Below are 72,089 nucleotides of genomic sequence, written 5' to 3'. Positions count from 1 at the left end.
TCTTATCCACTTTCTCCACATCACTCATGATTTTATATACCTCCCCCCTTAGTCTCCTCTTTTCCAAGCTGAAGAGTCCTAGCCTCTTTAATCTCTCCTCATATGGGACCCATTCCAAACCCCTAATCATTTTAGTTGCCCTTTTCTGAACCTTTTCTAGTGCCAGTATATCTTTTTTTTTAGATGAGGAGACCACATCTGTATGCAGTATTCGAGATGTGGGAGTACCATCGATTTGTATAAGGGCAATAATATATTCTCAGTCTTATTCTCTATCCCCTTTTTAATGATCCCTAACATCCTGTTTGCTTTTTTGACCGCCTCTGCACACTGCATGGACATCTTCAGAGAACTATCCATGATGACTCCAAGATCTTTTTCCTGACTTGTAGCTAAATTAACCCCCATCATATTGTATGTATAGTTGGGGTTATTTTTTCCAATGTGCATTACTTTACATTTATCCACATTAAATTTCATTTGCCATTTTGTTGCCCAATCACTTAGTTTTGTGAGATCTTTTTGAAGTTCATCACAGTCTGCTTTGGTCTTAACTATCTTGAGCAGTTTAGTATCATCTGCAAACTTTGCCACCTCACTGTTTACCCCTTTCTCCAGATCATTTATAAATAAGTTGAATAGGATTGGTCCGAGCATAGACCCTTGGGGAACACCACTAGTTACCCCTCTCCATTCTGAGAATTTACCATTCATTCCTACCCTTTGTTCCCAGTCTTTTAACCGGTTCTCAATCCATGAAAGGACCTTCCCTCTTATCCCATGACACCTTAATTTACATAAGAGCCTTTGGTGAGGGACCTTGTCAAAGGTTTTCTGGAAATCTAAGTACACTATGTCCACTGGATCCCCCTTGTCCACATGTTTGTTGACCCCTTCAAAGAACTCTAATAGATTAGTAAGACACGATTTCCCTTTACAGAAACCATGTTGACTATTGCTCAACAGTTTATGTTTTTCTATGTGTCTGACAATTTTATTCTTAACTATTGTTTCGAATAATTTGCCCAGTACCGACATTAGACTTACCGGTCTGTAATTGCCGGGATCACCTCTAGATCCCTTTTTAAATATTGGCGTTACATTAGCTAACTTCCAGTCATTGGGTACAGAAGCCGATTTAAAGGACAGGTTACAAATCTTAGTTAATAGTTCCACAACTTCACATTTGAGTTCTTTCAGAACTCTTGGGTGAATGCCATCTGGTCCCGGTGACTTGTTAAACTTAACATTATCAATTAATTCCAAAACCTCCTCTAGTGACACTTCAATCTATGACAGTTCCTCAGATTTGTCACCTACAAAAGCCGGCCCAGGTTTGGGAATCTCCCTAACATCCTCAGCCGTGAAGACTGAAGCAAAGAATCCATTTAGTTTCTCCGCAATTACTTTATCGTCTTTAAGTGCTCCTTTTGTATCTCGATCATCAAGGGGCCCCACTGGTTGTTTAGCAGGCTTCCTGCTTCTGATGTACTTAAAAAACATTTTGTTATTATCTTTGGAGTTTTTGGCTAGCCGTTCTTCAAACTCTTCTTTGGCTTTTCTTATTACATTCTTGCACTTAATTTGGCTGCGTTTATGCTCCTTTCTATTTGCCTCACTAGGATTTGACTTCCACTTTTTAAAGGAAGTCTTTTTATCTCTCACTGCTTCTTTTACATGGTTGTTAAGCCACGGTGGCTCTTTTTTAGTTCTTTTACTGTGTTTCTTAATTTGGGGTATACATTGAAGTTGGTCCTCTATTATGGTATCTTTAAAAAGCGCCCATGCAGCTTGCAGGGATTTCACTTTAGTCACTGTACTTTTTAACTTCTGTTTAACTAACCCCCTCATTTTTGTATAGTTCCCCCTTTTGAAATTAAATGCCACAGTGTTGGGCTGTTGAGATGTTCTTCCCACCACAGGGATATTGAATGCTATTGTATTATGGTCACTATTTCCAAGCGGTCCTGTTATAGTTACCTCTTGGACCAGCTCCTGCACTCCACTCAGGACTAAATCTAGAGTTGCCTCTCCCCTTTGTGGGTTCCCGTACCAGCTGCTCCGTGAAGCAATCATTTAAAGTATCGAGAAATTTTACCTCTGCATTTTGTCCTGAAGTGAAATGTTCCCAGTCAATATGGGGATAATTGAAATCCCCTACTATTATTGGGTTCTTAATTTTGATAGCCTCTCTAATTTCCCTTAGCATTTCATCATCACTATCACTGTCCTGGTCAGGTGGTCTATAATAGATCCCTAATGTTAAATTCTTATTAGAGCATGAAATTTCTATCCATAGAGATTCTATGGAACATGTGGATTCACTTAAGATTTTTACTTCATTTGATTCTACATTTTCTTTCACATATAGTGCCACTCCCCCCCGGCATGTTCTATTCTGTCCTTCCGATATATTTTGTACCCCGGAATGATTGTGTCCCATTGATTGCTCTCAGTCCACCAGGTTTCTGTGATGCCTATTATATCAATATCCTCCTTTATCACGAGGCACTCTAGTTCACCCATCTTATTATTTAGACTTCTAGCATTTGTGTACAAGCACTTTAAAAACTTGTCACTGTTAATTTGTCTGTCCTTTTCTGATGTTAGATTCTTTTTTATGTGAATGTTTATCATCTGATCTGGCCCTTACATTATCCTCCTCCATCCTCTGCTCCTGATTATAACCTGGAGATTCTCTATCATTAGACTCTCCCCTAAGAGAAGTCTCTGTCTGATCCACATGCTCCTCTGCAGCAGTCGGCTTTCCCCCCATCTTCTAGTTTAAAAACTGCTCTACAACCTTTTTAATGTTTAGTGCCAGCAGTCTGGTTCCACTTTGGTTTAGGTGGAGCCCATCTCTCCTGTATAGGCTCCCTCCATCCCCAAAGTTTCCCCAGTTCCTAATGAAAGTAAACCCCTCCTCTCTACACCATCGTCTCATCCACGCATTGAGACTCTGAAGCTCTGCCTGCCTACTTGGCCCTGCGCGTGGAACTGGGAGCATTTCTGAGAATGCCACCATAGAGGTCCTGGATTTCAGTCTCTTCCCTAGCAGCCTAAATTTGTCCTCCAGGACATCTCTCCTACCCTTCCCTATGTCATTGGTACCTACATGTACCACGACCACCAGCTCCTCCCCAGCACTACACATAAGTCTGTCTAGATGACTCGAGAGATCTGCAACCTTCGCACCAGGCAGGCAAGTCACCATGCGGTTCTCCCGGTCATCACAAACCCAGCTATCTACGTTTCTAATGATCGAATCTCCCATTACTAACAACTGCCTTTTCTTAGTAACTGGAGTTCCCTCCCCCGGAGAGGCAACTTCAGTGCGAGAGGTAACCCCAGCACCATCGGGAAGGAGGGTCCCAACTACAGGAAGGTTTCCCTCTGCTCCCGTTGACTGCTCTGCTTCCCTGGGCCTTTCATCCTCCTCAACAGCACAGGGGCTGTCTGACCGGAGGTGGGACAATTCTACAGTGTCCCGGAAAGCCTCATCAACATACCTCTCTGCCTCCCTTAGCTCCTCCAGTTCCACTACCCTGGCCTCCAAAGTCCATATGTGGTCTCTGAGGGCCAGGAGCTCCTTGCACCGAATGCACACATATGCCACCCGCCCACAGGGCAGGTAATCATATATGCTGCACTCAGTGCAATAAACTGGATAGCCCCTACTCTGCAGCTCGGCTTCTGCCTGCATTGTCTCCTAGTTAATGAAAGGGTTGCTTAAGCAAAAGGTTTTGAATGTAGTTTGATTTATAGGTTTTAAGGGGAATAAAGGGACCCCCCGCTCCCTTCCCACTCCCCTTCCAAACACCCTTGTGAAACTCCCTGTTAGCAGCCCCTGGTCGCAAAAGTTCCCTGGTCGCTTGTGCGCTGCTTTATAAAGCCCTGGCCTATGTGAATGCCCCGCCCACTGATTAAGGCTCAGCCACTTACCAGAGGCTTCTAGCTTTCAGACCTTCCTTTGAAGCTCACAGCTTCCAACTGCCTCCTTAAGACTTGCACAATGGCAACCAGAACTGAGTTAACAGGAATGAAACCCAAGCTACTTACTGAACAACCAAAATGTGTGCATGCCTAAATTGAGAAACTGAATGGCCTTGCTGCACTCTTTGTCTTGCCTTCTCAGTCCATTTCCTACTGCTTCTTACCCCCACTAATTGCATCCCATCTAAAACTAGATGGTAAGCTTTTGGGGGCAAGGACCATGGGTTTTTGTTTGCACTGTAAAGCACCTAACACACATTTGGGACACTGCAGAAGCAATTGTATATACAATTCCCTGCCACTTCAGTAATTTGCTATTCTAAGTGGGGCACGTGAAAATTAAAACATAGTTAGAGTATATTTTCATATTAGGCATTAAAATGTGCTTATTTAAAAAAATGAAATGATGTGGGAAAGAAGGCACTTATGCTTGTAGAATAAACAGTGCAGAAGAGAGACTCTCCAGAGGTATTTAATTTTTATAGTGCAGTATATCATGATTATCCCTTTAAGGCTTATAGGAAGAGAAATAGACCTTGGTTTGTCTGGATACATTCAACACACTAACCCACAAAGTTTGTATCACCACCAAACAAACCTCTTTTAAATCTCAAGATTTTTAGTACATTTTTAATTCAGCTTCATTCTTAATATGCTCATGATTTAGAGTAATCTGGGGATGAGAAGTGAGGGTTGGGGTGAACAGGTTCTAGGAAATTCAAACAGGCAGAGATGCAGCGTCAGTGGAATGGCTGAGAGGGAACTTGCTAGAAACAAGGCCACAGTGTCAGAATGACATCTCATTCTAACCGTGAACATTTACGGGGCATGTGAGATTCTGTACGAGCCTCTAGCTGAACAAGGGGTGGGGATGGGGAGGTGGCAAAGATCTGCAGCTAATATTTGAACAAGGGGTTCCCCCAAAAGATTTCCCCAGAGAGAAATTTCCTCCTTAGCCTGTGACAAATTCTGCAAGTACTTGAAGAGAGAAAGGAGCATCAGACTGTTGGTGTTTTTCCTTTTAATTAAAATGTTTACTCATAGACAAAGAGGAAACAGCACCTGGCATATATGAGCTAGATTCTGCCTTGCCCTTTGGGGGGGGGGGGGGGGGAAGAAGGGAACATTCTCTCTTTGCCTCCTCCCACTCTTCTCTCCCACCCCCCACCCAACACTCTTTCCTCACCCAGCCCCACTCCTGCATTCCTGGGAGCCTGGAGGCTACTCCCTCCCTCCATGCACCTCCAGAACAAGGCCAGGCATGGCTCCATCCCCTATCTGTAATAGCTGGGCAGATGTGTAGAGGAGAGCAGGCAGCCATTGGGCAGCAGCACAATCTTCCTGTGTGCCAGGCACAATCCCTCCCACAGCATCAATGCAGCTCTGTGCATCTCCAAGTGTGGGCTTGTGTGTACATTACACAATCTGTCTCTATGCTGAGACTATGCCTCCACTACCAAAAAAAGAAGTGTTTTACAGCAAGATAACTAATTAAAGACAGTCATCTCTCTGTAAAACTCTAGCAGGGACAAGGACCAGTACTTCTTACGTCAATGTAGCGAAGTAAGGTCAACTTTATACGCCCACCACCGCCCACAGTTGATGATGTCTAGCTACATTGAGGTAATAATGACACAGCCTTGTTTCTACTAGGATTTTACAATGAGATAACTAATGTGAGTTGGCTATCTTTCTGTAAAAACACACCTTTTTTTTATCAGCAAAGACATAGTCTCAATATATTGATCTTGTTAGAACTTATCTCCACCACCCTAATTTCCTGTGATGAAGTCCTGTGTTCCTATGTACAAGATAGCAACCATCTTCCTTGGTTTTATGCTGGGATTTCTATTTTTTGTTGGGTTGATTCTGGGCTTTTGAATATTTTTATATACTCTTTGTTTCCATGTCTGACACGTCGGATCACAGAAACCCCCTTGGGAACTGCCAACTGATATGCCAAGACTACTTTTGTCCCTGCTTTCCCTGACAACCTGGGACTCTAGCATCTTGTCTTGTTGAGCCAGACACTCCCGTCTGCTCCAACACAGACCCAGGATCTGAACCATGTGCCCCAAAGTTTGCAGACTTAACTGAAAGCAACTTACAGAAGTGTTCCTGTCTTTAACACTCAGATGCCCAACTCCCAATGGGGCTAAACCCCAAATAAATCCATTTTACCTTGTATAAAGCTTATACAGGATAAGCTCATGAATTGTTCACCCTCTATAACCCTGAGAGAGAGAGATGCACAGCTGTTCCACCCCCCCAGGTATTAATGCATACTCTGGGTTAATTAATAAGTCAAAAGTGTTTTTTTTAAATATGGAAAATAGGATTCAAGTGGTTCCAAGTAGTAACAGACAGAACAAAGTGAATTACCAAGTAAAATAAAATAGAACACGCAAGTCTATGTCTAAGAAAACTGAATACAGATAAAAACCTCACCCAGTAAGCTTTCTTTTACAGACTAGTCTCCTTCTAGTCTGGGTCCAGCAATCACTCACATCCCCTGTAGTTACTGTCCTTTGTTCCAGTTTCTTTCAGGTATCCTTGGGGGTGGAGCCAGCTGAAGAGTAAGAGTAAGCTGGAGGGGTCTCCCAGGGGTTTAAATAGACTCTCTCTTGTGGGTGGAGACCCCCTCCTCTCTCCTATGCAAAGTACAGCTCCAAGATGGAGTTTTGGAGTCACATGGGCAAGTCACATATCCATGCATGACTCAGAACTTACAGGTAGCAGCCATGGTTCACATACTGTCTTGAACAGGTAGACTTCTTATGTGGATTGGAACCTTCCAAGATCCATTGTCCATTAAGTGCTTCTTGATTGGGCACTTAACTTGCACATTCCTTTCTCAAGAAGCTGACCAAATGCTCTACTAGGCTAGTTAAAATCAAGCAAGTACACAGCCAATATTCATAACTTGTAATACGAAAATGATACATGCATACAAATAGGATTCATACATTCAGTAGATCATAACCTTTACAGAGGTAGGTTACATGACATATGTAGCATGAAATATATTCCAGTTATGTCATATATACATTCATAAGCATATTTCCATAAAGCCTTATGGGAGACACCATCACACCATGTTCCTAGGAGGCGTGCTTTGCATGGGATTCAGAATTCCAGATAAATACCAGCTGGGCACTTATTCTTATTCTATAAGCTCCCCCCCCCCCCCCCCGGAAATATTTTAAATCTTCTAAAAAGTCAGGAAAGTACATCTGGTATTTCAAAATTTTCTCAGGGAAGCCCCTGTTTTCTAATACCTCACCCTAGCAGCATACAACCCCTCACAATGGTTTGGGTGGCTGCTTAGCTATCTAATCTATTTTAGAGTGGTCTTTGGTACTCAACACCTTAGTATTTGTGGACTTGTCTACATGACAATTTCTAACGTTTCAACACACATTCCTTAGTATATGTCAGTTGTAATGGTGACTAGTTCCTTGACTACTGTTCCATTTTACAGTCCTGTTAGTGACCATGTGTTAAAATACAACCCCTATGTGGTGTACTACCCCTTTAAGGGACAGTCTTGAGCTTACAGCCAAGACAGCTTGGGTACAATCATTAGGCATTTTGTCAGCCTCTTAGGCTGGGCTATATAAACAGGAAAAGGAAACTGAGCAAGGAAGGAGGGGACCAGAAGTCATGCTGGCTGCTACAAATCGTAGCTACAGGTCACTATCCTGACCTGAGCCTAAGAGACACTGTTTATCTGACTATATATTTAGTTGCTCCAATTCAAGGCACTGATACAAAACGTTTATCTATCGGGCTAAGGGGCTCCTCCCTGATCTGATGCCTAAGGGAAAAAAGCCTGCTTCTCTCTTAGATCAATACATGACTAGGAACTCTGCCAAGTTTGGTGCCCTTTTTAAAGGAGCATTTATTTTTCCTTAATTTGGTTATAGTCTTCCTCTTCTTGGATCCACGACATCCCTCAAAGTTTGATTTATCAGAGGTACTTAACACCCACAGCTCTGACCTTGTAATAAATGTTTGAAACAAATTGTAACAACTAGCTTCGTGAAATTAGCTGTCACTTATTCTTAGTACATGGGGCTCTGCTCCGGCATAGAGGGTATGTCTACACTGCAGCTGGGAGTGAGCCTCCCAACTTGTGTAAACAGACTTAGACTAGCTTCATTGGAGCTGGTGTACCAAAAATAGCTGTGTGGACATTGCAGCTCTGTTGAAGAGTCGGGCTAGATACTTGAGTTCAGATCTAGGGGGTCTGGTGGGCTTGAGAGCCTGAGCTTCTGCCCAAGCCATAGTGCTCACATTGCTATTTTTAGCACACTGTTGCAGTGAGGCCTCGGCTAGGCTATGCCTACTGTGAGGAGAGACTGATGCCAACCACACCAAGGAAGAAAACCCAGAAATGTGGTAGGAACAATAATATAAAGTGACATTAAATACTTGCTTAGGAAAATAATAAATTGTAAAATTACCATCACCATGAAAGACATTTTTCAACAACACATTGTCACCCGCTAGAGGGAACCACTTCCTCCTCTTCCTGGTTGCAAAGTCCAACTTCACCTCACTTCTCCTGCCTTCACCTCTCTGGCACACATTGCTGTTTTGATTTGATGCTGTGATGACTGCTTCTATTTTCAGCAGCTCCACCTATGAATCACAACTCCTCACAGGAAGGGCCACATCTGATTCCCCAGGCACCCAAATTGTATTCCTTCTGTCAATGTCCCAGTGGTCACCCTCACCCTTCATATGCTCTGTCCCTCATGGCCTGGCTCCTTCCATGCTGCCCTTCAACATCCAGCTTCTTTTCCTGGGAAATCCCCCTTTTACACAGCACTGCCTATTTTCAACTGTCTTCCCACTGCCCCCCTCCCAGCTCAAGCTGCCCTTTCATTGGCTGTTTCTCTCCCCAGGACAGCATTATATACTTCCACATCATTTCTGCAGGTCCTAACACTCACTCCTTGGTCAAAACTACTGCAAGTGCTAGTGCCAGAGCTTCTACAGTAACTCAAGCTGAGTCTGTCTGCTCCGGCTGGGAGGTTTGCTTCCAGCCATTGTGTAGATACAGCCAGAGCATGAGGCCTGTTGGTTTGGAGCCTGGGTCTGTGGGGATCCTGGGGAGAGTCACATTCCAATCCTCCACCCAACAGCTCACAAACAGCAGCTGAGACTGGGATCTGTGAAGCCCAACTGCGGCATAAGCCCTGCCCCTATGGTCTTATTGGGAGTGGTCCCAGGCACCTGATGGGACTGCAGCCCCTATTTAAGCCAGAAGTTGTCTGTACAATTAGGCTTCACTCTGTCATGGATTGCTGGTCTGGTGTTTATCTGCCCCTGCCTTCTGATCCTGACCACCTGATATCCAAATTCTTGATTCCTTGATCCCTCTGGTTTGTCTCTGGATTCTGATCTGACCCAACTTGATTCCTAGTAATTGGCTGTTACACCCACCCCTCATATTAACTCCTAGACCAGGCTGCCCATGCCCTGACTCTGATAGAGTCCAGCCACACTCAATTCACATCCAGAGCTATTCTCTTATGCTTCTATTTCAGGAGTTCCCCAACTTTTTCTATTGCACCCCCCCAACCTGTAGTGGAATCTGTGTCCAGCCAGGTCTGGGGCCAGAGTTGCAGATGGGGGAGGGGGTGGGAGCAGAGCTAAGCTAGGGCAGAGTGGGTGTGGGTGGTGCTTCCTCCCTGCCTCCCATGGGGGCTGGCCCAGACCCTGCTGTGCCCCACCGAATGTTCTTCTGCACTCCTCTAGGGGGTGCATCCCACAGTTTGGGGACCACTGCTCTATCCAATATTATAAAACTTGTATCATAAGTGAAACAAACCTAGCTCCTAAAGTTTCCTATGTGGTGGTACACAAAACAAAGACTCTCTGTGCTGTGTGACTTCCTGATCCCTACTAATCCACCCCAGTAGGGGGTCAATTGCCCTTTGGCAGGAACATTTCTCTGTCTGGGGTTCTCCCTTTAAGTTACCAGAAATAAGCAGCTACAACCCTAAAGCAGCCATTCCACACCTATCTGCTGTTGGTTGCATCTCTTTTTTCCCTCTAGCTGGTAAACTACTAATTTCCTTTGTTTCGTTCTGGTTTTCCTTCTTGTATTTCCAAGAAGATTATACTTTGTCACAGAAAGGGTAAGTGTTTCAAGCACAATCCCCTCATATAAATAAAATATATATGCCAATTGTTATGTTTTCTAACCATACTAGATAATATGAGTAAGAAAGGGAGAGGATTGGGGTTCCCAAAACAATCTGCCCACTCTCTAGATAAAGCTAACACGCTCCTCATTAAAGTAGCTGAGTGTTAACTTTAACGTGCCTTCCTTTGGAAGGGAGATGAAGAAGGAGGTGCCCTACAGAGCACAGGTAAATGAAAAAATGTTCACAAAACAAATTCCTGATTTAGAATAGCTGATTATTTTTGCTTTGAATCGTTCAGTCTTTTCTTTAATTAAATTTTTATCTGCATTGGATGCGTGGTGAGTTTCCCAGTGCTAGGGCTGTTGGTGAGGAGGAAGGTTCTCTTAGTGCATAGTTTGTTTTTCTTTATTTATATTACAGTAGAACCTAGAGGTCCCTACTGAAACAGTAGCCCCATTGTGATGGGTGTTGTGGAAACACAGTAAGAGACTGAGCTTGCCCCAAAAAGCATACAATCCAAAGAGAATAGACAAAGTGTGGGCGGAAATAAGATATTATGTTCTTTTTACAGACAGGGAGCTGAGGCACAGAGAGATTGTAATTTGCCCCAGGTCACATAGACGGCAAGTTATATGGACCCGTGGTGCCTGTGCTCCATTAATTTTCATGAAGGTGGGCCCAGGTCCACCAAAGTTTGGGCCCCAGACCCCATGGTTTGGGGGCCCCTGCACCATGGGACACTCTCACCCCAGGGGCGGCTCCCCCACCTCCCCACAAGCAGCTCCCCCTGCCAGCGATCCTGCGTGCTGCAGAGAGTCTTGGCGGAGGTAGGCCAGTTCTGTATGCTGCCTCCGTCTCCCCCCATCTCTCCCCTGCAGAGCAGACCAGACCCAGGCTGCAGCTGGCTCTGCCCATCACTCCCCCTTGCCCCACAGAGACCCACACAACCCTCTGCCCCCCCGAAAGACCCCCACCAGCCCCTGTGCCCCCGTCTCCCCTCTCCAGAGAGCCCCACCCTTTGTGCCTCCAGAAACAGCTCCCCTCCCCCCTGCCTCCCTTGCTCCTGAGCACCTTACAATCCCCTGGTCATCATCATCACAAGCACAGCAAATATCTGGGTATTTAATTTTACTGAGGTAAGTAATTCAATCTACTCTTCCTTTCCGGACAGTTTGTGGTTTTTCCTGTAAGTAAACTTACAATTTCTTTGCAAAGAAATCCATTTATAGTTTTTCACTTGAAGTATATTTTCTGGTTGTTCATAAGCTCATTTATTTTGTTAACTCAGTTTCATAGGTAATTTTAAGTCACTTGAATTGTACCTGTTTTTTTTTCCATTGGTCGAAAAACACATGGAAGATGTGCAGATTTTTATTTCTGTGGGCCAAACCACTCTATGTAGAAATGTAAATGGTGGAGGTAGAAAAGCTCTGCAAGGGTAAGGGTCCCTTTAGGAAGTTGTCCTCAAGTCATTCATTCTTCTGGGCATTCCCTCCTATAGTGATAGTGATCAGTGTTTCCACCCACAGGGGAGATTCAGAAGACTGAACCCTGCAGTGACTCTGCCTCTACCTTGTTCTCTATCTGTTCCCTCTACCAGCCCCTTTGGCCTCCCTAGGAACATGGTCTTAGTGAGACACTGTTCTTCTGGGATGACCTCAAACTCTTGCAGTTAGGCTACTGTTTTTTTTCAGTGTGAAAAATTGTGTGCTATTTTAGGTGTTGAATGACTGAATGACATAATACCCCCCTCCCACCCTCAATGTCTGTCACTAAGTCCAGTAATTTTGTTAAGTGTCTGTTGCGCAACATGGTGGTGCCTACCCCTGCCCCACGCTTCAGGGGGACGGCTTGGGGGGGCAGTGGGGGCCTGGCCCCGGCAGCAGCGAGTGACCCAGACCCAGCCCACTCTGCCCTGCCAGCTCCCGGCATTGCTCAGGGGCAGGGGCTTGGGGGAAGGGGTGGGGTGGGGTGGGAAAAGGTGGGGCAGAGCGGGGTAGGGTGGGGACAGGTTGCTTGCTGCTGCCAGCACCAGGCCCCTCACTAACCATCCAGGTGCCCCTGGACCCTGTGTCCCCCTGAATATGGGGCCCTCCAAAGCATAGGGCCCGGGGCGGTTGCCCCTGTCTGACCTATGGACGGGACGGCTCTGCTTGGGCATCACCAAAAATTATACAAACCTGGCACCCATGCAAGGTCATACATAGAGCCTGTACCACAGTCAAGAATTGAACCCAGATCTTCCAAGTCCTATCCAGTAGCTTTACTGTAAGATGATCTTGCATGCATTCAGGAGATTTCTTTATTCTCATCTAGTTCACACCCCTGCTGGTCACGTAAGTCACAATTTGTGGTGGTAGTTTGAACATATTGTTTCCATTTAATATACAGTGCAAATGACTTTTTGAATCAGTGGGGTTTTTTGTTTATTTAGAAAAGATCTTTTCCTTGTCTTCCCCCTGCCACCTGCTTTATATGTGTTTCTGTGTGTCCTATACCGGAAAAGTGTCCTGTTGTACAATGAAATGAGAATTCATTTGTAAAATTGCTCAATTATTTAAAGGGGGTAAAATAGCCTTCAAATTATTACTTCCACAAGCAGGAATAGTTTGTGCACCTATATTTTTTAAAAATTAAACTTTTCCCCTCTTTTGTATAAAATGCAAAGTTTGGGGCTTGGAGAGCATAAAATAAATTGTTTGCATAACTGATTTGTAAAAGATAACTTCATTTTAACACAATGATTCTTTGCTGTTTCTGCCCAAAGATCACAAACAAGGGGCAGAAAAAGAAGTGGCATATGGCACCTATGGAATTTTTGTTTAATACCTGATATGCAGTATCAAAAACATTGTTTACAAAGTGACAGATATAAATAATTCAGAATAACTCATTCAGAGTACACTTGGCTGTGCTGTATGGGTAGAAGCCATTTTTAGAAAGTTGTTCCTATTTAAGCACTCTTGCATGTTGTAGATAGTTACCTAGAGAAAAAAAGGATAAGATTTCTTGCTGATGATCTAAGGAATGTGAATAAGGTTGCTGACAGATGGCTTACAGATATCATTCTGAAATACCTTATACTGACAAATAACAGTATGTATAATTAGTACTATGCAGATGGTATGCAAAATGTTCTTCTCCATCCTAGCACAGACCCCCCCCCCCTTTTTTTTTGACAAAGACTATTTTAAGAGCTGAGTTTGAAAAAACACTCCATTAAGGATTGATCCAATTGCTACCTTACTGCCAGCGCAGTGTACACTAAGCTCCTTGGGGCAGGGACTGTCTTTTCATTCTGTGTTTGTACAGTGCCTAGAACTATGAGGCCGCTGGTTCATGACTAGGCTTCCTGGATGCTACCACAATACAAATAATATATAAAAGAGGCGAAAGTGAACCAATTTTTGAGTTTGCAGACCTTTAAACAGAGGAGAGTTCAGAGGTAGGACAGTGAAAAGATTTAGTTTTTCTTCCTCTGAATTTAGAGAATTATCTAACAAACTGGCAAAAAACATTTTTGGGCTTAATATCCCTCCTTTCCCACACTAAAGACTCTACTGGGGGTTTTTATGCTGGACCCCACTGGTGATCCTGGCTGATGTGTTTTTGATGAGGCTGATGGCAATGTCCACTTCTGATACATTCTTTGTGAGGTGCAGTGGCTGAGTGGTTAAGGTGTTTAACTACAATCCCAAAGGCTGTGAGTTTGCGTTTTGCTTGATCTCATGCTGAAGAACCACCTGTAGTTCACCCAAGTGCAAAATGTGTACCTTATCCATTGGGTTATAGCAGTCAAAGGTGATTGGACTTGATGCTGGCCACACCACTTCCTTGGGTACCATTGGGGCTATGAAAATTACATGCCTTAACCACAACAGCCAAATGGCTCATAGGCATGGGGAACTTTGATGTCAAAGAATGAGTATTGAGTTTGTATGATTTTGTTTATGATTGTACTACCATCGCATCTAGAAGCCCCGGTCATGGATGAGGACCCTATTGCGTTAGGCACTGTGTAAACATGGAACAAAAAGAGCTCTCAATTTTGACCAATGGTCCATCTAGCCCAGTATCCTATTTTCTGACAGTGATTCAGAGTGAATGAACAGAACATGGCAATTATTGAGTGAACCAACCCCTGTCGTCCAGTCCAGCTTCTGGCAGAAGATGGATACAGACAGATGGGGAAGTATAAGGAAACAATATGACAGTATTGGTCAGCATAATGGGCAGTGGTCTCAGCGCACCAGTAGCCTGGTCATTTTTAATTTTTTTGTAGACATCACAGCAAAGGAGAGCTTTAAGGAGTGTTTTGAAGAAGGACTATGAGTTAATTTTGTGGATGTCTATAGGGAGCTCCTCCAAATGTGAGGGGCAGGTTGAGAGAAAGCACAAAGGTACTTGTTTGGAAGATGTTTCAAAGAGGTTGGCATAATTGGCTGATTGGAGTGGACATCCTGATAGAAGAGCCTTGAAAGTGAAGACCAGCATCTTATGTTTGATGTAATAGAAAAAGGGGAGCCAGTGGAAGTATGTGGAGAGAGGGGTGAAATGGCTAACATTGACAGGCTAGGAAAATGATCCTTGAAGCGGCATTCTAAAAGGACATGAACAGTGCAAGATTGCATTTGTCAAGGCCAGAGAAAAGGATGTTGCAGTAACTGACATGCAAGATGAAAGCCTGAACAAGAGTATTAGCTGTGTGGAGGGATTTAAAAAGGCTGCATCTTAGAGATGTTACGCAGAAGGATGTAACATGGATGTGAGAACTGAGAGAGAGAGAGAGGCCTGAGTTGATGGTGATGCCCAATATATGGACCTGAGTGACAGGTAAAATGTTGGGGGGGAGGGGTTCTGTTCACTGTGGGGAAGATGTGGGTAGAGGTGGGGAAGAATATTAAGAACTCTGTTTGTTTTAACCATGTTGACCTTTAGCTGAATGCTAGACACCCATGAGGAGATGTCAGAGAGACAGGCTGAGATTTTAACTTGGACAGAAAGAGACAGGTTTGGGTAGAGAGGTAGATCTGAATAGTCAGCATAGAGGTGGTAGTTACATTTGTGTTTTTGGTGGCGATTACCAAGAGAAAGTATAGAGGAAGAAGAGAATTAATCAGAACCTCCACAGAAAGTTGGGGGGTAGATGAGGAGGATCCTCTGAAGGATACACTGAAGGAGGGATTATAGAGAGATAGGAGAATCATGAGAGGAGAGTCAGGGAAGCCAAAGGAGTTCAAGATTTCAAGAGGAAGATAATAGTTGACATTGTCAAATGCAGCTGACTGCTCAAGGAAGATGAAGATAGAGTGCTGGTTCTAAGCTTTGTCTAAGACTTTGGCAAGTGTGGTTTAATTGGAGTCCAAGAAAAAAAAGCCAGATTGGAGAAAGGCTAGGATGGAATTGGAGAGGAAGAATTGTAGTCAGCAGTTGTAGACAGTGTGTTCAATTAATTTAGAGATAAAGATAAATCGGAGAAGAGTGCTGGGGCTGTAGTTGGAGAGGCAAATGGGGTCAAGGGTGTGTTTTTTAAGACGGGAGAGACTAATTCATGTTCCTATTGTGAGGGGATGGAGCCAGAGGGGTGTGAGAGGTTAAGGAAAAGAGTAAGGGAAAGTGGGTGCAAGGGAGATCAGTAAGTGGGATGAAATGGGGTTACTGAGGCAAATGTAGGGTTTCGAGGAGAGCAGACAAGGAAGTTCTGTGTCTGACAGGGAAGATGGAGGGAGAGTGTTGGAGGGAAAGTGAGGGGAGGGGAGGGGAAGTCATTTTGTCATTTTTTCCCCTCTCTCTGCACATGATCTTCCTGACTTCTTTCAAAAGAAGTGGAGGAAGGAGGAGGGGAGTGTTTGAGGAGTGATTCCAGGGTGGCAAAAGGCATCTGGAATTGTGGGTGTAAGATTCAATTAAGTGGAGAAGTACTTGTTTAGCTAGTGAGATGGCAGAACTGAAAGAGGAGAGAAAATTTGTAGTGGAGGATGTCAGTCTAGCCATAGGATTTCCATCACAGATGCATAGCAATGAGAGATCAGAAGCATAAGAGGTGGATGTTGAGTATGAGTCAGGGCTGGGAGTTGGCATGGTGAACCTTGATGTAGGAGAGAGGGTCAGAAGAGTTAAGGGTGGAGGAAAGTGAATCAACAACCATATCAGTGGAAGAAAGGGAAGAGATGGGTGGACCATAGATGACAGCAAAATCGAGAAGGAGAGGAGAGAAGAATTGGATGCAGTGCAGTTCAAAGAAGGAGGAAGAGGTTGGAAGAGAAGTCAAACACCTCTACCCCAGTCTGATCTAGGATGGGGAGTGCAAGAGAAGGAGAAGCCTTTGTAGGAGGGCTGCTGCAGAGGCAGCATCAGACAAAGGCATCCAAGTGTCTCTGAGAGCCAGAAGCCGGAGATATGAAGAGGTCAGGGATGGCTAATATCTTTGAGAGGGAGTGCATGTTCCAAAGAGGGTAGGAGGAGGATGGTGTGATAGAGTGGACTAGGCCCAAAGGCATCCTGCTGGAGGCCTCAGGGTTCTGCCACACCCATCCCAGGAAAAGAGCAGTGGAGAGGTCCTCCAAGCAGACTAGAGTGGCTTCAGAGGAAGCAGCCAATCAGGGCCCAGGAGGGCCTTATAAAAGGAGCTGCAGAACAGAGCAGTAGTTAGTTGCTGCTTGGAGCTGGAGAAGAAAGGACTGCAGGCCTGGCTGCCTGGAAGAGTAGCAGGGCCATGGACAGTTTGCTAGCAGGGACTTGGGGAGCATTGAGGGAGTTCCTGGCTGGTTGCTAGGACTGAGTAGGGACTGAGCCTGGGGAGGGCTGTGGGAAGATAGTGTCTCTAGGGAGGAAGCCTTGGGGATACAGTGCCATAGCAGGGCTGGGCTACTTAAAGACCAAAGCCCAGGGAGGGTTAGAGAGAGACACCACCAGAGGGGTACTGAGATCAGTCCACCGGGGCCTTATACCCCAGAAGGGGTTTGAGCTGGTTAACATGCAGACGTTGTGACTCAGCCGGAGCGCTGTGTCACTGACTGTTAGGGGGCTTATTCCTTCACCCTCTCACTTCCCTGGTCCTTGTCGCATGAACAGAGATCAACAATACCCGAAGTCCAAAGGCGCAAACAATTTGATGTTTATTGGGGTAAACTTCCAGCAAGCATGATTCCAGTTTCCTTCCTCAGTGTCCCCCTTCCCAGCTCTGACACCACAGAGCCTTGCCTGTGTCCCTGTTCCCATTCCCCCCACCCTTAGTGAAACATGAATCCAATTCCCCAACACCCAGTCCCTGTTCCCATTCCCCCCTTACTTCCTGATTGACTGCAGATTATATAGTAAAACATGAGTTCTGCTTAGCTATACCTTAACCAATCATTTTACTGAAATTTAACTAACCAATCCTAACATACTATAACATGGTTATTTAACAAATTATATCCCACCACCTTAATTGGTTTACACCCAACAAAATTAATTATACAGCAGACAGAAACAATCACAGAACCAGACAGAGATTATACAGACAAACAATAGGGAAACAACAAGGAGTCTGGTGGCACCTTAAAGACTAACAGATTTATTTGGGCATAAGCTTTCGTGAGTAAAAACCTCACTTCTTCGGATGCATCCAGAGAAAGGGAAGAGCCTAGAAGATGTAAAAGGAAACTTATTTTGATAGCATCCTGTCTGCAAGAACTCACTTATCAATAGCTGGGATGTGAAATCCTCTTTTTTGTATTGTTTTATCACGGTAGTCTCCACTTCCCTATTGTTTAGTATCAGGGGGTAGTTGTGTTAGTCTGTATCTACAAAAACAACAAGGAGTCTGGTGGCACCTTTAAGACTAACAGATTTATTTGGGCATAAGCTTTCGTGAGTAAAAACCTCACTTCTTTCGATGCATGTAATGGAAATCTCCAGAGGCAGGTATAAATCAGTATGGAGATAACGAGGTTAGTTCAGTCAGGGAGGGTGAGGTGCTCTGCTAGCAGTTGAGGTGTGAACACCAAGGGAGGAGAAACTGCTTCTGTAGTTGGAAAGCCATTCACAGTCTTTGTTTAATCCTCATCTGATGGTGTCAAATTTGCAAATGAACTGGAGCTCAGCAGTTTCTCTTTGGAGTCTGGTCCTGAAGTTTTTTTGCTGTAAGATGGCTACCTTTACATCTGCTATTGTGTGGCCAGGGAGGTTGAAGTGTTCTCCTACAGGTTTTTGTATATTGCCATTCCTGATATCTGACTTGTGTCCTTTTATCCTCTTGTGGACTGTCCAGTTTGGCCAATGTACATAGCAGAGGGGCATTGCTGGCATATGATGGCATATATAACATTGGTGGACGTACAGGTGAATGAGCTGGTGATGTTGTAGCTGATCTGGTTAGGTCCTGTGATGGTGTTGCTGGTGTAGATATGTGGACAGAGTTGGCATCAAGGTTTGTTGCATGGGTTGGTTCCTGAGTTAGAGTTGTTATGGTGAGGTGCGTGGTTGCTGGTGAGAATACGCTTAAGGTTGGCGGGTTGTCTGTGGGCGAGGACTGGCCTGCCTCCCAAGGTCTGTGAAAGTGAGGGATCATTGTCCAGGATGGGTTGTAGATCACTGATGATGTGTTGGAGAGGTTTAAGCTGAGGACTGTAGATGATGGCCAGTGGAGTTCTGTTGGTTTCTTTTTTGGGCCTGTCTTGTAGCAGGTGGCTTCTGGGTACATGTCTGGCTCTGTTAATTTGTTTCTTTATTTCCTTGTGTGGGTATCGTAGTTTTGAGAATCCTTGGTGAAGATCTTGTAGATGTTGGCCTCTGTCTGAGGGGTTGGAGCAGATGCGATTGTACCTCGTGCTTGGCTGTAGACGATGGATCGTGTGGTGTGACAGGGGTGGAAGCTGGAAGCATGAAGGTAGGCACAGTGGTCGGTGGGTTTTCGATATAGGGTGGTGTTAATGTGGCCATCGCTTATTTGTACGGTGGTGTCTAGGAAGTGGACCTCCCGTGTAGATTGGTCCAGGCTGAGGCTGATGGTGGGGTGGAAGCTGTTGAAATCATGGTGGAATTCTTCCAGAGTCTCCTTCCCGTGGGTCCAGATGATGAAGATGTCATCAATGTAGCGTAGGTAGAGAAGGGGCATGAGTGGACGAGAGCTGAGGAAGCGTTGTTCCAGGTCAGCCATAAAAATGTTGGCATATTGTGGGGCCATGCGGGTGCCCATAGCGGTGCCACTGGTCTGGAGGTATATATTGTCACCAAATTTGAAATAATTGTGCGTGAGGATAAAGTCACGAGCTCAGCAATAAGTTGTGCTGTGTCATCATCAGGGATACTGTTCCTGACAGCTTGTATTCCATCTGTATGTGGGATGTTTGTGTAGAGAGCCTCTACATCCATGGTGGCTAGGATGGTGTTTTCTGGGAGGTCACCAATGCGTTGTAGTTTTCTCAGGAAATCTGTGGTGTCACGGAGATAGCTGGGAGTGCTGGTGGCGTAGGGTCCGAGTAGGGAGTCCACATATCCAGACAGTCCTTCAGTGAGAGTGCCAATGCCCGAGATGATGGGGCGTCCAGGATTTCCAGGTTTGTGGATCTTAGGTAGTAGATAGAATAACCCTGGTCGGGGCTCTAAGGGTATGTTGATTTGTTCCTGTGTTAGTGTAGGGAGTGTCCTGAGTAGATGGTGCAGTTTCTTAGTGTATTCCTCAGTGGGATCTGAGGAAAGTGGCCTGTAGAATTTGGTATTGGAGAGTTGGCTGGCAGCCTCCTTCTGGTAGTCAGACCTGTTCATGATGACAACAGCACCTCCTTTATCAGCCTCTTTGATGATAATGTCAGGGTGGTTTCTGAGGCTGTGGATGGCATTGCATTCTGCACGACTTAGGTTATGAGGCAAGCAATGTTGTTTTTCCACAATTTCTGCCTGTGCACATCGGCGGAAGCATTCTATGTATAGAAAAACAAAGACTGTGAATGGCTTTCCAACGACAGAAGCAGTTTCTCCTCCCTTGGTGTTCACACCTCAACTGCTAGCAGAGCACATCACCCTCCCTGATTGAACTAACCTTGTTATCTCCATACTGATTTATACCTGCCTCTGGAGATTTCCATATCTTGCATCTGAAGAAGTGAGGTTCTTACCCACGAAAGCTTATGCTCCCAATACTTCTGTTAGTCTTAAAGGTGCCACAGGACCCTCTGTTGCTTTTTACAGATTCAGACTAACACGGCTACCCCTCTGATATTTAACAATTCAGGGGCTAGTATTGGTCATGTTAAGAAAAGGAATCTGTTCACTGATGGTTCTACTGGTTGAGTTTGGATTTATATCTAATCTGTTAATGTTGATTTCAGTAGCCATGATCTCTTTCTGGGATAAATTATAACCAGCTGCTGCAAGGTAATTGATAAAGGAATCAGAACATGGATTCTCGCTACCATTATTCCCTCTGGGTCTTCTTTCTCTGGAGCTTCTCATGAAGTAAAGTCTGTCATTACAGGTTCATCTCTCTGTAATGTATTTAATTTTGATGTATTTATTAATTGTTAATTAATGGACTATGGGAGACCCCTTCAGCTCTCTGTATAAACTGTTAAACTCTCTCTGCCATGTTCCAATAAATCCAAATCTTCGCACTTCTCTAAAATGCAAAATAAAAGCCTTTCAACCAAGTAGATGACATTATAGTACCCTGTGTATAATGTTAGATATACCTCCACAGAATATTTCTTGAGTTTTACCTTGTTAGCAGTTGTGCTGCTGTCAAACTTATCATCTCTGTTGTTAATAATACCTGCTATTGTGCCTGTTGGTGATGCTGTCATTGTACCTGCTCCCATGTCTGTCCATTTGGTCCCTCATAAATGCTTGACATGCTGTGGTATCTTTTCAGAAAGCATATCCAACTTTAGAACTATGATCTCACTCTTCTAATAGTTCTGAACTATACATAAATGCTCCCCCCTCCCAGTTCACCAGCCAGACCCCCATCACCACATCCTGGCCTGTGCCACTATCTGGCTTTGATGCCACCAAGCTATGCCAGGGGAAAAATATGCAAATTATCCTCCCTACTCCCTCCTTCAGAAAGTTTCACTTCAGTTCACCTTCCACCTTCCCTTGTAGATGAGTCACCAGAGTCTGCAGACCCTGAAACAGGTGAAGAGAAAGGGGTCACCATACCCACAGTTGGTGTGTCACAGCCAGTGCCTCTTGCCACAGCAAGAGGTGGCATGGTTACATGAGGGAAGTGGGAAATGTGCCTGGGTGCAGAGGAGAAGGATAGTTGGGTTCCTGGAGCCTACACATATTGTATACAAGATCTCATATAACTTAAGTTTGCCCCTGACAGGACGTGCTGGCTCTGAACAGTAAAGATGGCCATTCAGCCCTGGTCAGTTACCACCTTACACTCTCTACACAGGTGCAAGGGGACCACAAGGACCTCGCCCAGGGAATATCATTCAGGGGGCCTTCCTGCCAGGTTCAGAACTGACATAGATGGCTCTACACCACCGTCTTCAGGACGTACACCTGGGGTGTGTAGGGGCTTGCTGAAGGAGTGGGGATGTCTGGGATTTCTATGCCCAATGGGCTAAAGGGGTCCTTTTGGCTAGGTTGCAAATTAGAACAGCCTTCAGAAAGGTGTTCTCTCTCTCTCTCTCTCTCTGTCCCTGTGTCGGGCCTGGTATCAGCTCAGGGCTGAACTGACCCCAAAGAGACTAAGCAAAGTCAATTGTACAGTAATAACAGCTCAGTGCTCTGACAGCAATCCCATGAAAATTTTGGAAAGCTCATTTTTTTCCTGTGCTAATTTTTCTGCAGTTGAGTCAGTACAGTAATAGCAGGAGGACACCTTTGTGGATTGGAAAGTGAATGCAGGGCATAAAGGACCTGGGAGCATGCAACATATCACAAAACAAAAATAGCTGCATTTTAAAAAATATAGGAATATACTAGAGCATAGCAGAAGCCCAGCTGAGGAGCTCATTACATTTTATGGATACTAAGTCTAAAGACTTTAAATTTAACAATTAAAAAGACACTGGGGAAGAAGGTAATGTTCCATTTTGGTACATTAAATGTCTTGTTTATGTTTCACTTACTGGGCTCTCAATGTTTGCAGTGGCTGCAGCGTAAAAATTGAGGGTTTCCTTTATTTTAGAGGGGAGAAAACAGCTGAGGACAAAGCCCTTTAATTGGGGAGCAGGCCAAAATACTTTGTGCAAAAAATGTTAATCCCAGTTGGGCATGGATAAGAACTTACACTCATTTGCAAGTGATTCATATTTATTACTATGAAGAAAGTAACAAGTATGCTATTGAAATAAGGCAAATTCTCTATTCATTTCAACGGGTTTTGATTGAGTCAAGATGGCAGGATCTGTTATCTTCTAAAACATTCATAAAGCAGAATGGATATTGCTAATTACCAAATGTAAAATGGAGGCATAGGATCATTTAATTTCCTCTCATTGGGCTTGATTCTTGCCTCATTAAAACCAGTGTAAACCAGGAGTAACCCTGTGGTAATATCTTGTGACTTCTGCTATGATGGTGTAAGTGGGAGGAGAAACAAATCTGTAGATCTTGACATCTCTCAGAACCAGGAAATGTCCTTTGTTGTGTTACACCTCTAATCCCTCCTGATTTGAGGGTGAGAAACTGTCTTCTATGTAATTAGTGTCTTCTAATTTTATTATTTGTATTTATTCAGGTGCGCCATTGTGTGACAGACCCTGCCACAAAAAGGTTACAATTTAAACCAACAAAGTGAGCATTTGGGACAAGGGATATGGCATACAACTAGGCTATGTGCACTTGTGGTGACATGTAGGGTATATGTAGCTACATGCTGCAGTGAAAACCAGGCTGCATCTATTTGGTGGTACGTAGCTATGTACATAAGTGAAAGGCTCTGTTACTTTGAGAGCTCATGCTTGCTGATTATCCATCACAACCCCCAAATCTCTTTGAGTCACTGCTTCTTGGTACAGGTCCACCATTCTGTAAGCAGAGTCTGCATTCTTTGTTCCTAAATGTAGGACTTCACATTTGGCAGTATTGAAACCCATATTCTTTGCTTAGTCTAAATTTATCAGGCAATCCAGATTGCTCTGTATCAGTGCCATGTCCTCTTCATTATTTACCACTCCCCCAATCTTTGTGCTGTCTGTAAACTTTATCAGTAATTGGTTTTCTCTCTTCCAGCTCATTGATAAAAACATTAAGTAGCACAGGACCACAATCTGATCCTGTAGGACCTCACTAGAAACTCTCCTGCTAGATGGTGATTCTTCTTTCACCATTACATTTTGAGACCTATTAGTTAGCCAGTTTTTAATCTGTTTAACATATACTATGTTGATTTTTATAGTGTTCTATCTATTAATTAAAATGTCATTCAGTGGCAGGTCAACTGCCTTGCAGAATTTTCTACAATTCCTAGCTTCTAATTTATATTCATTACTATCTACTTGCCCTTTACGAATGTCTGAGTGTTTAGCACTGTTATTTATGTACCATAATTGTGATTGATGGTAAAGACTGTTATCCATAGAGGTGATGTCATCCATACATAAAATATGTCAGGCAGACTTGGTTGCTGTCATGACTTGCCAGTGGCAATCCATTTTAACTGAGTTATTCTAGGATAACACCATAAAAGCTGCAGATAACAGTTACTGCATGTCACTCACCAGGGCTACTTGAGCAGGAGCATACCCAATTCCTGCTGCCTACTTGACCATCTAATTGCCCATTACATTTTAGACTGAAAACTGTTAAGTGTCTCCTTTTAAGCTCTTTAAATGCTGTTCTTTTTATTGGAAACAAATTAAACTCCTTTAAAAATAAATTTTAAATACTTTAGCTAGTGTACTCTACTGTTTGCAGTCAAAAGGACTGATCCATTAGATGCAACGAAGCAACCATAATTAAAAAAGAAAATACACAGTAATGTTAACACAGAACACTATAGTATTATAATTGCATGATGCAGTGATTTGGACTATTACTACTGTAGCATGTTTTATGTATGGGCTGGTGTATCTTTCATTTTTTGAATTAATTACATTTTCCCTTATGGGGAAATTTATTTTCAGCTGGAACTGTGAGCATTCATGAGGAGAAATCTGATACAAACAGTATCTTCTGATTTTTTTCTAACCACGTCTTTACCCTTTCCATCGTTGCTTTCAAATATGAGAACTTATTTCTTGTGTTTGACTTCAGAATGCTATCTGCAAACATGAAGAATAATTTTTCTGAACAAAAAGAGATGGGAAGCACAATACATCTAGAAATCATTTAATTCTAAAATGTGAAGGAAAAAGTTCCGCTTTTCACTAGGGGAGGTAGACTGGATATAGTGGTTTTACTGTGGTTGTTCAGTTTACAGGTAGGAGGGGGAAATCATCATAAATCATTGGATAGAGAGGAGGGTTTCATAATTGACCTAACCAACTCATGAAGGCTCTGCCTAACTTAAATTGTTTAAAACTTTTTTTTTAAAGATACAGTATATGAGATGCTGTCAGTATTCACTTGACCTGAATTCAATGTGAGGAGGAAAAAGACAATTATTTGGATATTGGTGGTAACCTGGAAATATATGGAATTAGACAAATAGCAATGGTGATCATTGTCCAAGGTGAATTTACAACTGAATCTGAAGTAGGGGAAGAAGCTTTCCCCCATTGACTGGGATGTAGAGTGTATTTACCTTCATGTTATGCACTGATCAAGTGTCAAAATGAGGTAACGTTATCCCATATGATCTTTTCCCCATGACTGTGGGTAAGAACAGGCAGGCAGAGGTGGACCACATTTATCTATCTGCTATCATCGGAGTGTGTAAATATTTGCTAATTCAGTAAACTAGAAATGACAATAGTGTTTCTCGCTTTCTTCCCATCCTGCCGGAGAAATACCCTGATTAGTTCATAGCTGTCCCACAACAAGTTCTATGCACACATGCCTCCCTAGGACAAAGTAACTAGTTTTCTATCTATTTCTTAAAGGGATTAGTTTCATGGTTGGCTTTCCTCTTGCAGAAGTGAATTCTGTAGTACAGATCTGCCTCATGAAAACTATTTTCAATTCTCAGCAGTAGAGTGATGGGGAGAGAGTTTTTCCTTCCCATGAAAACTTTCATTAGGTCCAAATTTTATTCCTATTTTGAATCACAGTGAAAAGCCACAATCTTGAAAATTTTAATGAACCAAAAAAAAAAAAAATTTTTTTTGGAGGGGTGTGAGGCAGCAGTATTGAGTCAATCAAAACATTTTGTTTCAACTTTGGCTTTTTTCTTATTTAACCTTTTAGTCTAATTAGCTTAAGGTTTTAAATGAAAAGTAATTTTGAATTGTAAAAATGGAAATTTTCTTTAGAAAGCATCAAAACAAAACCATTTGATTTCAACTTTCTTTCGTGACTTTTTTTGGGGGGGGGTGGGAGGGTCAGGAAATTGTCAAAACCATCCCTGTTTTGCAAACAGTGTCAATAAATCATCATTATATTTTTCAGCAAAAAATTCCCAACCGGTTTTATTGAGGAGCCCCTCATGTTGATCAATGATTGCACTGTTCCAGTGGGGATCATTCAGGTAGCTTGGGTCAGTTTCGTGCAGGGATTTAATCATCAAGGTAAAGACTCTGAACTGGACTCTGTATTCAGCGGGGAGCCAGTGCAGAGCATAAAGCATACTAGCATGATGTGTTCACAGCTCCCTGTCTTGTTGATCAGATGTGCTGATGTATTTTGTACAACATGGGGCTCTGTTAGGCAGTGTGGCTCCATTCTTAGGTTCTGTTGAATGAACTGCAATCTTCCCTGTTTTCTTCTGTGTCTTGTGACAGAAAGAAGGGGAAACCATCCTCAGTTCTTTAGTGTTTTTGTTCACTCTTTTCCATTGCTTCTTTTGCAATGCTCTTTAATCTGTGAATTAGTCAGTGGGGCTTTGGTAAAACTTGCATTGATTTCAAGGGGAGCAGAAAGAAGCTGATGATGAGCACTTCTGAAAATCCCGCTCTATGCCACTGTAGCAGCATTGATTGAAGCAGAGTTTACTAGTCTATATTTGTATATTTTTTATAGAAGTTGCAAAATCTGCATGTTACATTAACCATCTACATTGGACAAATGGAAAGGGGAGTGAACCAGAAAACCTCTTGGAAATTGCTGTAGTCATGCAACATATGTCAAACACACTCCATTTTAAATTCTTTTAGTTAGAATACTTATTCCAATGCTATTACAAGCTACAGGAACTCATTTTACTGTATGTTTTCTCATTCATTTTGAGATACATTCAAAATGCTAAGATGAAGAGGAATTCTATGTAAGATCCTTTTAGCCATGGAAGAGTTTTCAATTCAAAGGAAATTTCCTTTTAGTTGTAAGTTTTGTGCATGTAACCTGCAGTTTGATTCTCAACAGACTGAGAAGAAGGAGACTTGGTGCCTGAAGCAAAGGAAAATGCCAACTGTGGTTTTCATATGCTCTGTATATCACAAACAATTGAGACTTTATAGAAGTTATTCATAAATATTTACATATGATCATTAGCTATTAGGTACCTGCAGTGTAGCTGCCTTATGTTTTTGAAACACTCTCTCTGGAGATGAGTGAGCATTTCAGGGAATCCCAGCTACTAGGGAACAAGTACTTCTTATGTGCCCAGGCCAAGTCAAAGAGAGAATGTATTCTTTGAAATAGCTGGCAATAGGGAAAACAAAAGGAAGCTAAAGAATTGAGATGGGGTTGGAAAGAAAGAGTGAAAGCAACAAAGGATGAGGCTGGAAAAAGGTGGGAAGAAGCAGGAAGAAGTGTAGAAGGAAACAAAATAAGTGTGAAGAAAGGAAAGAGAAACAGAAGTGCAATAAAGAAAGGTATGAGGAGGGCCAAGAACCAATTGCAAAATGGGATGGATGGAGAAAAAAGGGGAAGGATGCAGTGGAGAAGGCTAAATCTTTCTAGTCACTCTGTAAAGAAGGCTACAAATGAAACAATTAAATGACAACCAAAGCTTCCTGATAATTGCCATTTTCCCCCAACTGTAATTGATAACTGCAATCTACTTGGCTCGGAGAACATGTAATTATACAGTTAGCACCAAACTGGCTGCAAAGCATTCATTTGCATTCACAGAGAATACTAATTTCATTTTGACTCAATCAGATGACAGCAAACTTTCCCATGTTTCAGTTCCTTTTTCAGTCTTCTCTTCCCACTCTTTGCAGACCTCTGTTTGCTTTTCTGTAGACTAAACTCAGTTGATGAAGATAAAAGAAGTGTTGGAAAGATTAGGCAAAAATAATAGGATAAAATAATTTCAAATATTGGATGGCAAGCTGTCATCTAAGACCATGATTCTCACCTCAGGTGTGTGAGAGCTTGAAAGAATAATAAATGCCCACAACACACCTAGCTCAGTCGACCATATTCATTCATCTGATATTACAGTATCTATCCGTTTTCTCTCAGGGCTGTATGGAAGTAGCACATGCGAAAGTACACATTCATAGCATCTTCTTTTTCCTCTGCCTACTATGTGTATGTGGGTTTCTATAAGACGCTAGTAAGAAATGCTTTAGTACATTGCTTTCATCTGGTTTTTTAGATGGGCAAATTTGGAAAAGTCGCATTCTGGAAAACTGTGGGTATTTTTGAGCTTCTCTGAGCCAATGATGTGTCCTGACTATCCAATCTGGGCTGATTGCTGTTCAGTTAGGCCAGCGTTAGAGTCTGATCATGTTGCCCACTAAAAGCAATGGCAAAAATCCCATAGACTTCAAGAAGGTCAGGATTGGGCCTCCATAGGCTTCACGCTTCAGTAGAGTCACTCTAGACTTACAAGTATGAAACTGAGAGGAACATTGGGCTCTCGGACTCCACATGGGTGTTTATTGTGAGTGGTTTCTCCAAAGTTAGAGTGAGCAGGATCAAAACTTCAGAGCCAAGCTCCATGCACTTTGGAATCTGAAATCTGATCCAAATGTTGCACCTTGCACCTATTTCTGTCCAAAAGAAGTGCTTCTGCATTGCACCAACAATAATTGGCCATCACACTCTGATATCACATTCAATAGTGACCTTCCCTGGCAGCAAAATTTAAAAAAATGGAAATTGGCCATAATTTACTGATTAAACTGAGCTTTGGAATGTACAGTGGGTGCACATAAAAACTTTATTCTGGTTTTAGGTTGTGACTTCAGCACCTGTAGACATACCCGAGCTAGCTTTGATCTAGCTAGCTTGAGTATAAAAATAGCAGTGAAGCTGCAGCTGCCCAATCTAGCTGCTTGATGTGGTCCTAGTTGGGCTTGCACAGTCCGTATTTCCATGGCTTCACTGCTGCTGCTGTTTGAGCTGGATGAAAGATAGCCTGGTATGTCTACACATGTTGCAATCACACTTCTGATTGGAAAAAAGACATACCCTGTTGCCAAGAAGGCTAACAGCATATTTGGCTGCATTAGTAGGAGCATTGCCAGCATATCGATGGAAGTGATTATGCCCCTCTATTTGGCACTGGTGATGCCACATCTGGAGTATTGCATCCTGTTTTGGCCCCCCACTACAGAAAGGATGTGGACAAATTGGAGAGAGTCCAGCAGAGGGTAACCAAAATGATCAGGGAACTGGGGCACATGAGTTACAAGGCTGAGGGAACTGAGCTTGTTTAGTCTGCAGAAGAGAAGAGTGAGGGGGGATTTGATAGCAGCCTTCAACTACCTGTAGGAGGATTCCAAAGAGGATGGAGCTAGGCTGTTCTCAGTGGTGGCAGATGACAGAACAAGGAACAATGGTCTCAAGTTGCAGTGGGGGGAGATCTAGGTTGGATATTAGGAAAAAATATTTCACTAGGAGGGTAGTGAAGCACTGGAATGGGTTACCTAGGGAGGTGGTGGAATCTCCATCCTTAGAGGTTTTTAAGGCCTGGCTTGACAAAGCCCTGGCTGGGATGATTTAGTTGGTGTTGGTCCTGGTTTGAGCAGGGGGTTGAACTAGATGACCTCCTGAGGTCTCTTCCAACCCTAATCTTCTATGATTTTATGTAGGGGTTTTACTTGTTCCAGAAATATACCTTTATATTTAAAATAGGGAAAATCGATAATATCTCTAGAACTGGAAATAGTTTCTTCAAGTGTACTTGCTGAATTTAAGGGTAACTTAAAGGGATTCACATAATACTCATCTGCATCTGCTCTTTTCCTCCTTAAGAGTTCTCCAGTAGCATTAGTTCTGAAAATTACATATTGGATTTCTAGGTTTAATGAGACTTGTGATGTGCTCTTTACACTGATAGTTTGTTTTATTTTTAAATAGCTAACTGACTCTCTTAGCATTATTTTTACCCCTTTACTTTCTATGTATATTTGAAGTATCACCTCATGTGCTTGAAAATGACCAATTTTAGAAAGCAATATCACACATTTGAAATACAATCGTATAATAATAATCCCTGTAAATAAATCATGCGCTGATTCCTTTAATGATGAATTCACTTTTAATTGCAATTTCACTTTGAAATACTAATTCTGTTTACCTCCTGCACTACGAGATTGCCAAAAGAGAGCAAGAAATTCAGTGTCACACAAAATATATTGACCAAGGTCCAAAGCACTGTGCATCCCTATGTTCAAGGTATTTTCTGTGCTATGCTTGTAACTGGGCATTGGCTTATCCTCTATTATAACTTTAAAGGGCAATGGAGTACCAAAACCAAGGGACATAATAAAATGCTTAGTTACTTTACAGTGCACTATTAAATTAATTATTGACTTTCAGGTTTGCATAAAGACTGTATAGGATATAAGTTTAACTAACAGGAAATAGTAGAGTATGTAATAAAACATGGGAAACTAATGAGTAATGTGGTTAATGAGTATAGCATTTTGATGTTGCGTTTTGTGTATCTAGTAAATTACTTGTGTAAAGATATAAAAAGGACAAGTTTTATATATCATATCTCAACTGATGTGTGCTTTTTGTGACTAACAGTAAGATATTTAGAAGCCCTTTCCTGTAGCTACTAGCAAGATAAATTAAACAAATATTATAAATCTAGTTTGACGTTCATGACCACCAGGAATGGAAAGTGACCGGGAGTGTGTGGTCTCATAGATTATACTTAAGGACACTCTCTTCGGGGGGAGGGGGGAAACAAACATTGTGAATTATCTGGCTTTAGGTTAATTTTCACACATTTCCTGTGAAATGTAAGATTTATTTAACTAGATTTTTTTCTGGTGTGGAGGTAACCTTCCTGTTGATAGCATGAACAGAAGTTGTGTTATTTTGTTATTCCAGACTTACAGAAAAATGTCACCAGCTAACATACAGCAGTGGCAGAGATGTGTCCTTGCTGTACCTCATTCATTACTGACTTAGGCTATGATCCAGGATCCAGAAAAGCAACTTAAGCACGTATCTAACTTTAAGCAGGGGACTACTCACATGCTTAAAGTTAGGCACGTACATAAGTGTTTTGGTGGCTCATGGCTTTAACTGAGATGTTAACCTCAAATATTAGGGACAGAGGACCAGATCCATAGCCCATTGAAATCAAAGGGAGTCCCCTCACTTACAGAGGATGAAAATCAGTCAGAGGCACAGAGAGAGGGGTGCCATCTCCATAGCATCTTTCCTAAATGCCTCTTTCTCTCACCAGTGTGAGATGACTATGCTCATTTGGGAATATGCTGTTGACCTGTGCTATAACATGGTCACTAAGACTTGTGATATAAAATCTTTGACTATGAAATACCAAGTGGCACATAACACTTCCAGGAGGTTTCGGTTCAGTGACCCTATGGGTGAATCATAGTGCTCCTACAAAGTAATATTTTCATTTGTGAGCTATGTAATCATAGGATGCTTATGGTTTCTATTCAAAGCACCCCATTGCTTTTAATGGCTAGTTTTGCTTTAAAAAAAAATCATTGGCATGATATGGCTCATCTTTTATTTCAAAATCAGTATGTAAGAGAATGTATCCACATACAATTGCTTATAGGGAATGGTTCAAATAAATATTCATCAGGCATAGAGTATGATTGTCATATGTTTATTCTGGGCTGCAAGCAAACTTGTTTAAAGTAGATAAAATTAGAACTATGATTCTACATATTCAGTTTCTGGTAAGACATCTAGATATAGATATAAATAAAATATGTTGTCTCCAAAAAGTTGTTAGGGTAACATGGATTGTATCGATATTTGTTGTCTTGTAGTTAATCAAATGTGAGGTCTTTTTTTGTGTGTGTTAAGATAACGAATGTTATTTAACAAGAGGAATATTTACCTACAATAGCACTGGAAACCGTACTAAGTGCATGTGTAGCATCATTGGAAGAATGGTCAATGTTCTGCTGAAATGCCAAGATCTCAATGGCTAATCCTAAACCACATTACCAGATGTAAAATCCTGAATAAAATTTACATGATCTTTCCTGCTTTCAAAAATGAGACACTTAGTCTCACCCTCATTCTTACTGTCCAATGGATAACATGGCTTAGTATTAGCTGTTGGCACACAGGAGAACAGTGATTATTCTTTCAAAGCCAGTAACTCTTTAATACATGGACAATGCTTGCGTAGGTGAAAACATGACCTCAAGGCCTGTTCCATATTTGTAAGACTTTCTGTGAACAAAGGCAAACAAGTAGAGTGTTAAACTTACAACAAAAGGGCAAGGCAAAAGAGGGAACAAATGAACTCTTATTTAGAGCTAAATCATGGTGTGGAGAACAAAAGTAATCAAGGCACCAAGGAATGTGAAGAGAAGAAATTCTTTAATTACCTATACACCAATGTTAGAAGCCTGGGTAATAAACAAGAGGTATTGAAATTGCTTATATAGTAGCATATATTCAACATAGCTGTCATAACTGAAACCTGTGGGAAGATTTGCATGATTAGAATGTTAAAATTAATGGTTATAACCTATTTAGGAAGGATTGATTGGGCAAGAGGGGAGGAGCAGTGACACTCTATCAAAAATGGCTTTACCTGCTTCTGAGTCACTGACAACTTGGAAGAAAATGATCTTGAATGCTTTATGGATCAATGTCCTAACAACTAAAGCACAAGATGGGGTACTAGTTGGTATGTGCTACAGACCGCCAAATCACACTGAAGAATAGGATGGCGGTCTGTAGCATTGAGCACCTACCTGTAATATGTAGGGAGAGGGGAAAGCTGCTATCATGAGGGTGTTCAATCTGAGTGATATATGCTGTAGGTCTCTGGCTGTCAGTTTCTAAAAATTATAGATGACAATTTCCTAAGTCAGAGTTGCATTGAACTTGGGGAAATTTATATTAGACTTCATCTTGACAGATAAAAAGGAACCAATCACAGAACTAAAATTAGTAGTTGCTTAGGTGCAAGTGATCATGACTTAATTACAGTTGTATGCACCAGAAAAAAAGTCCAAACCAGTTTATATATACTTGTTCCTTTAAAAGGGCCAGTTTCACAAAACTGAAAACATTTATGAGCCAAACTAGCTCGGGAAAAGAACTTGAACAGAAAAATGTGAATAATTGGGAACTGGTTAATAATATGTGGTATATACCCCAAAATCCAATCCCATAATTGAGAAAAACAACCTGGGTATAGAGGAAGTGAAAACTGCTATAAAATTAAACAAATAATATATTAAAATGTGAAGGGATATGGGGAAATTGACAGCAATTAATATAAATCAGAAGTTAGGAACTGTAAAAAAATTGATAAGGGAAGCAAAAGAACATGAGGAGAAATCAATGACAAGCTGAGTTAAGGACAATAAGAAAGAGTTTTAAAGTATATTAGGAACAAAAATATATTAGGAACTATGATATTTGTCCAGTAGAAATGGCAGATTTGTCACTAATAATGCAGAAAAGTCAGAAGTGTTCATTATATATTTCTGTTCTGTAAATGGGGAAAAAATGCCAGATCTGATAGTAACTCAGGATGATGTTAAACAGCAGGTATTAAATTTAAACACTTTCAAATGAGTAGGTCCAGATAACTTGAATCTGTGAGCTTTAAAAGAGCTGGCTGAGTAGCTCACTGGACCATTAATACTGAAATTTTTAGTAAGTATTGGAACACTGGGGAAGTTCCAGAGGACAGACAGAAAACTGATTTTGTGCCAATATTTAAAACTGATAAACAGGATAACCTGAGTAATGATATGCCTGTCTGCCTGACATCAGTCCCAGGTAAAATAATGGAATGGTTGAACATGAGCTGCTAGTGTGACACTGTAGCCAGAAGGACTAATGTGATTCTTGGACGTATAAACTGGAATCTAGAGTAAGAGTAGAGGGATAATATCACCTCTTTATTTGGCACTGCTGAGACCTTTACTAGAATACTGTGTCCAGTTCTGGTCTGCACATTTTTAAAAGGATGTTGATAAACTGGAGAGAATTCACAGAAGAGCTACAAGAATGATTAATGGACTGGAAAACATTCCTTTTATAAAGAAAGATTCAAGGAGCTTAATTTAGTAATTTATTTCAGAGACGGTTACAGGGTAATTTGATCAATCTATAACAGTGGTGGGCAACCTGCAGCACATCAGGGTAATCCGCTGGTGGGCCGCGAGACAGTGTTTACATTGACCGGCTGCCTGCAGCTCCCAGTGGCCGCAGTTCACCATTCTCGGCCAAAGGGAGCTGCGGCTTTTTAATCTAGCAGACAAAGGTATAACAAGAAAAAATGGCTGGAAGTTGAACCTAGATATATCAGACTCAAAATAAATTGTGGATTATTAACACTGAAGGTAATTAAACATTGGAACAATTTACCAAGGATTGTGGTCAATTTTCCAGCAATTGAAAGTTTAAAATCAAGATAGAATGTTTTTCTAAAAGATATGCTTTTGTTCAAACAGGACTTCATTTGGGGAAGTCCTTTGGCCTGTGTTATATGGGTGGTCACACTAGCTGATCACTGTGGTCCTTTCTGGCCTATGAAAAAGCAATGCAATGGCTTTTGCAATGGCAAAAGCAAGGGCTGAAAAAAAATCATTATTTTTGGATTGACACACAAAATATCTGGAAAAAGAAACCCACCATCAAATGAATCATTGTGAACCTTCTGAAAAGTAAGAGCATCACACAAGGTAAGTTATGCCATGAATTGACACCTCTAAAAATTTCCCACTTATGTGAAAGAATCCTGTGAGAAAGTAGAATTTTGGTTCTCGATTAGCTCCAAAATCTTAATCAGTGACAAAATTAGGAAAAGGTGATAGTACAGTAGTAGAATGCGAGTGATTTACATTCTCCAAATGGGTTCCATTTAGAAGGTTAATATACAATGAAAGGTGACCCTGAGGGCACAGTATTATATCATAGTACATCATCAAATGCCAGGCCTGGCAGTGCATGAGCTGAAGGTCAAGAATTCATCATCCTTTCATTAAATAACCAAAATGGAAATCAAAGAACAATAAACAAAATAAGGAAAATCAACAGCAATAGTGGCAGCAAGATTAGAGCTAATGCTTGCAGAGGGATTGCTATTAAAGCCGGCTCGATTTTAAATGGCAAGGTTGTTGGGGTTGAAGACCATGAGCTATTTTCTTCCACTGCAGTGACCTTTTGTAGTAATTTTCCTTTGGGCAAACTGAAAACAGGGGATAAAAGGAGGGGAAGAACCTCAGCTAGTTTGTTGTGACTATTTATATTCTTATTAGGAGCTAAAGAGTCTCTTTCATTAATAATCCTTTTTTTATACTTTATTTGGAAATTCATGAGCTATTTAAATTTAATGCTCAGGAAAACACCAACTTCAATGATTCCAGTAGTTTGCCTTCTGTGAATAATTGTGTTCTTTCTAAGCAAATATGTAACTATTACCTGATTATTTTGTTGCTGCTTTATTCAAAAAGAGACTTGAAATGTTATTTCAAGGATGGGATTTTCATTTACCATATTTTTTTAAAACTGTTTTAGTTATTTTAATAACATAAGTATGCTGCTTTGGGCTGAAACACACTGAGATACAAAAGAAAGAACAGGTTTCAGGGTAGCAGCCGTGTTAGTCTGTATCCTCAAAAAGAACAGGAGTACTTGTGGCACCTGAGAGACTAACAAATTTATTAGAGCATAAGGTTTCCTGGGCTACAACCCACTTTTTCGGATGCATAACATATGCATAACATATGCATCCGAAGAAGTGGGTTGTAGCCCACGAAAGCTTATGCTCTAATAAATTTGTTAGTCTCTAAGGTGCCACAAGTACTCCATTTCTTTAAAAGAAAGAACAAATATCTTTCTCTTTCGATAATATAGTGACTAAAATAACCAGATGAATTTAATCTGCTGTAGACCTTTTAGCCATGCCTGTATGTGTAATATATACTAAACTTCCATCCATATTGCTGAAATCAGCAATGAGTCCACTTTTTATATAATCTAATCTCTGTGTGAATAAATGTACTGGTCATACCATCAATTGATGTAAAATAGATGTGTCAAAGAACATATTTACAGCAGAGTCCTAGCTAATCTGGCCAGCAATACAGTATCCAAATAATTATTGTATATTCTTCTTTCACTGTGTTTTTATTCTATTTCGGGGAAATAACATATTCTTCTTTCTTCTGCAAAGTGACAGACCAAGTTGAGAGTACAGGAATATTCTATTAGCTGAGCTATTGGAGCAGCTCTTTCTGATAAACTTATGTAGCTCTTTGGAAGTGACATGTTTTGCTTGTTCAATTTCAGTCTGCTTTCTAGACATGTTATCAACTGAAAAAAAGGTCCTCCTATTTTCCTGTTTTATTTCCTATATTGCAGTCTAGAAGCCTCACATGCTGCTAATTATTGTGATTGCACACACATAGACACTAGTGCTGAGAGAAAATATGGAAAGGAAATCAGCAAATGTTTATTTGACTATGTAAAGAAATCAGTTGTGACTGTATTTGGACCCCTTCTAGGATGGGTTTCTTTAGAAAACTTTTACCAGAGAAATTCTAGCAAAGCAATACATTTGAAGCAAATACTGAATATTTTTGGAAAACAAATTTCAAAATGATGACCAGAAGTATTCCCACTGAAAACCTGGTTCATAAGAAAACGATCAGAATTATCCGAGTTGGTGCATTACTTTGTGAATTAAAGAGTTCATGAGTTTCCAAAGCCTAAAAAAGGTTAGGCAGTGAAACCGTGCCTATTTACACCTACAGAGAAATTGGCCTGTAATTATATTGATAGAGCCATCTGGGTGTCATTACACTGGTCTACAATTTTTGAGAAGTCATCTGCTTCAGAGATAAAATGTGCTATTTATTATGTATTTTGATGTGCTGAATTCAAATATGACAATTAAAACAACTGATTAGCTACTGTTTCTAAGATATTTAAGTTTTTACATTTTATGTCTATGTATACTGTATAGATAGTATAAGTTGTAAAACAAGGTCTTTTCATGTGTTTATGGTTGCTTTACATGATAATATTTCACCTGTCCTGTTTATGTAACACTTTAAAAATCAGCAAAAGGGTTATATAAATAAAATGAATTATGAAACAAAAGGCAAAAAACTATTATGTACCTAGTTTAGTCCTATTCAGTGTCTACTCGGCGCTTCTTGGCTTGTCTCTTGTATTCATTAAATGGAGCATCTCTTGTCACTGTCCAGCAATAGTCTGCAAGCATTGATGGGCTCCATTTGCCCTGATAGTGTTTCTCCATTGTTGCAATGTCCTGGTGAAATCACTCTCCGTGCTCGTCGCTCACTGCTCCGCAGTTTGGGGGAAAAAAATCTAGATGAGTGTGCAAAAAATGTATCTTTAGTGACATGTTGCAACCAAGGCTTTTGGATGCCTTGAGGAAGTTTTCCACCAACAACCTGTAGTTGTCTGCCTTGTTGTTTCCGAGAAAATTTATTGCCACTAACTGGAAGGCTTTCCATGCCGCCTTTTCCTTGCCAAGCAGTGCATGGTCAAATGCATCATCTCGAAGAAGTTCACGAATCTGAGGACCAACAAAGACACCTTCCTTTATCTTAGCTTCACTTAACCTTGGAAATTTTCCACAGGGGTAATTGAAAGCTGCTTGTGTTTTGTCAATGGCCTTGACAAAGTTCTTCATCAGGCCCAGCTTGATGTGTAAGGGTGGTAACAAAATCTTCCTTGATTGAACAAGTGGTGGATGCTGAACACTTTTCCTCCCAGGCTCCAATGACTGTCGGAGTGGCCAATCTTTCTTGATGTAGTGGGAATCTCTTGCACGACTATCCCATACGCAGAGAAAACAGCAGTACTTTGTGTATCCAGTCTGCAGACCAAGCAAGAGAGCAACAACCTTCAAATCGCCACAAAGCTGCCATTGATGTTGGTCATAGTTTATGCACCTCAGAAGTTGTTTCATGTTGTCATAGGTTTCCTTCATGTGGACTGCATGATCAACTGGAATTGATGGCAAAACATTGCCATTATGCAGTAAAACAGCTTTAAGAATCGTCTTCGATGAATCAATGAACAGTCTCCACTCATCTGGATCGTGAACGATGTTGAGGGCTGCCATTACACCATCGATGTTGTTGCAGGCTACAAGATCACCTTCCATGAAGAAGAATGGGACAAGATCCTTTTGACGGTCACGGAACATGGAAACCCTAACATATCTGCCAGGAGATTCCACTGCTGTAGTCTGGAGCCCAACAGCTCTGCCTTACTCTTGGGTAGTTCCAAATCCCTGACATGGTCATTCAGTTCACCTTGTATTATGAGGTGTGGTTCAGAGGAGGAGGATGGGAGAAAATGTGGGTCCTGTGACATTGATGGTTCAGGACCAGAAGTTTCATCTTCTTCCTCTTCCTCGTCTGACTCAAGTGAGAATGATTCTGGTGCATCAGGAACCGGCAGTCCTTCTCCGTGGGGTACTGGGTGCATAGCTGATGGAATGTTTGGATAATACACAGTCCACTTTTTCTTCTTTGAGACACCTTTCCCAACTGGAGGCACCATGCAGAAGTAACAATTGCTGGTGTGATCTGTTGGCTCTCTCCAAATCATTGGCACTGCAAAAGGCATAGATTTCCTTTTCCTGTTCAACCACTGGCGAAGATTTGTTGCACAAGTGTTGCAGCATATGTGTGGGGCCCACCTCTTGTCCTGATCTCCAATTTTGCAGCCAAAATAAAGGTGATAGGCTTTCTTAACCATAGTGGTTATACTGCGCTTTTGTGATGCAAAAGTCACTTCACCAAACATAGCAGAAGTTATCTGCACTGTTCACACAAGTATGAGGCATCTCTGCTCACTTTCTAATTAATGGAGGTATCCTGTCTCCTAGAACTGGAAGGGACTTTGAAAGGCCATTGAGTCCAGCCCCCTGCCTTTACTTGCAGGACCAAGTACTGATTTTGCCCCAGATCCCTAAGTGGTTCCCTCAAGAATTGAGCTTACAACCCTGGGTTTAGCAGGTTAATGCACAAACCACTGAGCTATCCCTCCCCCATTGCGTGGAACTGTAAACTAAGGTTTGTTTAAACACTTTGGCTAAACAGAAATGTGTCCCTTTGCAAAATCAAACACTGACAAATAAGAGAGCACGACACTGTATGATTTCTAGAGCTGATATAGGGCAATTTGTTCAGCAGAGTGATGTAAGCTTCGTTATGATTGCATCATCCATGACTTCTAGGAATAACATGATGCAATTCATATCATGTATGACGCAATACCAGCTTCAGATTGCATCATTCATTGTTTTGCCTAAAAAGCAAGTACTGTCCAAACTCAGTCATAGATTTATTCATAGATCCAATCAAAGATGTATTTTAGTCATTTCTGGTTTAAATTGAGATCCCTTCCCTTTATAACTCACTTATCCTCCACCATTCCCAAGTCAAGGGTCGTATATACTGACCCAATAGCATATCTTGAAAAGTAGAGCCAATCAACAATTTTAAGCATCATTTTCGTTCTCAGTGACCCAGAATTAGTAAAGTTTGACTACATTTATTTCAGAAGCATTTTGGCTGTAGAGCAGTGTTACTTGGGATGTGCACCATTTGCCCTCAGGGAAATGAGGGACTTAAATGCCTAAATAAATGTACTATGCCACAATTTTAAATATATAGTGAATTGTTTTAGCAATCCTGTCTTTCTCTCTTTCCTGAGGCTATAGAAGCCCTGCAGTGCTCAAATTATCTGTGAACCTTTGTGAAAATGCATGCTCAAAGCCTCACTATTACTTTTTGTATTAATCCCCTCTTAAATTTTGCAGATGCTTTTCTTAAAGGATTTCTCATTCTCAGCCCAGAGTACTCCAGAACATACAATAAGAGAATTGTTAATTGGCGTTGGAAGAGAAGAAAGGTGTAGATCAAGAGACAGCAAATGAGGAAGGAAATAACCCTCATTGCTAAAATCCTTTGTACAGCATTCAATCTGTAGTTGGAGATGAGAGAGAGGGAGAGATGCATTAATCATTTTTGACTGGTAAATTTCATCCTTGTTCATTTATTTATGTGCAAGAGAGGGGCAAGCTTTGACTGAGATGAGGGGAAGCTACCAAGGTGAATTAAAAAATAGCATAAAACCATACAGTCTAGTTTCGGCAACTTTTTGGCCCTAATTATTCTCCCATAAAGGAATAGGATTGTAAATGTCTGAATAACATGCGTTATTCATCAAAACTATTACATGAGAAATAAGCATACTTTCACTCACTTTTAATACCTTCATGACAGTTTTATGGAGCAAAACTGAATAAATGGAACCTAAATTGACTATTGTATGGAATAAAATAGAGAGGACAGATGGTTCAGTGGCTAGAGTGCCAGCCTAGGTTGTGGAGACATAGGGACAGAGGATTGGAAGGGACGTTCTGTGTCATTGAGTCCAGTCCCCTGCTATTGAAGGCAACCCCTTCATATATTCCAGTTAATAAATGTTTCAAGATGCACCTTAAAACTAGTTGAGCAGTTTGCCCCACTACTCCTATTGTTCCAGAACTGCACTCCTGGAGGCCAAGGTTCCATTCTCTATGTCACTCTGAGCAAGTTACTCACTCTGTCTGTGCCCCATCTGTAAAGTGGAGATCACAGGGGTGTTGAGGATAAATACACCTGAACTGCTCAGGTACTGTGGTGATGGGGGCCATATAAATGCTTAAAAAAGGCAGACATAATAATAGAAAATGCAGTGCTCACTATGCGGCGAAAGCTGTAGCACTTTATTGTGCATTTCTTTAGAATAATTTACTGGATCACATTAGTATTGTAAGTATTTATTTTAAGAAAATAGAATGATAAAGATGTGCTAATGCTTGAATCTACATTAACTAAATTTCATGCTTACAAAATCATGTCTCTCTTTGATATGGGTGAAAAATGTAAGAGGTTGACAATGCTTTAGATAGAAATTAAGGCAAGAGAAGAACTATATTCCTTTGGGAAATAATATAGTCTCCCCTGTTCCACATCCTGCTTCTAAATGTACTTTTTATTGTTAGATAAGATCTTAGACTAGTTTATAGTAACAGTATAAGCATAAATACAGCTTCTGGAGCAGGACCGTCTCCAGGGTTTTTGCCGCCCCAAGCGGCGGGGAAAAAAAAAAGCTGCGATCGCAATCGGTGCCACTCCAGCGGCAGCTCCACTGCACCGCTTTCTTCTTCGGTGGGAATTTGGTGGCAGGTGCTTTCCTCCGAGAGGGACCTGCCGCCGAATTGCCACTGAACAGCCCGACGTGCCACACCTTCCCCTTGGCCGCTCCAAGCACCTGCTTGCTGGGCTGGTGCCTGGAGCCGGCCCTGTTCTGGAGAAAGAAACAAAATCATTTACTTGTAGTGATTGTAAGCAATTTAGTTTTGCTGTGTTTATAAGCAATAACTGACAAAATGCAGTTAATTTGTTTAATTGTTTATTGGACAGACTCTGAAAATGCAGCCACATCACAATTAGTTTAACTCTGAACTCATTACACAGCAACCAAAAGATGCTATAGCCTAATCATTCTTTGTAATAATCACTACTTGCATCTGGTGTAGAGCTGAACTAACATCACACAGGGGCTTAGAGGCTGGACTTAATAGTATGAGCAAAATTCTCAGAAAACCATGGCCCTAGGTTTGTGTCCAGGGCTGGCCTTACCATGAGGCGAACTGAGGCGGCCGCCTCAGGTGCCAAACTGTGGGGAGGTGCCACTAGCACCTAGAGTGTAGAAAATCGTGTCTGCTGCTGGCGTATATGTATTCTCTGTGCTCTAGATGCACAGAGATGGTAAAGTGCTGTGCTGGAGGAAGGAGGGCACAAGAGACGTAATAGGCAGGCAGGAGAAAAGGTCAGAGGGAATAACAGAAAGCAGCAGGAGCTGCAGGGAGAGAGGGGAAGAGGTGCCTCTTATGTACCTCTCTAGCCCCTCCAAGAGCCTGGACTGATTAACACCAACTTCTCAGGGAGCTTCCTGTTTCCTGCTGCTTCCCTGAACCCACTTGAGGAGAACAGGCAGTCAACTGAAGTAGTAGGAGCCAGTTAGGCTTTTAAGATGCTGATATCTTCCCTCACTCAGGCCCTGCTACCAACCTGCTTATTTGTCCCCTTCAATTGAGTTTTGAGAGCCACTATAGCTGGCACAGAACAGCAGTCATGAGTGAAAGAAGAAAATGCCCCTCTGGGGCAGCATTCAGAAAAAGAAAGACAGCAAAGGAAGCTTTTCTATCTAAGCAGGAAGGATCTCTCCTGAGATACATGGACACAAATGTTCACAGTGAGCCTTCCAGCCCCAGTGAGGAAGTGAATGCTGAGGAGATGCCTGATCTTCTGGTTAGTCAGAGTGCAGGTGACCTGGCAGCTACTGCAGCATCCATATCTCCATCTCAAATGGATGTAACCGTGCACATTCCTGAAGAAAAGTGTAGATTAGAGAAAAGTGTGGTGGAGGCGGAAGAAACAGTTGCTGCTGAGTTTAGTTCCTTATGTCTAGATGATCCAGAACTGTGGATCCACTTGAGCAGTAGCCTGAGGGACTTCCTTGTACTGCATGGGCCACAGCAAGTGAAAAACTTCATGTTCCCCAAAGACAATGAAAATAGAAGTTTCCATCCAACACATTACTGGCGTGAAATCCCCAATGGTGACAAAGTGGAGAGGCCATGGCTTATGTACTCAAAAACCCAGAATCCTGCATACTGTTTTTGTTGCACACTCTTACAGTCTAATGTTCCAGCCACATTGGATTCTACAGGAACTAGGATTGGAAAAACCTGGCTAGAAATCTGGCATGCCATGAGAAGGCAGCAAATCACCAGAGAACATTCCATAGGTGGAAAGAGCTTGAGATGAGAATAAGGTTAAAGGCCACCATAGATGTTCAGCATCAAGAGAAGATTGCATCAGGGTCTCTTTACTGGCAAGTTGGCAGAGGCACTTTTTCCATGGGGGAGTGATAACTCAGTGGTTTGAGCATTGGCCACCTAAACCCAGGGTTCTGAGTTCAATCCTTGAGGGGGCCATGTAGGGATCTGGGGCAAAAATCAGTACTTGGGCCTGCTAGCGAAGACAGGGGGCTGGACTCAACAACCTTTCAGGATCCCTTCTAGTTATACGAGATAGATATAGCTCTATGTATGTAATTAATTTTTCTTTTTGCACTTATTTTTTATTTTGCTGTTTGTTTTTTACAAACTTGCAATTGTTTCTTTAATAGGAAACCAATGCAGAGCATTTGGATTGCCACTTTGATTTTTGATATGCTGTTTTTCAATTTAAACCCTGTGTTTGAAAAATTTTACAAAACAAAACCTATACATTTCTCATTCCAGCCCCAATTTATATTGCAGTCTTTGGCCTTGATTCTTAAACAGTTACAGACATGTTTAACTGTAAGCACATGAGTAGTCCCATGCTTAAAGTTAATGCCTTCATGAGTAAGTGTTTGAGGAGTGGGATCTTTGTATGGTTCAATGCGTGCACAAAGTGAGGGCAAACATGTAGTCATTCTAGGAAACTTTGAAATCACTTTCATTGCATGAAGCTACTTAACATTTTATCTTAAGTTCCATATTAATTATGCTGAATTAATGAGACCTTACTGAAGTAGATGTGACATCTCGCTAATGCTGTATAAATTAATGATCATTAGTTTAATACACAAAATAAGAAATCTGTCTATAGGTTAAAGTTCTAGAGGAGATGGGAAGACACAATACCTAATAATAAATTCATAATCTGATTTACAATGTAGTTTGAGTGTTGGAAGGATACACCATTCTTGGCATATATTATATACTTAATCTAGACTAAGTTAGCACCCAGAACTGCAAGGCCAGCCAAAAGTCTATGCATCACTTCACACTCACACAAATAAGTAAAATGGGGCTTTGATGGTGCATCTTGAGCATGAGCAAACTTCTCCCTGTGATCCAGGATTTGGATGCATGATTTGTGTAAGCAGCAGACATGTAAAATCTCACTCTTTGGGTGTGAGACTTGCTTATTGGATTGCTATCTCACTGACACACATATTCCTAAACTTATCTCATTAGTTTTGAGTAAATATATAAAGATTTAAAATATTTTTACTCAGGTGCTGAAAGAGACAACAAACAGTGTTTGTAGGTTTGGTCACAAAACAGGTTGTACAGAAGTTGGAAGAGCAAGGGGATGTTAGATCTCTTGCAAAATGGAAGTTCTTTTGTGCAGCCAGCGCATTCTATATTAGTGTAGCCAAGTATGCATGTGAGAATCTACCTTTGAATGATGAAATGTTAAAGATGGCAGCATTTGCAAACTTTGAGATTAGGGAAAACTGCACTTTTGCACAGGTTGAGCACTTTGTTGGCATATACCAGCACATGTTCAATCTCTCACTGGTTGTTAACTCTAGTCCTCAGGGATCTCCAGCCATTCAGGTTTTTGTTCCAACCAGCAAATAATTGTTTTTATTAAAATCCACTGTTTTGCATTGCATATAGAATTCTTACGCGCCCTAGACTTTAGTATGAATTCGGACATTTAAGTGTTTCATGTGTAATATTAAGCAGTGTAAAACAAAACTATTAAAACAAACTATTAAATGCTGGTTGGATTAAAAACCTGGACTATTGGATGACACCAAGATCCAAAGATGAGAATCCCTGTCTTAAGCAGTGACCTAACACTCCACCCGGAAAGTCTCACTCTTTTGGCCTTGACTCTCACTATTTGGGGCTGTAAATCTCACTCGTGAGGAGAGACAATCCTTGGCATCTCTGAGGGAGTTGCCTTTGGACATTGAGTCTCCTGCCTGTTCAGCCACTCTGCAGTATAGGAATGTTGCGGTGGGGACTGATGTTCTAACCTTGGCCTTTCTCTCACTCTGTGGATCTTGCCGAAGTCTCTAGCTATTCTTTCTTTTTTAATGGGTTAGGTGTTTTGGTCCAGCAGCATGGCAGCTACGGACATGTTTTTATTGTAAATTTTCTTGCCCCCCCCCTTTCTTTTTTCAATCTCATGTTTCTGCAGTAACTTGCTCAGAGTGGGAGTGAGAACACATTCATTTTCCTGAAGTGTAGCTATGATCTGTATCACAGGAGGAGAGAGAAAATATGAGAGGATCTCCATTTCTGTGTTTATAGTCACCTGTCACTATTGATCATTAACTAATCTTGCTAGCAGTATGGCTTCAATTTTCTTTTTTTCTGTGTGGATTAAACAATGTTACCAACATACATTTTTCTCTGTCAGCTATTACAATAAATGTGTGGTGCACAAAAAGGTCAAAAACCATCCCCCTGAGGCACTGTTTAAGACAGCCTTTTATTTTAAATGGATTAAAACTTGCATATAGAAACCCTTTAATGGCATTAAAATGAGAATGTTACATTTTCAGCTGTCTTAAATGGCAGCATAAAGGCTACAAAATGAACAATGTAATTCTTGTGTAAAGATCAGTGAGAGAGCAGTGGTGATAGCTGTGGAAAGGCAGAGGTTTAGGCTCATGATCCTGCAAGCCGTTTAGACACTGACTGAGGGAGTATTGGAAATTGGTGCAGAGGACTGGAGGAAAAGAAGGTGAAAATGACTTCAGAAAATGGTAGAAAGAAACAGGAAAGCCTTGAAGGCTCCACATTTGGAAATGAAATTGTACAGTGGTCTGCATAAAATGTCTAGAATGAAGGGCGTTTTCTACCTGATAACAAATCTTAGCAATAGTAAGTGTTAGTGGTTCACAGATGAGGAAGTCATGAGACAGTTTGTACCTGTGAATGCCCCTTCCAGTGAGGAATCCAGTGAGTCTCTTATTTGCAGTATTTCCAAGACTAGTCATATTAAGGGCCAATGTACCCCTCTTCAGTAACAGGCCCATTGGAAAAAATGCTGCAGGTAAATACTAAGATAATGCTTTTACCTAGGAATAATACATGAAGGATCTACATCCTCTTTCACTCATGTGATTTTCCAGCACTATCCAGACAGGAGCTGGAAGAACTTATTAGATCAAAATGTATCACAAAGTGAACTCTCAAGAACTCTCAAGTCAACATGGTTTTTGTAAAGGAAAATCATGCCTCACCAATCTACTAGAATTCTTTGAGGGGGTCAACAAGCATGCAGACAAAGGAGATCCAGTGGATATAGTGTATTTAGATTTTCAGAAAGCATTTGACAAGGTCTCACCAAAGGCTCTAAAGCAAAATAAGCAGTCATGGGATAAGAGGGAAGGATCTCTCATGGATTGGTAACTGGTTAAAATATAGGAAACAAAGGGTAGGAATAAATGGTCAGTTTTCAGAATGGAGAGAGGGAAATAGTGGTGTCCCCCAGGGATCTCTACTGGGCCCAGTCCTATTTAACATATTTATAAACGATCTGGAAAAAGGGGTAAACAGTGAGGTGGCAAAATTTGCAGATGATACAAAACTACTCAAGATAGTTAAGTCCCAGGCAGACTGCGAAGAGCTACAAAAGGATCTCACAAAACTGGGTGACTGGGCAACAAAATGGCAGATGAAATTTCATGTTCATAAATGCAAAGTAATTCACATAGGAAAACATAATCCTAACTATACATATACAATGATGGGGTCTAAATTAGCTGTTGTCACTCAAGAAAGAGATCTTGGAGTCATTGTGGATAGTTCTCTGAAATCATCCACTCAGTGTGCAGTGGCAATCAAAAAAGCAAACAGAATGTTGGGAATCATCAAGAATGGGATAGATAATAAGACAGAAAATATCATATTGCCTCTATATAAATCCATGGTACACCCACACCTTGAATACTGCGTGCAGATGTGGTCTCCCCATCTCAAAAAAGATATATTGGAATTGGAAAAGGTTCAGAAAAGGGAAACAAAAATGATTAGGGGTATAGAATGGTTTCCGTAGGAGGAGAGATTTATAAGACTGGGATATTTCAGCTTGGAAAAGAGGCGACTAAGGGGAATATGATAGAGTCTATAAAATTATGAGTAGTATAGAGAAAGTAAATAAGGAAGTGTTATTTACTCCTTCCCATAATACAAGGACAAGGAGTCACCAAATGAAATTAATAGGTAGCAGGTTTAAAATAAACACAAGAAAGTATTTTTTTCATGCAATGCACTGTCAACCTCTGGAATTCCTTGCCAGAGGGTGTTGTGAAGGCCAATAGTATAACGGGGCTCAAAAGGGAGCTAGATAGATTCATGGAAGATAGGTCCATCAATGGCTATCGGCCAGGATGGGCAGGAATGTTTGCCAGAAGCTGGGATTGGGTGACAGGGCATGGATCACTTGATGATAACCTGTCTATTTATGTCCTTTGGGGCACCTGCCATTGGCCACTGCCAGAGAACAGGATACTGGGCTTGATTTGGACCTTTGGTCTGACCCAGTGGGGCCATTCTTATGTTCTTATGTAACTATGATGTACATGAGCCAGCACATTTCACAATGATTTGTTATTGTCTAATAATTAAGCTTGTAATTGTTCTGAATATACAGTGTTATGAAGCAGAGGGATTATAACTAAGACTGTATAAGAAAGTTAGGAAGAAAAACCAGTGGGCCCTCTGCTCCCCTCCCTGACAATAATGTGCACAGGGCAGTGAAAGCTGTGTAGGTGTTAATTTTCCATCGAGTTTTTCAAGGAGTGAGTGTGAAAGAATCCAGAAGTTTCATCTCCAGCACCTGCATATCTGTCCCAGACAGCACAGATGCACTCACTGCTCACTGCTCCCCCCAGCATGCTACAGACCCTGGACAGCACAGCTGCTTTTATGGCTTTCCCCAGACTGCCAGTTGCCTCAAGAATCTTCCTAAAGGAGATGTGAATAGCATAAATTATTCCAGACTGCAGCAACTCATGTTGCGGTGGATTGTATGTCTGTGAGGAGACACTAGCTCGCCCTCAGATGGGAGCCACAGGCATAGGCTTGTGTATGGGAGTCATTATGACACAGGAAGTAAGGCTAAAAGGCAATAGTGCAATAATTCTTTGGACTGAGAGTTCAGGCATGGGGTAAGTGTGTGGCAGACATACTTGTGCCTTGTGTTTGCCCTAGGACTATGCCCTTTATACTCTGATCTAATCAGTGAACACAGTGAAATTTACGATTATACCAAAGCTTTAATTCCATTGTCCCAAGCAGTACTGAAAGGTACACGTACTTGTGTCCTGATAATGGCAGTAAAATGTGGGTCCCTTGGCAGAATTCACTATCTCGAGAGCGGTGATGTGCTGCAACATTTTTATTAAGGCATGCAATTCTATAGTTGCATGGAATGTAACCTCACATGTATGGCACATGCAAGGTGAAGCTGTGGGGAAGACACCTTTTTGTTTTACAAAATGGCATCCTCCATGAGTGTTTGGGGAATGGAAGGAATCGTCCCGTAGGCACAGCCAGTCAGGAAGTCATAGTCAGGCCTTTCATAGCATCCAGTGCCTGAGTTGCACACCACTGCTTAAGAGGATGGTTTATGTTCTACACTAAAAAACAAAACAAAACAAAAAACACTCCTCGCCCACCTATCCCTACATCCCTCAGCTGATATTTGTTTGTGATTTATACACTATTACAGCTGTGACTCAGCTAAGAGCTGCAGCACCATCATCAACTGAAAGAAAGCGGGAGAACCTTTCTGAGAACTAAGCTCCTTACAGAAGAATTTGCTTTTCTAGACTTCAGATTATTCAACCTGAACAAGGAACTAATGTTCCAACAGTATTTTAACATTAATATATAGAGCTAGAAGAAATTTTCACACAGCTGTATTAGTGCTGGGAACAGGCATAAGAAACTGTATGTCAAAGATAAGGGAAAACACTAGATAAATAGAAGATAAATCATGCCCCAAAATAAATAGCATTATAGGGCTGTTACCTAATGGTGAGAAACCAAAACTTGCATATATGAATACAGATCATGTCAAGCTGTTGAAAATTATGGTAAAGTAAATATTATGGAATGTGACAGGGTCAGGCCAGATGGCTACAGGAGAGTGATAGAAGGTAGATATATTAGCCCCAGATTAAGCAGGTCCCTTTTCCTGAGTAAGATAATGGGCTGTTCCAGAACAATCAAGTAGTTGCTGGAACCAATTATGGCAGGCAGGCTAATTAGGACACCTGGAGTCAATTAAGAAGCTGCTAGAATCAATTAGGACAGGTAGGCTAATCAGGGCACTTGGTTTAAAAAGAACCTAACTTCAGTTAGTGAGGTGTGTGCAAGGAGCTGTGAGCAAGAGGAGCACAGGGAGCTGAGAGTGAGTATGCATACTGCCGGAGGACTGAGGAGTATAAGTGTTATCAGACATCAGGAGGAAGGCCCTGTGGTGAGGATAGAGAAGGTGTTGGGACGAAGCCATGGGGAAGTAGTATAGGGAGTTGTAGCTGTCACACAGCTGTTACGGGAGACACTGTAGATTGCAATCCACAGGGCCTTAGGCTGGAACCTGGAGTAGAGGGCGGGCCTGGGTTCCCCTCATTCCCCCAACTCCCTATTGGATATAAGAGGAGTTGACCTGGACTGTGGGTCCCACCAGAGAGGAAGGTCTCTAGCCTGTCCTCCTTTTCTCCATGCTGGCCAGTGATGAGGTTAACTGAGTGAATGGCAGGTTTGAGCCACTGGCAAAAGTGGCCAAACTGAGGGCTGCTGTGAATCTGTGAGGTGAGCAAATCCGCCAATAAGCGCAGGACCCACCAAGGCAGAGGAGGAACTTTGTCACAGGAAACATAGCTTGTTGCAAAAAGATGTCTTTAGAGTCAGGAAAGACAGATGTCAGGTGTATTGAAAGAATGAACAAGGGATACCAGAGGTGTAGGATCAATGGCAGTTATGGGTTGTACTGAAAAAAATGAGAGAGGGAAGATAGAGATGTGGGATCAAAGCACAGTGTTGATAAAGAAGCTGCACTTGCCATCTCTCAAAGAAACATGAGTCAGCAGAAGTTCAGACAGGAGTAAAATACATCTAAAAAGGGATCTCATTAGAAGCAAGCTACATATTGTGTTTCCTGAACATCAGAGGATGAAATACTTAATAATCAGATAAAGGCATCATTCAAGTGCCAGTGTGAGAACAGGTGGCTTTAGCTCCCAAACTATACATTAAAAATTCTTTAAGGGACATGGTACAAAATAAGTAGCAGTGGCTGGCACACAAAAGGGTTGTTTCATTACTGAGCATGGCATACATAGCCTTACTAATAATGTTTTCAGTTGGTGGCCAACTGTAAGCAAATTAGAAATGGTGTTTTTTTTCTCAGGACCAGTGGTAGAAATATTAACTTTCCATTAATCTGGAAAGTAAGACCAGTTGTTGACAAACTTATTGATTGGCCTAAAAATCTAGGTGACATATCAATAAAAGAATAGAGAAAAGATACTTTAAAGCCAAGCTGGTAGATGTCTATAGCACACCTAAGTAAAGATATCAAATACAGTCAATTAGAATAAGTAGGAAATTGCTAGCGATAATAATACTTAGTATTTATATAGCATTCTTCACCCATAGAGATAAAGCTTTCTAAAAGCTGGGTGTTATTCCTGTTTTGCAGATAAGGAAGATGAGGGACAGATTCATTAAGGTCCTGTGCTGCTCTATAGAATAAGTGACAAACTAAGAATTACACAGCAAGACTGTAGCAGAGCTGTCAACATAAACCTGTCACTGAGACCCACTAGACCAAAGAGTGGAGGTGCTTAAGTTATTTTAGACCATTCACAGTGTTGCCCTATAGTTAGTCTGTAGGAGAGCACGGTGCATCAGGGCTTAAAATGGTGTTTTTGTGTATGTCTGTAGGGGACGGTGACTGGAGATTGTATACACTACTTGCTCAATAAGTGATGCTACAACTTTTATGTACCTCCCTCCCCCAGCCACCCTTATTTGTAGCAAAGTGCAGGTATGGTAAAACCAGTGCTCCTCAGAGCATGCTAAAGGTGGGAAAACTCTCTTGAAAATCAAACATTATCTTGTGAAATAATATCCATGGGACTCTCACCCCAGGATGTGTGGGATGGGTGCTCCTGGAATCAAAGTATAGCTTCCTGCATGGGTCTTTATCCTACACATGAGTAGACAGGTGTGAAAGTATTTGCAAGATCAGGGACTAAATGTGTACCTCAATGCATTGGGATAGATCTTCCTTCAGTGGAGCTACGTGTTTTATACCAGCTGAGGATCAGGGCCATTGTCTTTTGCTATCTTCTATTTAATGTTTAGGAGTTACTTCAGTGAATGAAATTTGCCCTTTTTCAAACTATTCCTTGAGTAGTTGCTCAATGTGTCTAGTTTTTCAGCGTTCTATTACCACTGCTCTGGATATGCCCTCAGGATTATTTTAAATCTGATATTATAATCACTGAACATTGGGTCTTCATCACTTTCTACCCTATTTGTGGTAGGGGGAAGGTGACTTTGTCGGTCACATCAGGGTTGCCAACTACTGGACCAAACATTCTTGTTGTGCGCCAACTCTCACATCATGTATTGTTGGTGGGCTGTGATCTGCTGTAATAGATGTGTCTGCTGTTGTTGTTGTGTTGTCTGCTGCTGCTGCCTCTTCAGCAGTCACTTCAGGATCTTGTCTGTTTCCATCCAGGATTGGTATGACTGACAAGCAGGAGAAGGGAGTTATTCCCCCCATCAAGTTTACCCTGGTCAGGCCTTTCAACATGTCCCGGTTGCTGCCTGCATTCTCCACCACATGTTGCGGGGCAAGTACACCCTGTCCTCCTTTTGGCGCAGGGTAGGAGTGTGGTAGTCCCATGTAAAGTTCGCTGGTCTACCCTCAGCCTTGGGGCAGTGGGTCCTACTGGCTAAAGTCTATGCTGTCACTATTCCAAGTAGGGCTATGAGGCCTGGTGGCTGAAATCGGTGTACCAGCCCTCTCCCTCAGGGCTCTGGGGCCCAAAGGCCAGAGTCAATAAGGCTGCCCTTCTCCACAGAGCAGTATGGCTTAGTGGCCAGTTGGGGAAGTGGTCCAGCACCTGGGAGTAGGTAGTAGCCAGGGCAAACCCTCCCTATTCCACCAGCTCCGAGCTAGGGCCTTAGCAGTTGTGTGTGTGCATGCCACTGAGTCAGCGAGGATCCAACCAAAACACACTGACACCAGTCGGCACAATGGCTAGCCCCCTAGGCTGCTTCCAACCCTGTCTCCTGAAGCAATGATCTGGACATCCTGTGGGTCTCTGAGTTCCTTGGCCTGTGCAGCTCTTGGCAGCTGAAACCTCTGTGGGGCATCCACAGGTACCTGGGTATCCGCCTGGGTCTCAATGCCTCTGGTCTCTGCGGTCTTGGTCTTCAGCAGCTTCCTGACTGGAGCCTGCAAGGTGCATCCTCCCTCCTCAGTGGTCAACCCAGATTTAGCTGAACTGTGCCCTTTTATACTACAGCTGGAGCATGCCCAGCAAGAGTGGAGGGGGTGGCTTCCTCTGCCCTGAGGTGTGGTTAACATCTTTTTGTCCAGTGCGGGGCAAGTATACCCCATCACACGTACACTTTGAGAAGAGAACTCAGTTGCCACCAAATCCTATTCTTCTGTGCACAGTTTACAGCAGGGGTTCTCAATCTCTTTCTTTCTTTCTGAGGCCCCCTCAACATGCTATAAAAACTCCAGGGGCAGGGGGCACTCGGAGCTCTGGGACAAGGGTAAGAACCCTTGGGCATAGGTGTAGTTTGACTTCTATTTTTTTGTGGGGGGCAAGGGCTGGCTTGGCTCTGGCCAGCTCTGCACAGCAGGGTGCAGGGAGGGAGCACCACTTCCATCCCAACTCACCTCAGAAGGCCACCCACCTGTCTGGGGTTGTGTGCTGGTGGCTTTTCCCCCAAGGGCTCTGCTGGCCCTGGAGCCATCTGGGCAGCTCTGACCACCTGTGTAAGCAATCAAAGGGGGCTGGGAGCTGAGGAGCAGCTGCAACCCGGGCACTAGCAGCAGATGGGGGAATACCACAGCTACCCACTCTATGGCACCACCAGCCAGAGGAGCAGCTGCCCCACACTGCCTGGCTCCAGCTTCCTGCCTAGGACCTGGCCAGAGGGCAGGGCCTGAAGGGGGTTGGGGGGAGAGGAGGAGGTGGGGGCTAGAGCTACCCCTAGGACTGCCCCTGTCCGGGTAAGGCACTGCAGTTTGGGGAGGCAACACCCTCATGCCTCCTCAACTCTGCCCAGCGGCTCAAGATTTCTGCCCACATTGGAGTTTAAGCCCCATGCCAGTTCCAGCTGCAGTGGGAGGAAGGGGTTCAGTTCCATCGGGGAGGGGGGCACCAGGCCTGAGAGCACTGGGTTTCAGTGGTAGGGCCCTACGGACCCCCTTAAAGGGCTCGCGGATCCCCAGTTCAGAACCTTTGGTTTACAGCAATGAAGTATGCGAACCGAGTAGCTTTCAGAGAGGGTACACTCAAGTTTTTGAAGAAGGACAAGGGGGTCTCTTCCCCCTGCTCAATTTTTTTTTTTGATTACATGGCCCACATAGTATGATTAGATTCATTGCTGTGGCTAAATGTTTTTTCTCCAGAAGTATTATGAAAGCCTTGGCTGACAGTATCCAAAACAGAGGAGTAAACTCCAGTAGGGGGGTGGAAATACCTTGTCTGTATGAAAGCTGTGTGAAATATTTCCATTGAACTCAGAACCTACCCCAAATTCAGGATTCTGCTGTTCAGTTCAAGTCCTTGAATGTTCAGGTGGATTTGTTTGTAGTTTCATGGATCAACCAGACTTACCTTTGTTATCTTCATTGTGGGCAGAGTTGGCTTATCACTCCTCCCTACAATGATGCCCCCCCAGTAAGTCTTTAGACTGTACCAGATGTCCATATATCCCATATCAAACACTTCAGAAGGCTGTGAGGTAAAGTCTGCTCTCTGCCTCATCTCACATCTATGAGCATGTGTGGGTAGGAGGAAGGTTAGTTGCACCCCCATTATTCATAGACTGGTTGTGAGGCTTAATGCATTATAATCCTAGCATTGAAGGTGCAAAGTTTTCCCATTCTTATTTTATTTGAATGCCTATCCCTGGCCTCATATCTTCCTTGGGGACTATATCATGAGGTGGTGGAAAGATTTGTGACTGTAAGAGCTCTGCTGGTGGAAGTTTTAACTCTCTTGGGAGTGACAGGTCAAAGAGTAATGACCAGATGAAAAGCAGCCGACTGTCCCTGTAGGTTGGGGGCTAAGCAATAGGCCAACAACCTAGCCTCTTTTTTTTTAAGTTACAGAAATACAACAAGACAGCTTTTCTGGCAAACAGTATGACAGATAGGGATGGTGGAGCCGTGTTTATGCCCTCAGAAACATGACAGCATGAGAAGGATTCGGATATTCCTGTCCTCATAGGATACAGAGAGTGCTGGGAAGGATTTTGGATTCCCCTGCCTGTTCTGTGACACTGCAGAAAGGACAGAGAGCACCCCAAATCCTACAGACTCCTCAGCTGGTTCCTTCTCAACTGCATGCAGGGATTAGAAGTCATTCTATTGAGCAGTGCTAGGAACACAACCTTGGCTCTTTAGTTGCCATGCTAAGGATTATGGGGTTTCACTTCCTCTGCTTTGGGGGACTAGGAGCAGGAAATTAAGTTAAAAGTTTTGGCTGCTGGTGTCTGGAGAGCTGGGAAGGGTGTTGGGAATATTAGGGATTTTTCGTAATTTCTTTTAAACTGCTATCACTGTGGCAAACAATCATAGAGACTGACTTGCATTTGGAAGGCTGTCTTTTAGAGGAAAAAAGCCTAGCAAAATAAGGCTTTCAAAATAAAAGTTTAGAAGTCTGCTTTCTAATCTCACCACTGGGTAAACCAGGATAACTCAATGGATGTTGATGGAGTTGCACTGATATGAAACCTGTGTGTGAGATCAGAGCCCTAATCATGACCTAACTTCCTTATGGGTTTTATAAACTTTTCAGAAAGATCACAAACATTTCACAGCTTCCTAAAAATGGGTTCAATGTATTTACCACCCTCTTTCCCCATAAATAGACACAGACTCAGATCCTCAGTGATGTCAAAACAATGCAGGATTTGAAACATTTTACACAGATAAAAAAAACATACATATCTTTTGACGATTTGGGGGCTCTGTCTATACCACTTCTGAACTATGAATGATTTTATGAAATTGTATCATGAAATTACTGTGTCAAGGAAAGTATGTATGTGGATCTACCGTGGTTAGGAGGTTGTGTCATGTTTCTGCCAGGCCAGAGACAATAGTGCGTGATTAGTACTCAACGATCATCTATTCAAAGTATAACCCCTTGGGGCTATGTGTTTGCTATAGCTGGGGGGGAGCACTTTTCCCCCCCTTTTTTAATTGAGCGGGGGGGGGGGGGGGTTGGGGAACAGCATTCCCAAAAGTCAGAACAACAATTAAGTGCTTAAAATCAAAATTAAAAATTTGGTTTGAGGTCAATCAAAAGGTTTCATTTGACCCAAAACAATTTTTTTGACTTTTTGATTTGCTGAAAATTTGGGGGGGGGGAGGAGGAAGCAAGCCTTAATTTTTTTTTTTAAATTACCAGCAACTTGAAAAATGAATTTCTCACATATCTTTAGTTGCCACAGACCCAAGACTGCAAATTAAAATAAAATTAATCTCTTTTGGATGATTGGTTTGTCTGTCTAACTTATGTCCAATATTTGCAAATGATCGTAGTTTCTGAGCACCAGAATTCCCCTATAACATATTGTTTGTGTGCCCAGTGTTCTAATACCTGAAATAGGGAATCCAACCTTTGCTACCAGTTCTGCCCTTTTCCTAGTTTTGCCATCCAAATCCATCTCCTCCATCCAGAGTTATATTGGTCAATGACTTGGCTGACTTTAATATGAAGATAGCATGGTGTAACTCCCATGACAGGATTCAACTGTGAGCAATTTAGCCTGAAGTTTTCATAACACAGGCTCTGGTTCTAATGGGGGACACATCAATGACCCTGACGTCTGCTGGGAGAGGAATACAGCAGTGCACACACAATCCAGGAAGTTTTTTGAGAGTGTTGGGGAAAACTTCCTGGTGTAACTACTGAAGGAACCAAACAAGGGCCGTTCTCCTCTTGACTTGCTGCTTACAAACCGAGAAGAATTGGTAGGGAAAGTAGAAGCGGGTGGCAACCTGGGCAGCAGTGACCATGAGATGGTTGAGGTCAGGATCCTCATAAAAAGAAGAGCAGAAAAGCAGACTTTGACTCCCTTAGGGAACTGATGGGCAGAATCCCCTGGGAGGCTAAGATGAGGGGGAAAGCAGTCCATTAAAGCGCGCTGTATTTTAAAGAAGCCTTATTAAGGGCACAGGAACAAACTATCCCGATGTGCAGAAAGAATAGCAAATATGACAGGTGACCACCTTGGTTTAACAGAGAAATCTTCGATGAGCTTAAACACAAAAAGGAAGCTTACAAGAAGTGGAAACTTGGACAGATGACTAGAGAGGAGTATAAAAATATTGCTCGAGCATGCAGGGGAGTAATCAGGAAGGCCAAAACACAATTGAAGTTGCAGCTAGCAAGGGATGTCAAGGGTAACAAGAAGGGTTTCTACAGATATGTTAGCAACAAGAAGGTCAGGGAAAGTGTGGGAACCCTTACTGAATGGGGGAGGCAACGTAGTGACAGATGATGTGGAAAAAGCTGAAGTACTCAATGCTTTTTTTTGCCTTGGTCTTCACAGACAGTGTCAGCTCCTACACTGCTGTCCTGGGGAACACAGTATGGGGAGAAGGTGAGCAGCCCTCAGTGGTGAAAGAACAGGTTAAGGACTATTTAGAAAAGCTGGACATGCACAAGTCGATGGGTCCAGATCTAATGCATCCAAGGGTGCTGAGGGAAATGGCTGATGTGATTGCAGAGCCATTGGCCATTATCTTTGAAAACTCGTGGCAATCGGGGGACATCCTGGACAATTGAAAAAAGGCAAATAGAGTGCCCATCTTTTAAAAAGGGAAGAAGGAGAACCCGGGGAACTACAGACTGGTCAGCCTTATCTCAGCCCCTGGAAAAATCATGGAGCAAGTCTTCAAGGAAACAATTTTGAAGCACTTGGAGTAGAGGAAGGTGATCAGGAACAGTCAACATGGATTCACCAAGGACACATCATGCCTGACCAACCTGATTGCCTTCTATGATGAGATAACTGGGTCTTTGGATATGGGGATGTAGAGGAGCAGACTCACCCCTGCGGCGCCTCCTGCTGGACATCTCGGGAATTAGCTCTTCCAGCATCCTGGAGCGCCACCTGCAGGCTGGTGATCCGCCTTGCCACTGCTAGACCCCTGTGTCCCTCCCAGACCTAGTTCCCTGTTGTCTGGGGTGCTGCCCCCTGGCAGTACACCCTTCAGTTCTGGGTCTCCCCCTCCCAGGGGAGCCCTTATCCACTATACCCACTTCGCCTCAGTCTTGGCTACTGCCCAGTCTCCATCTAGCCTTCGTTCACTGGGGCAGACTGCAGTATCAGCCACTCATCACAGGCAAAGGGGTTTGGACTGGCTGCCTTTACCCACCCTCAGACTGCCCCTCTGCAAGCCCAATACCTAGGTGGGCCTAAGACTAGGCCCTGCAGTCTGGGGAGTTGCTGGCCTAGGGCTTCCCAGCTCCTAAGGCCTTTCCCCAGCCCTGCCTCATTCTAGGTCCCCAGGTGAGTTCCCCAGCAGAGAGAGAGAGAGACTGCTCCCTCAAGCTTCCCTGCCCTTCTTATAAGGCCCAGTCGCTCGGTTTGGGGTGTGGCCCCAGCTGCAGCCACTTCCCCCAATCAACCAGGGTTTTGCTCCCTTTTGCAGCCCCAGCCCTCTGCTGGGCTTTTCCAACCCCTTCAGGGCTGGAGTGGGTGTTCAACCCACTACAAGGGAAAACAGTGGATGTGATATATCTTGACTTTAGCAAAGCTTTTCATAAGGTCTCCCACAGTATTCTTGCCAGCAAGTTAAAGAAGTATGGATTGGATGAATGGACCATAAGGTGGATAGAAAGCTGGCTAGACTGTTGGATCAATGGGTAGTGATCAACGACTCGATGTCTAGTTGGCAGCTGGTATCAAGCGGAATGCCTCAGGGGTCGGTCCTGCAGCCGGTTTTGTTCAACATCTTTATTAATGATCTGGATGATGGGATGGATTCCACCCTCCGCGAGTTCACAAGTAACACTAAGCTGCGTGGAGAGGTAGATAAGCTGGAGGGTAGGGATAGGGTCCAGAGTGACCTAAACAAATTGGAGGATTAGGCCAAAAAATAATCTGATGAGGTTCAAGAAGAACAAGTGCAGAGTCCTGCACTTAGGACGGAAGAATCCCATGCACCGCTACAGGTTGGGGATTGACTGGTTAAGCAGCAGTTCTGCAGAAAAGGACCTGGGGATTACAGTGGATGAGAAGCTGGATATGAGTCAGCATTGTGCCCTTGTTGCCAGGAAGGCTAATGGCATATTGGGATGCATTAGTAGAAGCATTGCCAGCAGATCGCGGGAAGTGATTATTTCCCTCTATTCGGCACTGGTGAGGCCACATCTGGAGTATTGTGTCCAGTTTGGGGCCTTCCAATACAGAAAGGATGTAGACAAATTGGAGAGAGTCCAGCGAAGGGAAACAAAAGTGATCAGGGGCCTGGGGCACATGACTTATGAGGAGAGGCTGAGGGAACTGGGATTGTTTCTTTTGAAGAAAAGAAGGGGGGGATGTAACTCAGCTGTTCTCAGTGGTGGCAGATGACAGAACAAGGAGCAATGGTCTTAAGTTGCAGTGAGAGAGATCTAGGTTGGATATTAGGAAACACTATTTTACTAGGAGGGTGGTGAAGCACTGGAATGGGTTACCTAGGGAGGTGGTGGAATCTCCATCCTTAGAGGTTTTTAAGGCTTGGCTTGACAAAGCCCTGGCTGGGATGATTTAATTGATGTTGGTCCTGCTTTGAGCAGGGGGTGGACTAGATGATCTTCTGAGGTTTCTTCCAACCCTAATTTTCTATGATTTGATGATTTGAACACTAATCAGTAATAAAGCAGATAACCACAGATGATTCATCCTGCCAAAAGCCCTGGTATCTGCTCTCAGTGCTTTGTGGTGGGACATGAGACATAAAACAAACTATAGCAAATGCCCAAGTGAAGTATAATTTGTCTCTTATGCGTCTAACTTTGCCAGCGTAAACTGAGATGTTGAGTAATGGATTTAGTTAATGTGACTGTCAAAATGCTAAATGACACCAGTGTTAGTTCTATAATTAAATTGTAATCGGAGAAGGGTTTAAATCAACTGTTGAAGAGGCTTAACAGTTAAAACCATGAGAAGAGTTATAATTTAATGGTATACATTTATTTACTTATCATTTTGTGCTGCCTATTTGCATTGCTTGATTATAAAGTATTTCAGGGTGGAACTGATTTGTTTTTACTCGATTATAACTGCATTGTGTCATGTGATCTAATGATTGCTTGTCAGCAAACAAATCCCAGTCTGCATTGCCAGCATTCTTGAGCTAAAATGGTTAGCAGATCAGCTCTAGATATCCCAAACCCAGGTGACTTAAAACAACAAACATTAAAATTGCAAGCAGAAAATCAAAATGGGGGACGGGGGGGACTGGTAAATTAACTTTTTTTGCGTTATTGCACTTAAAAAGAGATATACATATTAGTAGAGAAATAGGTACATACACTAATTATACAGATACATCATGCTTGTATAATAGCCAATTCCGGTAGTGGACGAGGCTATGTTTATCCATGTAGATGTACATGTACGTTTTGGAGTCCCTTTTTTACAAGAATTTGCATAGTCTTTTTAAAACTGAATGTAACTTGCTCCCTGAGTAAATGGGATCATCAATCTTTTGTCCAATCCAGTACAGCAGGGGCAGTCTCTGTTATCCATTGTTTGAGTATAGCCTTTTTTGCCTTTACTAACGTCAAGTGACATGCTAATTAATGATTTTTACTCAAATACGTATCCGTATACTTTGCTGCATGTTCAGATTTAACGAGTCAATTACCTAACTCAGTTGAAGTTTTATTTAAGTAAGACAATCCAACACTATTTAATGCAGCACTACACAGAATACAGAAAAGGAAATATACGTACCAAATCTGAGACTAGGAAAAAAAGGCAGCCTGCTTGAGTTCACTTCTGACTAACTCCCTAAAACTCACCATTTATCCTACTGTTCAGAACAAAGAAAAATCCTTTCTTATGCTTAATCTTATTTTGAATCAATAAGTCAATGATATTTGTAACTAATTTATCACTATTAGGACCTTCCATGATGAAAATTAGCTCTTAATGCATAGACATTCATCCATACATTAATGTTTTGCTGATATATTGATTATAGAACACAGCTGCTATTCCTTGTCTATTTTGTTAATTACTAAGGCCTGGTCTACACTATGAGGTTAGGTCGAATTTAGCTGCATGAGGTCAATTTTATAAGCAATGAGGCTACACAACCAACCCTGTTCCATCAACTAAAGGGCTCTTAAAATCGACTGCTGTATTCCTCCCCGACAAGGGGAGTAGTGCTAAAATTGACCTTCCTGGGTCAAATTTGGGGTAGTGCAGACACAGTGCTGTGCAAATCGATGATATTGGCCTCTGGGAACTATCTAGGGTGACCAGCTGTCCTGATTTTATAGGGACAGTCCCAATTTTTGGGTCTTTTTCTTATATAGGCTCCTCCCACCTCCTGTCCCGATTTTTCACACTTGCTGTCTGGTCACCCTAGAGCTATCCCAGAGTGCTCCAATGTGACCGCTCTGGGCAGCACTTTCAACTATGATGCACTAGCCAGGTACACAGAAAAAGCCCTGGGAACTTTTGGATTTAATTTCCTGTTTGGTCAGTGTGGCGATCTCAGCAGAACAGGTGACCATGTAGTCCCAGAATCGCAAATGAGCTCCAGCATAGAATCATCGAATATCAGGGTTGGAACAGACCTCAGGAGGTCATCTAGTCCAACCCCCTGCTCAAAGCAGGACCAATCCCCAGACAGATATTTACCCCAGTCCCCTTAATGGCCCCCTTAAGGATTGAACTCACAAGCCTGGGTTTAGCAGGCCAGTGATCAAACCCCTGAGCTATCCCTCCCCATGGAGCGAACAGGAGACACTGGATCTGCTTTTTGTATGGGGAGAAGAATCTGTGCAGGCAGAACTCCGATCCAGCAGAAGAAATGCTGATATATATGCCAAAATCGCACAGAGCATGGTGGACAGAAGCTACATCAGGGACACACAGCAGTGCCGTGTGAAAATTAAGGAGCTCAGTCAAGCTTACCAAAAGACAAAGGAGGCAAACAATCATTCCAGGTCAGAGCTCCAGACATGCCGCTTCTATGATCATCTGCATGCCATTCTAGGGGGGAACCCTACCACTGCCCCCACATACACATACACTGTCCTTGGACACTTGCAAGGGGGGAGCCTCATGCAACACTGATGAGGATTTTGTGGAAGGGGAGGAGGAGGAGAAAGCACAGCAGGCAAGTGGAGAATCCGTTCTCCCCGGCAGCCAGGACCTTTTAATCACCCTTGAGCCAATACCCTCCCAGGGCGACTTGTTCCCGGACCCTGAAGGCGGAGAAGGCATTTGTAACTACACTACAGGGGTTAAAAGCAATTGTGTTTAATGTTTGATTTGCCCTGAAGAATTGGGATGCATTCGCGGCCAGTACAGCTACTGGAAAAGTCTGTTAACGTGTCTGGGGTTGGAGCAGGAATCCTCCAGGGACATCTCCATGAAGCTCTCCTGGAGGTACTCTGAAAGCCTGTGAAGAAGGTTTCTGGGGAGGGCTGCCTTATTTCATCCTCCACGGTAGGACACTTTACCACGCCAAGCCAGTAGCAAGTATTCTGGAATCATTGCAGCACAAAACATGGCATGTATCTTCTTAAATTGTACTCTCCCTTTTTCCCCCCCTGCAGCTGCAAATGTTCTCCCAGTATCAACTCTGGCCCCGAGGTTATCGCAGATTAGAAGGCAGAAAAAATGCACTCGCAATGACATGTTTTCAGAGCTTATGCAGTCCTCCTGCACTGATAGGGCAAGCTGAATGCATGGAGGCATTTGGTGGCAGAGGCCAGGAAAGCATACAGTGAACGTGATCAGAACATGCAGGAGGAGATGCTGAGGCTCGTGGGGGAGCAAATGGACATGATGAGGCATCTGATGTAGCTGCAGGAAAGGCAACTAGAGTACAGAACCCCACTGAATCCATTGTGTAATGGCCTGCCCGCCTCACCAAGTTCCATATCCTTCTCACCCAGATGCCCAAAAAGGCGGAGGGAGGTTTCAGGCACCCAGCCACTCAACTCCAGAGGATGGCCCAAGCAACAGAAGGCTGTCATTCAAACAGCTTTGATTTGTAGTGTGGCTACAGTAAGCAATGTGGCCTTGTCCTTCCCTCCTCCCCCATCCCACCCGGGCTACCTTTTTAAATAAAGAATGAATGAATGGATTCAAAACAATAGGGACTTTATTTCCTTTGCTAGCTGTGGTCAAAGGGGGGGAGGAGGATTGGCTTACAGGGAAGTACATTCGCTGAAGGGGATGGCTTTGCATCAAAGACAAACACACACCACTGTCACACCGTAGCCTGGTCAGTCATGAAACTAGTTTTCAAAGCCTCTCTGATGCGCAGCACGACTACTGTGCTCTTCTAATTGCCCTGGTGTCTGTTCAAAATTGGCCACCAGGCAATTTGCCTCAACCTCCAACCCCACCATAAATGACTCCCCGTTACTCTCACAGATATTATGGAGCACACAGCAGGAAGCAATAACAGTGGGAATATTGGTTGTACTGAGGTCTAACCTACTCAGCAAACAGCGCCAGAGACCTTTTAAATGTCCAAAGGCACATTCTACCACCATTCTGCACTTGCTCAGCCTATAGTTGAATTGCTCCTTACTACTGTCCAGGCTGCCTGTGTACAGCTTCATGAGCCATGGGAGCAAGGGGTAGGCTGGGTTCCCAAGGATAGCTATTGGCATTTCAACATCCCCAACAGTAATTTTCTGGTCTGGGAAGAAAGTGCCTTCTTGCAGCTTTTTGAACAGCCCAGAGTTCTGAAAGATGCGAGCGCCATGCACCTTTCCCGACCATCCCATGTTGATGTCGGTGAAACAGCCCTTGTGATCAACCAGTCCTTGCAGTACCATTGAGAAGTACCCCTTGCGGTTTATGTCCTGTTTGGCAAGGTGGTCCGGTGCCAAGATAGGGATATGCATTCTGTCTATTGCCCCACCACAGTTAGGGAACCCCATTGCAGCAAAGCCATCCACCATGACCTGTATATTTCCCAGAGTCACTACCCTTGTTAGCAGATGGTTATTAATTGCCTTGGCTACTTGGATCACAGCAGCCCCAACAGTAGATTTGCCCATTCCAAATTGATTCCCGATTGACTTGTAGCAGTCAGGCATTGCACGCTTCCACAGGGCTATCACCACTCGCTTCTCAACTGTCAGGGCAGGTAGCATCTTGGTATTCATGCACTTCAGGGCAGGGGGAAAGCAACTCACAAAGTTCCATGAAAGTGGCTTTATGCATGCAAAAGTTCCCATGCCTGCAACACTATGCAGTCCCACCAGTCTGTGCTTTTTACTGGGTCCAGAATCGGTGTTCCACTGTATCAACCTGCCCCAATGCCACCATGATGTCCCAGTTGCCACATCCCATGCTTTCAGGAATGTCTGTGTCCATGTCCTCCTCACAATCATCCTCGTGCTGGCGGCTCCTAGCCAGGTTCTGCACATATCGCAGGATAATGTGCGAGGTGTTTACAATGCTCACAAAAGAAGTGCACAGCTGAGTGGGCTCCATGCTTGCCATGCTATGGCATCTGCATGGACAACCCTGGACTTCAGAAAAGCAGACTTTGACTCCCTCAGGGAACTGATGGGCAGGATCCCCTGGGAGAATAACATGAAGGGGAAAGGAGTCCAGGAGAGCTGTCTATATTTTAAAGAATCCTTATTAAGATTGCAGGAACAAACCAACCCAATGTGTAGAAAGAACAATAAATATGGCAGGCGACTAGCTTGGCTTAACAGTGAAATCCCTGATTATCAAAAAAGAAGCTTACAAGAAGTGGAAGATTGGACAAATGACCAGGAAGGTGTATAAAAATATTGTTCAGGCATGCAGGAATGCAATCAGGAAGGCCAAATCACACTTTTGGAGTTGCAGCTAGCAAGGGATGTTAAAAGTAACAAGAAGGGTTTCTTCAGCTAAGTTAGCAACAAGAAGAAAGTCAAGGAAAGTGTGGGCCCCTTACTGAATGAGGGAGGCAACCTAGTGACAGAGGATGGTGAAAAAACTAATGTACTCAATGTTTTTTTTTTTTTGTCTCTGTCTTCACAAACAAGGTCAGCTCCCAGACTACTGCACTGAGCAGCACAGTATGGAAGGAGGTGACCAGCCCTCTGTTGAGAAAGAAGTGGTTCAGGACTATTTAGAAAAGCTGGACGAGCACAAGTCCATGGGGGCAGATGCGCTGCATCCGAGGGTGCTAAAGGAGTTGGCTGATGTGATTCAAGAGCCATTGGCCATTATTTTTGAAAATTCATGGCGATTGGGGAAGGTCCTGGATGCCTGGAAAAAGGCTAATGTAGTGCCCATCTTTAAAAAGGGAAGAAGGAGGATCTGGGGAACTTCAGTCCAGTCAGCCTCACCTCAGTCCCTGGAAAAATCATGGAGCAGGTCCTGAAGGAATCAATTCTGAAACACTTGGAGGAGTGGAAAGTGATCAGGAACAGTCAGCATGGATTCACCAAGGGCAAGTCATGCCTGACTAACTTAATTGCCTTCTATGAGGAGATAACTGGGTCTGTGGATGAGGGGAAAGCAGTGGATATGTTATTCCTTGACTTTAGCAAAGCTTTTGATACGGTGTCCCACAGTATTCTTGCCGCCAAGTTAAAGAAGTATGGGCTGGATGAATAGACTATAAGGTGGATAGAAAGCTGGCTAGATTGTCAGGCTCAATGGTAGTGATCAATGGCTCCATGTCTAGTTGGCAGCTGGTATCAAGCGAAGTGTCCCAAGGGTCGGTCCTCGGGCCAGTTTTGTTCAATATCTTCATTAATGATCTGGAGGATGGCGTGGACTGCAAGTTTGCAGATGACACTAAACTGGGAGGAGTGATAGATACACTGGAGGGTAGGGATAGCTTACCTAGATAAATTAGAGTATTGGGCCAAAAGAAATCTGATGAGGTTCAACAAGTGCAGAGTCCTGCACTTAGGATGGAAGAATCCCATGCACTGCTACAGACTAGGGACCAAATGGCTAGGCAGCAGTTCTGCAGAAAAGGACCGAGGGGTTACAGTGGATGATAAGCTGGATATGAGTCAACAGTGTGCCCTTGTTGCCAAGAAGTCTAATGGCATTTTGGGCTGTATAAGTAGGGGCATTGCCAGCAGATCGAGGGACATGATCATTCCCCTCTATTCGACATTGGTGATGCCTCATCTGGAGTACTGTGTCCAGTTTTGGGCCCCACACTACAAGAGGGATGTGGAAAAATTGGAAAGAGTCCAGCGGAGGGCAACAAAAATGATTAGGGGGCTGGAGCACATGACTTATGAGGAGAGGCTGAGGGAACTGGGATTGTTTAGTCTGCAGAAGAGAAGAATGAGGGGGGATTTGATAGCTGCTTTCAACTACCTGAAAGGGGGTTCCAAAGAGGATGGATCTAGACTGTTCACAGTGGTAGCAGATGACAGAACAAGGAGTCATGGTCTCAAGTCACAGTGGGGGAGGTTGGATATTAGGAAAAACTTCTTCACTAGGAGGGTTATCTAGGGAGGTGGTGGAATCTCCTTCCTTAGAGGTTTTTAAGGTCAGGCTTGACAAAGCCCTGGCTGGGATGATTTAGTTGGGAATTGGTCCTGCTTTGAGCAGGGAGTTGGACTAGATGACCTCCTGAGGGACCTTCCAACCCTGATATTCTATCATTCTATGAACCCAGGAAAAAAGGCGTGAAACGATTGCTTGCCTTTGCTTTCAGGGAGGGAGGGAAGGAGAGAGGGAGGGGAGACTGACGACATGTACCCTAAACCACCCGCTACAGTGTTTTTGCCCCATCAGGCATTGGGAGCTTAACTCAGAATTCCAACGGGCAGTAGGGATTGTGGGATAGCTACCCAAAGTGCACCACTCCGTCAGTCAATGCTAGCCACGGTATTGAGGACCGCACTCTGCCGACCTAATGCTCTTAGTGGGGACATGCATGATCGACTGTATAAAATCGGTTACTAAAGATCGACTTCTATAAAATCAACCTCATTTCATAGTGTAGACATGCCCTAAGCTTAATTACAGAGCATTTATGAGCATCCTTATCAATTACACTGTTTTATCCATTACAACATACATGAATAATAACAGACATATCTTTATATACTGTGTATATTCATGGAAAAGAGACAAAGAAAATGAACTATGGACCATGGATTTTTTTCATGGTATTTGGTTCACTTAATTGATAAGCTAACGACATCAGTTCAACCATACACTATTTTATCAATTACAAAAGATTTTTATAACCTAGTAATTATGACAGAAATCATGTTAGCCTATTAGGAATTATTCTAAAAGCATACTTCATTAGATTATTATCTTCTTATTTACAAAAAACACCAGCCTCATATTAGTTACAAGTAATTCCTTTCTGGATGTCTGGACATTTCTCTAAGGGTCAAAACTTTAGAGTACAAAGGACACACAATCTGTTATTTAATAACATGGCAAAATTCAGCTTATTGATGACATAGCACTAGGGTCAGCTAAAGTTGAGAATAAAACAGAGTGGATAATAAAGTACAGCTTCCAGGACAAAAGCATTCATTAACATTAGAGTTTAGCCAGCACCTTTGTCTAACACAGAAAAGATTCTGAGATGTTTGGTCAAGAAAAATCAGGAGTTTAATATTAAAAGAATAACAAAAGATTAATATTTGCTGAGAATCTAAAACACACAATTTAAACAAGTTAGTTGTACTGGCATAATATGCAGGAACCAAAATACTGGATGACTTTGTCTAGTAATTTTTTATTACAGGACTTGCCCAGAACATCTGTAATGTCAGCAAAATTGCCATGTTACATTTGGCACAACAGTTTGTTTTGTATTATATAATTTTGGGGGACAGAAATTTTTATTTAAAACAAAACAAAAATATTTGTCTCTGTGCATTACATAGAGCAGGTTTATACACTTTCTGCATAACATTCTTTTTCAAATATTACTTTTGCATCTTTTGCCATCTTCCATAATTAGTTGCTTTTCACTTATTGCCCTGTAAAACATCCTGATCAAGATGTAGTTTATTGATTAATAAAGAAGAGTTTTGTAATAGTTTTCCTTTGTTATATAAATGGTTCTGACTGGAATGCATAGCTTGCACATTATGTGTGTATATGTGTGTGAAAATATATTATATAATCAAAAGATGAGAGCTTGATGTGAAAGTTTCAGATTCCCATTGTTTCCCATATTCCAAATACATCTCCTACCAGTCTTGATTTGAAGAATAATTTCCCTTTGAGGGAAGAATTTCAACAACCTGACCTCTTAAATCTGTCTTTTTCTTCATAGCTTTTCTAATTTTTAATGCATCTCCAGTTGTATCAATTTTCCCTAAGCTCAGTTTCAGAGCAATAAAACATATTAACCAAAAGATACAGGCAGGTATTGCAAACTTCTTCAGTTGGACCCACTGGGGAATCTTATTCTTAGTCCAGTAACATTGACATTCTAATTGATAGGTCCAAAAGTTGTGCTTTAAGTTGGGGAAGTTTACTCTTGTTTCTCAAAATAACTGAAGACTTTAAACACAATTTTCCATGTATTCGTTATTCCATATGAATTTAAGGAAACTGATACATTTAAAACCATAAAATGGATTGTGTAGGCCTTTCTAGGCTCTAGTCCCCAAATCATACTCTCATACTCCCTGGCTCCCTACTAACATGGCTCCATTGGCGCTGTATTACAAGTTTATTACCAATAAGGATGGGAGCTCTGCATAAAAGATAATAGAAATGGGAGTGATGTGCATTCCCCCTGGCACATCTGTTCTTCCTCTAAGCTCTACCAGTTTCCTCCCTTTCCTCTCAGACCTGTGGAGAGCTCTCCGTGGGGTCCAGAGGAGACTCCGAGATAGTGTTGTAGAAACAATTGACTCCATCCTCTGCACACAGATAGATGTGGAGTGTGTGTGTGTGTGTGTGTATGTGTTTGTGTGAGAGAGAGTTCTGTCACATCTACCATTGACTGAAAAGTTGGGTATTTTGACACTAAAAATTACAATAAAAATGTTTTATCTAAATTTTCAGCAGAAAGTGTTGATTTTTAACAGAAAACTAGAATCCCAAAACCCAATTTTTTTGGCATAAAACCTCAGATTTTTTGGATTTTGCAATGAGAAATTGAAAACGTTGGCAGAAAACAGACATTTTCTGGGAATTTTTTTTTATCTTGTCAAAAACCCAAATTTGCCCCACTAGAGAAAAGTGTTGACAGAACATTTTTGACATGCCCTAGTGAAATCATTTCTGTATCTGAGAGTAGGATTCCCCCCATCACCACATTAGTCTATCAGCTAAGTGACCCTTATCAGCACATTCTATCTCCAAAAACAACAAGGAGTCTGGTGGCACCTTAAAGACTAACAGATTTATTTGGGCATAAGCTTTTGTGGGTAAAAACCTCACTTCTTCTATTTTACCTCCATCAGTGGCTAAAGTGAGAATTTCCTCTCTATCCTATATAAGATATATACATACCACCCCAGGAGAACCTAGTGAAGGAATTGTGACTCAGTCATGGACAGTCCTCTCCTCCTTTCTCATAGAGTAACAATTCCACATCCTCCTCCCCACTTGCTTCAAGGGAAATAATTTACTGAAACCATTTACAGGGTAAAGCAGCTCAGCTCCTGTGATTGACATATTAAGGGGTGTAGTCAAGGCTTTGCCTACACCCTGCCTATCTTCACCTGTGCACAATTCATTGTGTGGGGAGAGAGATAATAGTATGCCCATCAGGTCTGCTTTCCCCTTCCTTCTATATTTGGGCTTGTGGTTGGTTAAGCTCTGCATGCCCAGTGAGCATCAGGAACTCCACACTTCTCTGCACAGTCATATAAGCCCTGGTCTACACTACAAGTTTAGGTTGAATTTAGCGGTGTTAGGTTGATTTAACCCTGCACCCATCCACACAACCAAGCCTGTTTTGTTGACTTAAAGGGATCTTAAAAATCGGTTTCTGTACTCCTCCCCAGCCAGTGGTTTAGTGCTAAAATCGACCTCACTGGGTCAAATTTGGGGTAGTGTGGACGCAATCCGACGGTATTGGCCTCTGGGAGCTATCCCAGAGTGCTCCACTGTGACTGCTCTGGACAGCACTCTCAACTCAGATGCACTGGCCAGGTAGACAGGAAAAGCCCCAGGAACTTTTGAATTTCATTTCCTGTTTGGCCAGCGTGGCAAGCTGATTAGCACAGGTGACCATGCAGAGCTCATCAGCACAGGTGACCATGGAGTCCCAGAATCGCAAAAGAGCTCCAGCATGGACCGAACAGGAGGTACTGGATCTGATCGCTGTATGGGGAGAAGAATCCATGCAGGCAGAACCCCGTTCCAAAAGACAAAATGCCAATATATTTGCCAAAATCTCCAAGAGCATGATGGACAGAGACTACAACAGGGACACACAGCAGTGCTGCGTGAAAGTTAAGGAGCTTAGGCAAGCCTACCAAAAAGAAAAGGATGCAAACGGTCACTCCAGGTCAGATCCCCTTACATGCCGCTTCTATGATGAGCTGCATGCAATTCTAGGGGGCGGGGGCTACCACTATCCCACCACTGTCTGTGGATACCTGCAAGGGGGGAGTCTCACACAATGGGGATGAGGATTTTGTGGATGAGGAAGATGACGAGGAGGAGGAGGTTGAGGATAGTGCACAGCAGGCAAGTGGAGAATCCCTTCTCCTCGGCAGCCAGGAACTGTTCATCACCCTGGAACGAATACCCTCCCAACCCTTCTAAGGCGGCCCCCCGGACCATGAAGCCGGAGAAGGCATGTCTGGTGAGTGTACCTTTGTAAATATAATACAGGGTTTAAAAGCAAGTGTGTTTAATGATTAATTTGCCCTGAAGACTTGGAATGTATTTGCGGCCAGTAGTGCTACTGGAAAAGTCTGTTAACGTGTCTCGGGATGGAGCGGAAATCCTCCAGGGACATCTCCATGAATCTCTCCTGGAGGTACTCTAAAAGCCTTTGCAGAAGGTTTCTGGGGAGGTCAGCCTTATTCCGTCCTCCATGATAGGACACTTTACCATGCCAAGCCAGTAGCAAGTAGTCTATAATCATTGCAGAACAAAACATTTCAGCAAATGGGCCCAGGCTTTGGTGGCATTCAAGCAATATCTGTTCTTTGTCTCTCTGTGTTAACCTCAGGAGGGGAAATTTGTTTAATGGGACATTCAGAGGTGCCTGTTCCTGCTGGGTTGTTTGCCTTTGGCTGAAAAGAAATCATCCCCGCTGTTAGCCACACGGTGGGGGGAGGCCCGTTCATGCTGAGTTGTTTGTGTTTGGCTGACAGGGATCTTCCCGGATACTAGCCACATGGAGGGGGGGAAAGGGAGGGGTGAAACGATCATCCCAAAGAATTGGGTGTGTGTGGCGGGGGGTTGGATTGTGCTGCATATTTACCTTAAAACCGCAGCCCCTCCTTTTAAATGGCCAACCCAACGGGCTTTGCTTGGTATGGGAAAGGAGGGCACTGCTGTTTGAAACCATTCCCATATATTATGAAGGTTGAAGAAGCCGAAACCCTTTGCATCGGTGTTTAATGAGGTCAATGAAGGTATTAGGGATACTAGCACCATGACAGAGGGGCATACAGGATGGGGGTTTACCGTATCCGAGGTAGAAACAAAACTTGAACACCTTAATGGGGCTAAGTCGGGCGGACCGGAGGACTTTCATCCGAGAATATTGAAGGAATTGGCGCGGGAAATAGCAGGCCCATTAACAATAATATTTAATGAATCTGTAAACTCGGGGGTGGTTCCGTTAGACTGGAGAATAGCTAATGTGGTTCCTATTTTAAAGAAAGGGAAAAAACGTGATCCGGGTAACTATAGGCCTGTTAGTTTAACATCTGTAGTGTGCAAGGTGCTGGAGAAAATTCTGAAAGAGAAAGTAGTTGAGGACCTTGAGGTTAATGGCAATTGCGATAAACTACAACATGGTTTTACGAAGGGCAGATTGTGCCAAACGAATCTGATCTTCTTCGAGAAAGTAACGGACTTACTAGATAAGGGAAATGCGGTGGACCTAATATACCTGGATTTCAGTAAAGCGTTTGATACTGTACCCCATGAGGAATTATTGGTTAAACTGGAAAAGATGGGGATCGATATGAAAATCCAGAGGTGGATAAGGAATTGGTTAATGGGGAGAATGCAGCGGGTCGTATTGAAGGGTGAACTGTCAGGTTGGAGGGAGGTTACCAGTGAAGTTCCTCAAGGTTTGGTTTTGGGACCCATTTTATTTAATTTATTTATAACTGACCTCGGAACCAATTACAGGAGTTGACTGATAAAGTTTGCAGATGATACGAAGGTGGGAGGCGTTGCCAATTCAGAGGAGGATAGGGATATTCTGCAGGGACACTTGAACGAGCTTATGAACTCGAGTATCAGAAATAGGATGAAATTTAATAGTGAAAAGTGTAAGGTGATGCATTTAGGGATGACTAACAACAATTTTAGTTACAAGCTGGGGACGCATTGGTTAGAAGTAACGGAAGAGGAGAAGGACCAAGGGGTCCTTGTAGACCGCAGGATGACTTTGAGTCGACAATGTGACATGGCGGTGAAAAAAGCCAATGCGGTCTTGGGATGCATTAGGCGAGGTAGGGATAAGGAGGTGCTGCTTCCGTTGTACAAGGCGCTGGTGAGACCTCATTTGGAGTACTGTGTGCAGTTCTGGTCTCCCATGTTTAAAAAAGATGAACTCAAACTGGAACGGGTGCAGAGAAGGGCCACTAGGATGATCACAGGAATGGAAAACCTGTCGTATGAAAGGAGACTAGAGGAGCTCGGGTTGTTTAGTCTGACAAAACGAAGGCTGAGGGGGGATATGATTGCTCTCTTTAAATATATCAGAGGGATAAATACAAGGGAGGGAGAGGAATTATTCCAGCTTAGTACTAATGTGGACACGAGAACGAATGGATATAAACTGGCCGTGGGGAAGTTTAGGCTTGAAATTAGACGAAGGTTTCTGACCGTCAGAGGGGTGAAATATTGGAATGGCCTTCCGAGGGAAACGGTGGGGGCGAGGGACCTGTCTGTTTTTAAGATTAAGTTAGATAAGTTTATGGAGGGAATGGTTTAATGGAAAAACATATTAGCCAAGGAATACCGAGCAATGGCAGGTAAATAGTATAATGGCTAACAAGGGTCAGGCTGGAGACTCTTGCCTACATGCTCAGGGATTTACTGATCGCCATATTTGGGGTCGGGAAGGAATTTTCCTCCAGGGT

The sequence above is a fragment of the Trachemys scripta genome, chromosome 3 (assembly GCF_013100865.1).
Source record: "Trachemys scripta elegans isolate TJP31775 chromosome 3, CAS_Tse_1.0, whole genome shotgun sequence".
NCBI lineage: Eukaryota > Metazoa > Chordata > Testudines > Emydidae > Trachemys > Trachemys scripta.
The sequence above is the reverse complement of the archived record's forward strand: the minus strand, read 5'-3'. Positions refer to the sequence as shown.